The sequence below is a fragment of the Salvelinus sp. IW2-2015 genome, linkage group LG6.2, assembly GCF_002910315.2.
Source record: "Salvelinus sp. IW2-2015 linkage group LG6.2, ASM291031v2, whole genome shotgun sequence".
Classification (NCBI taxonomy): domain Eukaryota; kingdom Metazoa; phylum Chordata; class Actinopteri; order Salmoniformes; family Salmonidae; genus Salvelinus; species Salvelinus sp. IW2-2015.
This window is the reverse complement of record NC_036846.1, coordinates 20,330,872-20,400,871: the sequence shown is the minus strand read 5'-3', so window position 1 is coordinate 20,400,871 and position 70,000 is coordinate 20,330,872. Positions and strand designations below refer to the sequence as shown.

At 43.5% G+C, this 70,000-nt stretch overlaps 5 protein-coding genes and 1 non-coding gene across 6 annotated transcripts in view; 5 read left to right on the top strand and 1 right to left on the bottom strand.

Moving 5' to 3' along the window:
* Nucleotides 1–10,785: 10,785 nt before the first annotated feature.
* Nucleotides 10,786–22,177, top strand: ube2d2 (ubiquitin-conjugating enzyme E2D 2 (UBC4/5 homolog, yeast)). The gene is made up of 7 exons (XM_023990405.2): nt 10,786–11,197; nt 13,018–13,081; nt 20,846–20,877; nt 21,034–21,111; nt 21,351–21,456; nt 21,752–21,845; nt 22,050–22,177. The coding sequence occupies exons 1-7, from the start codon at nt 11,174–11,176 to the stop codon at nt 22,093–22,095; spliced, it is 444 nt and encodes a 147-aa protein (XP_023846173.1). The 5' UTR covers nt 10,786–11,173; the 3' UTR covers nt 22,096–22,177.
* trnas-uga (transfer RNA serine (anticodon UGA)) lies at nt 19,049–19,121 on the top strand. The gene has a single exon. It is a non-coding gene; the product is annotated as a tRNA-Ser (tRNA).
* Nucleotides 22,178–26,247: 4,070 nt separating the features above from the next.
* Nucleotides 26,248–36,416, top strand: zgc:110843 (CDGSH iron-sulfur domain-containing protein). The gene is made up of 3 exons (XM_023990404.2): nt 26,248–26,402; nt 35,346–35,542; nt 35,817–36,416. Exons 1-3 carry the CDS (start codon nt 26,354–26,356, stop codon nt 35,904–35,906), a joined length of 336 nt encoding a protein of 111 aa, XP_023846172.1. The 5' UTR covers nt 26,248–26,353; the 3' UTR covers nt 35,907–36,416.
* A 726-nt stretch (nt 36,417–37,142) lies between these two features.
* Nucleotides 37,143–40,008, top strand: LOC111965576 (CXXC-type zinc finger protein 5-like). The gene is made up of 3 exons (XM_023989728.2): nt 37,143–37,463; nt 38,189–39,118; nt 39,489–40,008. The coding sequence occupies exons 2-3, from the start codon at nt 38,321–38,323 to the stop codon at nt 39,531–39,533; spliced, it is 843 nt and encodes a 280-aa protein (XP_023845496.1). The 5' UTR covers nt 37,143–37,463; nt 38,189–38,320; the 3' UTR covers nt 39,534–40,008.
* Nucleotides 40,009–42,953: 2,945 nt separating this feature from the next.
* zgc:92242 (SH2 domain-containing protein 4A) lies at nt 42,954–50,421 on the bottom strand. Its single transcript, XM_070444280.1, is given in 6 exon segments — nt 42,954–43,466; nt 43,711–43,936; nt 44,077–44,312; nt 48,449–48,467; nt 48,469–48,852; nt 50,319–50,421. Coding segments are annotated over 5 exon segments (792 nt in total). The 5' UTR covers nt 48,631–48,852; nt 50,319–50,421; the 3' UTR covers nt 42,954–43,317.
* An 18,013-nt stretch (nt 50,422–68,434) lies between these two features.
* Nucleotides 68,435–70,000, top strand: part of LOC111965965 (PH and SEC7 domain-containing protein 2) — a 38,917-nt gene continuing 37,351 nt past the window's right edge. The window contains exon 1 of the mRNA XM_023990402.2: nt 68,435–68,831. Coding sequence (XP_023846170.1) covers nt 68,747–68,831 — 85 coding nt within the window. The 5' untranslated portion in view covers nt 68,435–68,746. The remainder of the gene's footprint in view (nt 68,832–70,000) is intronic.

Below are 70,000 nucleotides of genomic sequence, written 5' to 3'. Positions count from 1 at the left end.
TTGCGACCAAGCTTTAACTTCCTGACTGATTGTCTTGAGATGTTTGCTTCAATATATCCACGTCATTTTCCTACCTCATGATGCCATCTCATTTTGTGAAGTGTGCACCAGTTCCTCCCAGCAGCAAAGCACCCCCACAACATGATGCTGCCTCATCCCCGTGCTTCACGGTTTGGATGATGTTCTTCAACTTGCGCCTCTCCCCTTTTCCTCCAAACATAACGATGGTCATTATGGCCAAATAGTTATATTTTTGTTTCATCAGACCAGAGACAATTTCTCCAAAAAGTACGATCTTGTCCCCATGTGCAGAGTTGCATTACCGTAAGTCTGGCTTTTTTATGGCTGGTTTGGAGCAGTGGCTTCTTCCTTGCTGAGCGGCCTTTCAGGTCATGTCGATATAGGACTCGTTTTACTGTGTGATATAGATAGCTTTTGTACCTGTTTCCTCCAGCATCTTCCAAGGTCCTTGCTGTTGTTCTGAGATTGATTTGCACTTTTCGCACCAAAGTACGTTCATCTCTAGGAGACAGAACGCGTCTCCTTCCTGAGCGCTATGACGGGCTTGCTGCGTGGTCCCATCGTGTTTTATACTTGCGTACTATTGTTTGTACATGATGGACTGTGGTACCTTCAGGCATTTGGAAATTGCTCCCAAGGATGAACCAGACTTGTGGAGGTCTACAATTTTTTTTCTGAGGTCTTGGTTGATTTCTTTACACTTTCCCATGATGTCAAGCAAAGAGGCACTGAGTTTGAAGGTAGGCCTTGAAATACATCCACAGGTACACCTCCAATTGACTAAAATTATGTCAATTAGCCTATCAGAAGCTTCTAAAGCCATTACACTATTTTCTGGAATTTTCTAAGCTGTTTAAAGGCACAGTCAACTTAGTGTATGTAAACATCTGACCCACTGGAATTGTGATACAGTGAATTATAAGTGAAATAATCTGTCTGTAAACATTTGTTGGAAAAATGACTTGTGTCATGCAAAAGGTAGATGTCCTAACCGACTTGCCAAAGCTATAGTTTATTAACAAGACATTTGTGGAGTGGTTGAAAAACTAGTTTTAATGACTCCAACCTAAGTGTATGTAAACMTATGATTTAACTGTATATACCACGGGTATAACAAAACATTTATTTTTACTGCTCTAATTACGTTGGTAACCAGTTTATAATGTCAATAAGGCACCTCAGGTGTTTGTGGTATTTGGCCAATTTACCACGGCTAAGGGCCCTTAGTCTTGGTATATTTGCCATATACCACACCCCCCCATTCATTATTAGCCTACTACTGTACATGTACAGACAGTTGAAAAACACTCAAGTGTATTTTATCAACACATCTGCTGTAGTTAGACCTGACAGCTCTGCATTTGCCATTGGTTCAAAAAACCATCGCTGCGTTTCCCCGTGGCATCTTGGTGTGTGTTGTTGACTGCGTGTGAGGAACCTGTTTCTGTCTCAATATGTTGGCCTCTGCAAGACCTCGTGGAGAATGATACAACACATCTCAGGAGATCTGCTCATCCTACAGCCTGTCACTGCATAAATAAATGAGAGGGAGGAATTGAGTGATGATAGAATGGGAGCACGGAACGAGAGGAGTGAGAGAGTGCAAAATAAGAAGGGGGGAGGGGTGTGATAGTGCACATGCTTATGTGTGTGTGTGTGTACATGCGTGTGTGTATGTCTACGTGTGTGTGTGTGCGTGCGTACGTGCGTGCGTGCGTGCGTGCGTGCGTGTGTGTATATGTGTGTGTGTTCATGCCTCCACAATCTCTGACCCAGATCAGCTAGCAGCCTAGCACAGATCCATGGGTCTTTGAAGGTGTGTGTGTGTGCATGCTTCACACATGAAGGACCATCAGTGTACATATGCTCACACACACACACACACACTGACAGAAACAACGGTCCATCCCCTAACAGCATGTCCTCATTAGACAATCTCTCTTTTTCTCTCTCTCTCTACCTCCTTTCCTTTCTCTCTCCGCCTCTCTCTCTGTACCCCTCTCCCTCCTTCTCTCCCTCACTGCATACTCTAAAGGGCTATAAATACTCTGTCCTGCCATAGTACGCACAGAACTAAGAGAAAACTGTCAACGTGTGACCTACCTCACTACGGGCACCACACACATGAATATTAACTGTACACACACTCACTCACACAAATATCAATACTGTTGGGTTGTACTTTGAAATACTTGCTATACTAGAAGTTAATGGTTATATGTAGGAGGAATGTAAATGGTGGGGTCAAGGGAGGGTGGAGAAGAAGTATGGGTCTGGAAAGTTACTAAGTGAGGTCTCTGATAAGGTTGGATAGCTGTGGATTAGTGAGGAATGAGGGCCGAGGTTAAATCAGATGAAGGGAGAGGGAACAGTTTTATAACCCACATCCCTTAACRTCCTGCCTAGCAACAAAGAGATAGTGTTTAGACGTGCAAGCACGAGACTCCTCCTAAAGGAGGGTATAAATACTGGTGCTGGTTGGAACATGTCTTGTCTTATTCAGATGTTTGACCCATTGGGTGAATTAACTTAGTTTGAGCTTTGACTAGTTGTCTGTTAGTTTTTCACTGTGTTTGTCAGAACCTAACAATACTAACTGTCACACCACTCTCACACTCTCACACACCACCCCCACACACACACACACACACACACACACAACAACACACACACACACACACACACACACACACACACACACTCACACACACACACACATACACACCACTCACACACACATTGAATACTAAACTGTACATCTCACACACACACACATGAATACTAACTGTACACGCACACACTCACACACACACACACACACACGCGCACACACACACACACATACACACACATGAATTTAACTGTACACACACTCACCACACACACACACACTCCACACACATGAATACTAACTGTACACTCACACACACACATATGAATACTAACTGTACACGCACACACTCACACACACACCACGCGCATACCACACACACCACACACATACACAACATGAATTCTAACGTACACACACTCACACACACACACACACACACACACACACTCACCACACACACACACACACACACACATGAATACTAACTGACACGCACACACTAACACACACACGGCGGCATACACACACACAAACACACACATACACACACACTACACACACATTAATTCTAACTGTACACACACAATACACACACACACTCACACATGAATACTAACTGTACACTCACTCACGCACCACTCACACACATGAATACAAACTGTACACTCACACACACATACACCGCACACTCACATACACACAACACACATGAATACTAACTGATACACTCACAACACACACCACACACACACACACACGGACACACACACATACACACACACACACACACACACACTCACACACACATGAATACTAACTGTTACACACAACACACTCACACACACATGATTCTAACTGTACACACACTCACACCACACACAAATGAATATTTAACTATACACACACTCAAATACAGATTCACACACCACAGGGTGCAAGGTGCCCACAAGCCATGCCAGGAGTGGTGTATGTGTGTGTGTTGTGGGTGATGTGTGTGTGTGTTGTGTGTGTGTGTGGTTGTGTGTTGTGTGTGTGTGTGTGTGTTGTGTGTGTGTGTTGTGTGTGTTTGTGTGTGTGGTGTGTGTGTGTGTGTGTGTTGTTGTGTGTTGTGTGGTGTGTGTGTTTGTGTGTATTGTGTGTTGTGTGCATGCATGCTTGCATTCTTGAACGAAAAATCCTTTCATCCTTACTTCTTGCTCCTTCCATCCTTCCTTCCTATCTCATTACTGATCGCTGATCTGACAGTGCTGAACAGGTTAAATAGCTCAGCAAAATTGTGGTTTATCCAATCCATCTATCCTTTATTTTTTGCATATAATGTACAATATGTGAGCCATTCAGACAAGACCTCTTTGCAGAGTAAGTCTGCGAATGGAGAATCTCTGATGATGATTGATCTATTCTCTGACTGGTATGCTGAATGAAAGGTACAACCTTAGCCTTGAAAACGCTCTAATGTAATACCTGATAGCCTATCAACTTGAGGGAGATTGCGTGAGTCACTAGAGAAATAAAAGACAGCTGGTTAGTAGCAACTTTCCTCAGAAAGTGGACCATGAGGAGAGCACTAGTATGGCCATGGATAGTCACACAGTTTTTTATTAACATTACATGCAAGGCATGTGAGAAAGGTGACTCGGGCTCTCCTCAATAGTCTTCCCTCCATTCCTTGTGTCCTAACTCCCGTCCTTCCTGCAAAACTCTAAATGTCAATAGGCAGGCCAAATCGAGGGCTTTGATGATAGTGTCGTGTCTTTGGCTATGCCGGATTAAGTGATATGACATGCTATCTATAAAATCCTTTCTCTGTAATTAATATTACCTGATTGAGCTAATCATGTAAATGTAATTAATCTAGAAAAGTCGGGGCACCACGAAAGAATATTTATAGAGCAGTTATCTTCCGAATAAACTCTAAGACCTAGTAATATTTTACTCAATAGCCAAGTCAATATTAATCGTCACCCTTATTCAGTCTCATCTGAAAGTTGTAAATTCTGTTATCTTCACGAACCCTGGCTAACAAGTTGAATCAGCAATAAAATTGGGTTTAATTATTTATTTACTAAATACCTAACTAATCACACAAGAATTACAATTACACAGAATGAATCATACCTTGATTAAAATTTTGTCATAAAGGAAACGTCCCTAGTGGACGGAACAGATATGACAGCTGGTTACACAAAGAAAAGGGGGTTGGGTTTGAGTGAAAGAGCGGGAAGACTGAAGAACAAAGGGAGAAGCGATGTCTCTATCGGGCCGTAGGCAGCTACTCTATCGTAAATACAGAATCTTATGCATTCTAAATTACCGCCCATTTGGAAAAGGAAAATGCAATAAATATTTACTCTGAGCTGCGCTTCAATAGGTTGGTAGTAGATGGAAGGCATCAGAGTCCTTGTCCTTTGAAGAGGTGTCTCTGGTGGTGAACGGGAAACGTGTAGTGTCGTCGTTGTTTGGTAGACGGATACTCTGTCTGTCCTCTCCTAGCCCACGTTTACAGTGGTCGCTGCTAACTCAACGGCTAGGAGGTATCCCTTCTGTAGCGAATAAGAGTTCAAAGTTCATACCATTCGCAACCAAAGCTCACGCTGAGGTGGCTTCATTCTGTAGTATTATCTGAACCTTCTGACATCAGACCGTCATCCTAAATGTACCCGGAACAGAAGTTACATTTTCGTCAAGGGCTTATATAGTGGAGGAGAAGAAGGGTGGTTTCATAGTTTATAATCCATGTCTCTTCACAGGGCGGGCCACTGATTGAGTGTGTAAACTTTCCCAGATACAGTTTAGGTCGTCCTGTCATCAGTCATAATGTCTCAGATGACAACCGAACTGACATCATATTCATTAAGTACCAACGATTACTGAAATTGGTTCCTTTCCTCCACTTGTTTCATGTTCCCAGACACTCTATGTTCAACAAGGCTATTCAAGAGTCCCTCTGTAGAGTCAAGAGAGAGGAAGAGGAAAAGGTATTTATGGGGGGGGGTCATAAACCTTACCCACAGGCCGTTCTCTCGCGAGCCCGTACGGGAGTTGTAGCGATGAGAAAAGATAGTAACTACTAACAATTGGATACCACGAAATTGGGGAGAAAAAGGGGGTAAAATTCAAAAATATATATTTAAAAAATAATAATAAAAAAATATATGTGTGTTAGTGCTGGGCTGGAACAAAATCCTGCACATTGTGTAGTTCACCAGGATTGAAGATCACTAACTAGTCTTTCATATAAAATCTGGTGAGAACGGTTTGCAAATCTGAGCCATTAGATTGGTTAAAGTCCATAGGATCAGAAGGTCCTATTGGTCCTGGGAGATTCTGTCTGTCCATTAGCCTACATCATACAATCCTCCATGTCTTTCTCTCTCTCTCTTCTCATCTACTTCAACTCCTCAATGTACCTGTCACATACTCTCTTTCCTCTCCTGCCTCTCACCTAGCTCACACTCTGTCCCGGTTCAGTGCCTCCATTCATCTGCCGTTGTGCTCTCTCTCTTCCAAATCGTCCTGATCCCTCCATCCTATCCCACGCTCTCCTAATCCATCTACAGTAGCCTACACACACCCATTTCCTAATGTAACAAAGCTACCGTCTGGGCTCCCTCACCATTCATAGAACTGTAGCCATACTGCGCTCATTTCACTAAAGGCCTTTATATATGCTCTCTCGGCTCCCTCCTCTTATCTGAAATGTTCTCTCTCACTGTGATGTCTCTCTCCTCTAGGCTACATTCTATTCTCACAGTGGCATTGAGCTAGATTATGTGTTTACTATTACAGATGAGCACTATAGCACACTGCCCAGCTGCGTTCCAACACACGCGCGCGCGTGTACGTGCACGCGCGGCGCACATGCACATACACCCAGTCAAACGCGCCCCACACGGAAAACCCGGGCTTTCCCGAACGAGTGTCAATCTGTCCCGCGTCCCCCTTTTTTCCCACACCAGAAACGGGCGATAATCTCCCAGTTAGGCATCGTTGCATGTGACTACGTGCACACAGTCCACACACTGCCAGGGTTGTTGTGACCCCGATAAACATGACAATCTGTGCAGATACTGTGTACTAAGGCTCGCTGAACCTCCATCACCTCGTCTGATGCCGCCAACGCGTAAAAGCCGCTCTTCATTAACACATMAAATATTCCATAATCTAATGATGCAATAAAAGCATGATATACTGCTTTAATGAACGCAATAGGCTACATACAATATGCTGATACGCAACTAAGCATTKCGAAACTCCATTTTGTCTCTCATTTGGCTCTCAGTGAGACAGAATGATCCGGGGAGGCTAATACAAATAGAATAGTGAGGAAAGTGAGACCTTACGCGCACAATTTGTGCAGATGCACATAATTTCATTAGGCATAATGTAGCAAGAGGGAGCAACGAGAAACGTTAATAACGCGACATATGCAGTATATTACGTTTCAAACCCACAAAAATAAGAACACAACCACAGGTGCAGGATGAATGACATTAGGAGCTKCTTCTACCTCGCAAATTGCATCCTAAAAACAATCAAACGAATCAGTTGCCTGACGGTGTGAGTCAAATGTGCATAAAAATACATCTAGACATCGACAATGTAGGCCAAGCTATAGAGCTCTCACKGCAGTTAACGTCATGGCTATGAACACTCCGATAACGCCTACGCAAGGGACCTCACTAAAAATGGTTCAGGGATGGATAAATGACAAGTCCCAAAACATATCCTCTATTCACATCGTCACTTCCACGGATCCATTTATTAACTCCTGACACCTACCCATTTCATCAACATCTAATAGCCTACATACAGGCCTTAGATCCATAAATTAAGCAAAACAGACAATGTAACCAATTATAATTTTACCTTTGAGTCTTCCTTTCGCTGTCATCGTCAAACTGCCAGAAATGTTTCATTGGAAAGAGATGCTATTCTCTCTCTCTCTCTCTCGTACTCTCTCTCTCTCTCTCTCTCACACACACACACACTCTCTCTCTCGCTCTCTCTCTCTCTGGTGGGTACATGTAGGCCTACTTCAGAATATCACAAGGCACGGGGCGAATAAAGCGAGCTCATGCAGCATCACCATGTCACTCAGTGCACGCGGAGAGACATTCCCCATAATAAGAAATAAAGGGGTATTTCCTCATAGTGCACAGGTCGTATCACCCTCTCGGCATTCAGAACCTAAAACAGATTTGCTGAAGACTCAAAAAGGTGGCAGTGTCAATCATCAAACACTTTGCACCGATAGCTCGACTATGTTGCTGTTTCATCAGTGACTCACCATCCAATAACCTTATGATTGTTTTGTTTTATTATTGGGGGATAAATTAAAAGGGGGGAGAAAAGGGGATACACACACACATGCAATCACATATCGACATTATTGCAGCCATGTTTGCAGCCAACGCAAAGCCAATGATCCAAAACAATAACGCATAAGCATCATTATATATTTGTGCGTACTTTTAACCGGCCGATCGTCGGAGTTCATGCTCGCACCGCTGTCGGACATCCTCGGGGGCTTCTGTCAGGGGCCAACCAAATGTATCTGGTCCTCGGGCAGACGTCGAGAATGTTTGCAGTTGCGGGGTGCGTTTGCTGCAGTAGCATCCCTCGGTGTCTTCTAATCTTTCAAACGGGGCTGCTGGGGAGGTCTGCGGCGGGTCTCTGGGGAAATAATGAGCGGATACCTGTCTTCTGGGGCATGCTGGGGCACCGTGTGGCCTGGATGAAGGTGTGAAGAGGCCTGGAGCGTACTAGGCTGCCTCTCTTCGCAGGACTCCCTCAGTGCGCTCTGTGGTGCGGCGACACCCCGGAATGGCGAAAGGAGGAACTCCCACGCACACACTACACACTCTGCCTCATATAGGGACTGCCTCATACCGCCATCCGGTGGAGGTTCTAATGCGGGGTTTCCCCCTTTCGTCCTACGAACCAACCCCCTGATATTCTGTTATTACCGGTGTGTGTATGTATGAATGTGTGTGTGTGAGTGTGTGTTCATAACAATAGGCTAATAGTTATATATTTATTTTATTATAGGGGATCTGTCCCTGTTGGGGATCTGCCTCAGAGCTCAGAGTAGAGCATATTCATTATTGTGGAAGCATCACACATCTATAAAGGGCATCACGTTTYGGGTATAGGCTACAAATGCCTACCAATAAATACACAAATACAATGCCCACCTGCAGTGGTATGTCTGATTTCTTTTTTGTGAGAATGCACACTGGGTACAGGTTACTGCAAGCAGCCCTCTGTATGCAGCGGCATCTCTTTTCTTTCCATAACCTTAGGTGAAGATCCAGCACAAATAGTAATAGCCTCTTAGTCCCCTAGGCTACATAAGTGCACTACACTCGTCCTCTATATGAACATTTATGGCAAAAAAGGTAGTGCCTCGTAGTGCACGCACACCCTGTCTTCTTCTTTAAAACCTGGTTTAGGATAGTGGGGTGTAGAGACGCAATATCAACTGAAGCGCAATAAATTAACAGCAATTAATGCACGTGAGTAAGTACAGAGTATAAACATGAATGAGAGGAGCATGATCTTATTTTCATTACCGTCATTATTAGGCTGCTTTCCAAATAGACCAAGGTCTATATGTTTCATGTGAAAATGAATTCAAGTTAAGTCAAAACAGATAATACATTAGTAAATAGTGAATGCTGAATATTTGACATCCAATAAAAAATGACATTCTGTAAAATTGTGTTTAGGGTGAGGTAGTGGACTGGAATGRTCCTATCTGCTATACTTTGTTCTGTACCATACAGTCATTGTTCTGCACAGTGACACTTCCTTTAGTGCTATATTCTCGCGATAAGAACGTCAACCAGTCCTTGTCCCTTAATAAAATTCACCCTGGGATATGTATTTTATTGTTTAACTGTCCCATAGAAATGTAATACCCCATATTCATAAACAGGAATCATAATGATTTACATGATTGTGGTGTGTTCAAACCATTTCTATTGCAACTAATTTGCTGTGAGATGTGTTAGTAAACCATTTGCAAGGATCTCTCATGAGCTTGCAGCAGTGCAAAATATATGCATGAAAGCCATTTTGGCTCGAATCGTTCACTATTGGGCGCGTTCGATCAGATCACTTTTGTCAGCCTTCTAAAGTGTCGCATTATGGGGATAAAAATTGTCCGACTTGAGCCTACATGAGGACTGCATAAACTTTACAAAAGACATGTGATCAAAGGTCATGAAGTTTGACTGCAGACGACTGCCAATTTTTGCAGTTGCTCTTCACCAACTTATGGTGCTTTCAAGACAACTGGGAACTCTGAACAAAAAAATTGGTTGAATCATGACATCAGTGACCTTCTGGTCAGGAAAGTTCCCAGTTGTCTTGAACAGAACTGAAGTCTGAGATTTCCCAGTTGTTTTGAACACGTCATAAATCCTGTAYCCACCTCCTACATTGTGGTAGGCTCTATTATCAACCAATCATTAGGGTGTTTTGTTTGACCCACATGACCACATGACACGTGACCAACTTTGCTTTGGACTGATTCATGTGTAGGCTATAATTGAATGTGATATTTGAGGCTCTCTTTCACCAATTGATAGTACAATGCACACCTATATTTACAATACAGTTTGTGAGAATGTGATATGGGGGTTTGAGASATGCTTATTTCGACATTACAAAMAAAAACTTTTATAAACAATGGCAACACTTCCATGTTACACTGAGCCTCGATGTTGAAAAACCTCATCCGTGTCTGACTTTCGGCTATCGAGATGCACTTCCGCCTTTTCACTCTTGGACTGTCGTCTACAATCGGTTGTTTTCGGCTTACTACTCAAACGAGCCCATTCATATCCTGTCGCCTGTTGAGAGCCAAAATGACGTCAATTGCACCGCTATGTTGTCCGCGCGCAATCTCTTGCTGCATTCATGTGCTAGTCGAAACTTAGAAACTCGGACATTCGACTTACTAACTGGTTGTAGTTTATACACGTGCCGCGTTCAACGAATCAGGAGGTATGACATTTCCGAATTTTGTAGTTCCTACTAGTACATGAACGCGGCATGAAGTGCTGAGGTCGAGTTCCCCTGCTCAGACGTTGCATGCGTTAACCAATGGTTYCGTGCAACGTCATCGACTGCGTCATCGACTGCCAGATTGCTATAACATATAATTTGGTTAGCTGATACTTCAAATACTTATCCAGGCATTGTAAGATCTGGCAGCCGTCAATAACCCATTGGCAGAGGAACGCACCCATTGGCAGAGGAACGCGCCCAATAGTAAAAGCAGGGTGAGTGAGTGGTTTGGTAGCCGCTGCAGTAGGAGGAAGGAACGCGGTTCTACCCCTAGTTAGTCTCTTTCAGTTTCGCCATAAAAATATATCAGTGTGCCCGTTCTGATAGCAATCGGTGATTTTAGTATTAGAATAGGGTATTATTTGAGATAGAAATATTTCGAATAGTTACCCCCCGGATAGAGACAGCAACCGCCATTTTAATCGAGTATAACACATTTTCGGTGACAGCGCTAGCACAACAATGGCTCTGAAAAGAATTCACAAGGTAAGAAGGAAGTCAACGACAAGGCCCAATGTTTCGCAGTTATAATAAAAAAAGCGATATATTCTAAGATGTTTTCTATTAGATGTGTTATCTGAATGATGTCGGGATTAAATGTTGTGTGTTTAAAAGCTTGTTACCCACAGTACGGCAAATGGGCTCACGGCCGTGAAGCAATGCGCCTCGGTCGGTGTTCGATCCACATTTTTGGGCCCTCCACCTTTTGATAACGTTACTATTTTGCCATCTAACGTTAGRTCGTTAGGTTAGTAATGTATCTTTATCCAGAGAAGATCAATGTACTTTACATATCTATAATCGCATCATTCAAACTAACTGGTTTACATGATAGTCGTTTGATTGGTAGTTAGCTGGCTAACAACATTCTTTAGGTAACTAGTTACGTAGTTAGCTATGGCTAATTCAGTCGGCGGCTAACGTTAGTTGTCTGCTAGCTATCCAGACAGCTTTCTAGCCAACGGTAGTAATGCTAGCCATTAAAATGTAGTTTACTGGATTTGTGGGACATAAAACATTAATCACTTAGCTAACTAGATAAAACATGACGAATGCAGCTAGCTAGCGCCTAACTCCATATCCCAGCCTTCCACTCCACTAACTTCACAGATTTAAATGGGGCCCCGAGAAACGGTAGTGAGCTAACGTTAACAAGATGAGTTATAGTTTTATTCTCACATTAGTTAGCTACATAATGCAGCTAGCTAGCTAACCAGTTAGTTGGATGTTTACTAGATGGGTAGATCACCCGGTGGGCCTTTTTTTATTACATGTAATTGTCAGTCATCACTCATACTTTTAATCAAGATACAATGCGTGACAGTTAGCTAGCTAACATTGGGGCATTGTTAACAAGCTAAAGTTATGGATTCATTACTTTTGGTAGTCATGTTGACAAAATATTGCCAGCTAACGTTAGTAGGTACCAGGCAATCCCAGTAATAGCTGCCATGATGTTGACTAAATATCATGGATATCTCAGGTGTGACTTGGGGGAATTTTTTTGTTGTTGTAATGTAACGTTTAATTAGTTCATTTTCAATTACCAAAAGCTTAGTAGAATGAAATTATGAGATCAGGCAGTTAAATCTAACAACATTTAACTGTTTTTAGGTGTTCTGTTGTTAACTCTGGTGTCACATTACTAGTGAGGGCATGATGTATAGAGGGCAGTCTTGGTGGGTGGGTGTGTGTATGTGTGGTTTATTGATGAACAGTCCATTTGAGCTGTTCAATAGAACTTGATTGATATGGACATCTGGCTGCCCTTTAACATTGTGAATAATCAAGTTGTTGTATACCAAATATGAGGAGGATACCCCCTTTGCCCTCAGAACAACCTAAATTTGTCAGGGCATGGACTCTACAAGGTATCAAAAGTGTTCCACAGGGATGCTGGCCCARGTTGACTCCAATGCTTCCCACAGTTGTGTCAAATTGGCTGGATGTCCTTTGGGTGGTGGGKCATTCTTGATACACATGGAAAACTATTCAGTGTGTAAAAAATCCCCAGCAGCGTTGCAGTTCTTAACACACTCAAACCGGTGTCACTGGCACCTACTACCTACTCAAGGCTAAAAAAAAATCCTTCTTTAACCTGTCAACTCCCCTTCATCTACACTGATTCAAGTGGATTTAACAGATTACATCAAGGCATGATAGCTTTCACTTGGATTTACCTGGCCAGTCTGTTATGGAAAGAGCAGGTGGTGTTAATGTTTTGTATACTCAGTGTATGTATTGGTCTATAGGCACATACGTTCAAATACTATTGTCATTGCTAACCACTTACTCCTGTCTCTCAGGAGTTGAATGACTTGGCACGGGACCCACCAGCCCAGTGTTCAGCAGGACCAGTAGGAGATGACAGTAAGTAGCTCCTCATCAGGCAACACAACAATACTATGACATTTCAGGCTTCTAAAGGTCTTGTAACAAGCAAACAAACAAGTAGGCTAGATGCAGATAGTTTTTTTAAACGGTGGTGAGTCTGGTGCACCCTGGTTTATTAGGAATCTCTCAGTGAACCACAATCACAGAATCTGGACTGCATATAAAAAWAAAAAAAATTKATAAAAAYGTTTTTGTTGTTGTCGTCACATACACTGGATAGGTGCGGTGAAATGTGTTGTTTTACAGGGTCAGTTATACTAGTACGGCACCCCTGGAGAAAATTAGGTTTCACTTTTGGTGTTGGGTCAGGTACCAGGAAGTCTGTGCAATCCAATAATTATTTTATGGCTCCAGTAGGGTTGGTGAGATGTCCGTCATAGCCAGCAGCAGCATGAAACTCTGTCACTGCCTTGCCATATCGGACCTGACCAGTGACCACCATAAACAGTATATTGTCAATTAATTGATCAGATTGCAAACGTTTCCCTGTATCTGACAAATGACCAAAAACCAAGCCATTTTAACAGGAAGGGYATTCATTTGTATGGAATGACTGGTTTTCATCAAGCTGTCAGCTCCAGAGGAAGCTTCTCACTAATCTGGTTCAGGTTATTAATCAATCTACCAGGGTGTTTACATACACTACAGGAACAAGATCATCCACATGCGTTGATCACATTTTTACTAATACTGTATTATTTAGTCGYTTGTTTGATCGATAGACAGTTGGTCGACCAAGATTTCTTTAGTCGAGCAGTAGCAAAAAAAACATTTKATGGTTTAGAAGACACCTGTCTGATTCGCGCCTATCTGAGTGGACTAATCCATTGTGGAGGCCGTGGGGATGGCACAGTCTATCACTCTATGTGCTACTGAAATTGTATATGGTTGTATAACGTAACAACAATAGTGCAACACTAATAAAAATATAATTTTATAACATGCGCTTTCTCCCGCGTTGGATAGCGGTCGCTGTCCACGGTTCTGAAACTCATCAGTGCACTTCTAAACTGCCACCTTTTCCTAGACCATGTTGCTGCACAATAGCAAAGTTATCCAGCATATTGGTGTTGCAAACAATGCAGTGGTGGCAGCAGCAGAGTTGGGAGATGAGAAAACAGCCTTTGCCTTAATTTTTTAAGAAAAGTGACGAGAGGGGGAACCCCAACTTAAATAGGTCTATAATCAATAGCCTAACTGTTAAATGTCCCTGGCTTTATAAAGACAGATTCTATTCTGTTGCCTGTTTGAGTGTTTGTTTAATAGCCTACTGATTCCGTGAGCACCAAGCCTCACGCAACCACATGTTGGATAAYCAATTTCACAAATTCGGCTGTTTTTCATATTTGCTATGCTGTAATGAAGGCGTGACACTTTTTTTCATTAGAACAGCCTCTCTGCTATTACTTCTAATTTATTTAGTGTTTACGCTGTTCCAAATTGTAAAACAATTATAATAACCCTCCTTTCTCTTGACCTCATTTGTTATTATGATCATTATAATAATAAGTAATGTCATTCTCATTAGTAGGCTTAGTATAGCAGCCTTGTATAACCACCATCGAACTGTGGGCCTAACACGGAACCCAAACCGGCTGCGCGCGTGCACTATCGTGCATAAATGTATTTTGCCCCCRCACACCAAACGCYATCATGACACGCAGGTTAAAATATCAAAACAAACTCTGAACCAATGACATTAATTTGGGGACAGGTCGAAAAGCATTAAACATGTATGGCAATTTAGCTAGTTAGCTTGCACTTGCTAGCTAACGTTAATTTGTCCTATTTAGCTAGCTTGCTGTTGCTAGCTAATTTGTCCTGGGATATAAACATTGAGTTGTTAGTTTACCTGAAATGCACTAGGACCTCTACTCCGACAATTAATTCACACATAAAACGGCCAACCGAGTCGTTTCTAGTCATCTCTCCTCCTTCCAGGCTTTTTCATCGTTTAACTTATATGGTGATCGCATCTAAACTTTCATTGTATTACCACGACTACCGGCAAAACAGTTTGTCTTTCAATCACCCACGTGGGTATAACCAATGAGGAGATGGCACGTGGGTACCTGCTTCTATAAACCAATGAGGAGATGGGAGAGGCAGGACTTGCAGCGCGATCTGCGTCAGAAATAGGAAMGAGTTCTATTTTAGCCCTTGGTGTCGCAGACGCGCAATAWTTGAATAACYAGGATTTCTAAATTTATTTTGCGACGCTCGCGCACGCGARGTGTCCGGTCTGGTCAGCACGTAAGAGCACATCCTGTTTAGTCTTAATACCGTAACTTATTTAGGTCTATTTCAATACTTATAGTGCATTCAGAAACCATTCAGACCCTTTGACTTTTTCCACATTTTGTTACATTACAGAAGGCTGACAGGAGAATAAGGAATCTAAAAAAGATTTTCCCATCAATTTAATTCATCTTCACACCCCATAATGACAAAGCAAAAACAAGTTTTCACTGTAACTTTTGGGGTATTGTGTGTAGATTGATGATGGGGGGAATATTTTAGGGTAAGGCTGTAATGTAACAATGTGAAAAAAGTCAAGGTCTGAATACTTTCCGATGGCACTGTATCTATCAGTCATTCATTCATTCCTTCATGTCATCACACCGCATACGAGTCATTCATCAATCAAGCATTTTAGTTTTAAAATAAAATGACAAAGCGACCCTTGAATAATTAGCATAAACAATAAATAAGCTGCTCCATTTCYGAAATTGCATTCACGAATTAATGCGACTATTTTATGTCTTTGCTGTAATAATGGCTTTACAAAAAAGCTTTACCGCAGACTGTTACGCTTATAATTTTAGTGTTTACATTGTTCCAAACGGTCAAAGATGATATTGTAATCTAACAGCACCTGTTTTYCACACATAATATACACACAGCGCCTGCTCCTTTTTGATCTCCACTATTTTCCACAACTAGTCAAATTTATTCCACACTTCTGACTTCCCCTTTTTCCTCCTGAGCAACCAGTAAACATTTCCKCCCCATTCGAGTTTATTTGTGACGTCCAATGCATCCATTTGACTGTTGTGTGTTCGGAATTTGTGATTATGATASGACCTCTATACCAGGCGGTGTCAGAGGAAGACCCTAAAAATTGTCAGACTCCAGCCACCCTAGTCATAGTCTGTTCTCTCTGCTACCGCACGGCAAGCGGTACCGGAGCACCAAGTCTCGGTCCAAAAGGCTTCTTAACAGTTTCTACCCCCAAGCCATAAGACTTCTGAACAGCTAATCAAATGGCTACCCGGACTATTTTAATTGTTCCCCCACCCCCTCTTTTACACTGCTGCTGCTACTCTGTTTATTATCTATGCATAGTCACTTTAACTACCTACATATTACCTTGACTAACCAGTGCTCCCGCACATTGACTCTGTACCGGTACCCCCTGTATATAGCCTCGCTACTGTTATTTTACTGCTGCTCTATAATCATTTTTTTACTTATTTTCCTTAACTGCATTGTTGGTTAAGGGCTTGTAATTAAGCATTTCACTGTAAAGTCTACACCTGTTATATTAGACACATGTGACAAGTAAATAAAACATCTGCATTGCTTGCTGTTTGGAGTTTTAGGCTGGGTTTCTTTCTGTATTGCACTTTGTGACATCAGCTGATGTAAAACGGTTATATAAATACATTTGATTGATTTTATATATGGCAGGCCCTATTGGTCACGTGCATGCAATGAATACATGTGTCACATAAAGAGAGCAAGGGTTGAGGGAATAGTTTTTCCCTAAACAAATMAGGGATTTCGTTAACAGACCTTCCAGTCAGAAATGGCTGTAATTGTTACAGCTTCAGCAATACGGACAGCGCGATAAACACTGTTGATGTTCTGTGGTGGTACCTGTAGCAGGGAGGAGAACGAAAAACAATGGGTCAGTCACTCGCTGTCTTATTTATTTTTTAAATATATTTTTATTAAACAGCGCAGCAAGTCTGAGTCCGTCACAATCAAATCAATTGCGGTCGGACTCCTTTTTAGTCATTTGGGTCTCAATTATTTCATCAAATAGTGCGCTATAAGCATCAGACAAGCTTGGTGCATATAGTTGATTTGATAAAACACACAGGATATGTCTGTATGGAAAAATACACATAAAATAAATTCTARCAATTGWTTAGTCGAAAGAACAAAGATTTCAGGAGACAGCCCTAATCCATACCCATTGGATATAGTAATCACATCTGACTGGCTGATTCACTGAAAATTAAGAAATTGTTATTAAACTTCATTATAAAGCCAAGTTAAATTATATAAAGAATGATGGACAACTTTGGAATACTTTAAATGAAATAGGAAGAAAGACACTTTCATCGAATCAGATGGCTTATTCATCACAACCATTTATGTTCCCAGTTATTGTAATGAATACCTAATTTGTAAAGTGGCAAATGTTTTTTTTTTTTTAGAATGAACAGCATTGTAAGTTAGAATTTTGTAATGTTGGTGTGGGAGAGGTGGAGAAATTGTTATCGATCAATAATGGCATTGACAACTTAGATGGAAAGCTACTGAGGATTGTAGCTGACTCTCTGGCCACTCCTATCTGTCATATCTTTAATCTGAGTCTAGAGGAAAGTGTTTGTCCTCAGGCCTGGAGGGAAGTCAAAGTCATTACGCTACCCAAGAGTGGTATAGTGGCTTTTACTGGTTCTAGACAGCAGATCTATCAGCTCTTAGTAAACGGATGAAAAATATGTCTTTGACTAAATACAATGCTTTTTCTCTGACTTTATAGTCTGCTTATAGACCGGGGCACTCGACATGTAATGCACTGATACAAATGACTGATTAGTTGAAAGAAATTGATAATAAGAAGAATGTGGGAGCTGTACTGTTAGATTTCAGTGCAGCCTTTGATATMAAATAAAATCAAAGTTTATTTGTCACGTGCGCCGAATACAACCTTACAYTGAAATGCTTACTTACAGGCTCTAACCAATAGTGCAAAAAAGGTATTAGGTGAACAATAGGTAAAAAAAGAAAGGCTATATACAGTAGCGAGGCTATAAAAGTAGCGAGGCTACATACAGACACCGGTTAGTCAGTCTGATTGAGGTAGTATGTAGATATGCGTAGCGGTTTAGCATCCGTCCATCTCCATGCCTCTACCTGGGCTCGAACACACATCGACAACAGCCACCCTCGAAGCATCGTTACCCATCACTCCACAAAAGCRGCTGCCCTTGCAGAGCAAGGGGAACAACRACTTCAAGGTCTCAGAGCGATTGACGTCACCGATTGAAACGCTATTAGCGCGCACCCRGGCTAACTAGCTAGCCATTTCACATCAGTTACATATGGTTAAAGTGACTATGCATATATGATGAACAGAGTAGCAGCAGTAGCGTAAAAGAGGGGTTGGTGGGTGGCGGGACACAATGCAGATAGTCCGGGTAGACATTTGATTACCTGTTCAGAAGTCTTATGGCTTGGAGGTAAAAACTGTTGAGTAGACTTTTTTTAACCATAACCTGCTGTTAGGAACTTGTTTTAACAACCTGTGCCATATCATTCAGAGCTATTCATCTAATAGAACTGAGGGTTTTCTTTAATGTCAAACATGTAGGGTGTGATGTACTGCAGGGCAGCTCTCTAGGCCTTCCACTCTTATTTTTGTCTATTTTTACCAATGACCTGCCACTGGAATTCAACCAAGCCTGTGTCCATGTATGCTGATTCAACCATATGTGTCAGCAACTACAGCTAATAAAGTCACTGAAACCCTTAACAAGCAGTTGCAGTCAGTTTTGGAATGGGTGGCRAGTAATAAACTGGTCCTGAACATCTCTAAAACAAAGAGCATTGTATTTGGTACAAATCTAGACCTCAGCTGAATCTGGTAATGAATGGTGTGGCTGTTGAACAAGTTGAGACTAAAGTACTTGGTGTTACCTTAGATTGTAGTCCCGTGTGGCTCAGTTGGTAGAGCATGGCGCTTGAAACGCCAGGGTTGTGGGTTCATTCCCCACGGGGGGACCAGGATGATATGTATGAACTTTCCAATTTGTAAGTCGCTCTGGATAAGAGCGTCTGCTAAATGACGTAAAATGTAAATGTAAAATGTAAGATTGTGTGTGCGTTTTATATATATATATATTTTTTTTTAATTCAATGATTGTAAAGAGGGTGAGAGGTCTGTCCATAATAAAGAGATGCTCTGCTTTTTTGACACCACACTCCAATAAGCAAGTCCTGCAGGCTCTAGTTTATTCTTATCTTGATTATTGTCCAGTCATATGGTCAAGTGCTGCAAAGAAAGACCTAGTTAAGCTGCAGTAGGCCCAGAACAGAGCAGCATGTCTTGCTCTTCATTGTAATTCGAGGGCTTATATAAATACTATCCATGCCAGTCTCTTGGCTAAGAGTTGAGGAGAGACTGACTACATCACGTCTTTTTAAAAACAGTCAACTTACGCACACACCCACCAGACATGCCACCAGGTGTCTTTTCACAGTCCCCAAATCCAGAACAAATTCAAGAAAACGTACAGTATTATATAGAGCCATTATTGCATGGAACTCCCTTCTCATATTACTCAAGTGAACAGCGAACCTGGTTTAAAAAGAGATGAAGCAGCACCATGGCACAACGCCCCCCTATTTGACCTAGATATTTTGTGTGTATGTATTATGTAGGCTGTGTGCCGTTTCAACATTTTATGTAGTTCCTTTATTGTCTATCAATGTTTTGTGTAGAACCCAGGAAGAGCAGTTGCAGCTAAAATACCACATGAACACAACCACTAGCTATAATCCTCTGTAGCAAGCACAACATAACATACATTTGCTGTTCTGAGACCTCTTGTAGTCAAATAGGCTAATGTCTGAGATTACGCGGTGTTTACTCAAATTCCATTTATTGATCATAATAAGATATGACGTTCAAAGCCATTAACAAACTGAGTGGTTCACTCAGACAAGTGTCAAAGGCCATCTGATATCTTTCTGCTAAATGATATTGATATTAGTCTTATCAGGGAATATGGTGATGAAATGCATTGGCTTATCGTACCAGTGTTGTCTCTAGAAAACTAAGTGATTCCACTGTTTGTCTGCCTGCTTGAGAATCACTAGCTGTTAACCACACTCTGGCAACCATCTGGTCTGGTATATACTATCCCTGCCCTGTGCCCTCCATGTTGTACAAGGTAGACTAGTTGTTGTTTTGAAAGGAAAATGTGACACATTTTGAGCTTTTGTAACCCTTGTCCAAAACTTGTTTTGGGCTTCTAACATCCCAGATAGGCTAGAGTAGCAACCTGGGTCGTTCGAATAAAATGCTTGTATAATGGTCCTAAATTCTTTTATTCCTTATATATTTTCTCACATTTCCCCATTTTTACTTCAGGATGGTATTGGTGCATTTGTTTAAAATGTTCTGAAGTTCTAGTTCTTTTTAGTTGAGCGCTTTACATTCATTCTTATCTTTAGATGGCATTTGGCTACTCCCCTGTGTTTTTAGGACGGATTACGTCAGCAATATAACAATTGCTTTAATACAAATATCCATTTGCTTAACTACTGCCCTGACATCATGAATGATGTCAATCAAAAACAAATTCTACTGCTGGAATGGTATTATAAGTCATATAGAATGAATATCCAGCCCCACCCTGGGCGTTTGCCTCATCCTGACTTCACAGCATTCAACACTCTCGCTACACTGACTACGTCTGACGGTTTCACTGCTCTCTCTTTCAGTGTTTCACTGGCAAGCCACGATAATGGGACCTGTAAGTACTGTGACGACAATCAGTCATTATCATAAATATGAGCTTTTATTACTTTCTATAGTACAGTGTATCTCGCCATGATGACATTTTCCTAATGACCTGTGAAGCTCTAAGATTGACTTGATACTAATGGTGCTGAATCTTCTACTCTAACAGAATGACAGTCCTTATCAGGGTGGGGTGTTCTTCCTGACTATTCACTTTCCCACAGACTACCCCTTTAAACCGCCAAAGGTGAGCCAGAAATACGTGTGTACACACACACACACACACACACTGAATTTACAGATGACATCCACTTATCCTAGTCAATCATACACACATGCATTTGTTTGAATGTGTTTTTTATGTGATGGCTGTAACTGCGTCGTTTCCTGATGCTCCTTTTCTGTACCCTTCATCCATTTTAGTTCTTTCTTCTTCCTCCTCTTAACTCAACCATGTCCATTCTGTTTGTTTCTCTGTGTGTGCAGGTTGCGTTTACCACGAGAATCTACCACCCAAATATCAACAGCAACGGCAGCATCTGTCTGGACATCCTGCGATCACAGTGGTCTCCCGCCCTCACCATCTCCAAAGGTACACTGTACAGTAGAGTATATGGTGCGGTTGATTCCTGTGTCTGGTGCGGTTGATTCCTGTGTCTGGTGCGGTTGATTCCTGTGTCTGGTGCGGTTGATTCCTGTGTCTGGTGCGGTTGATTCCTGTGTCTGGTGGGGTTGATTCCTTGTGTCTGGTGCGGTTGATTCCTGTGTCTGGTGCGGTATGAGTGACTGACTGAACCTCCTGTTTTTCTGTCTGTTTTCTAACTCATTTAAGTTTAGCTCTCCTTCAGTCCTAAACCAATAACAGGACCTTGACCTCTTCCTTTTAGTTCTCCTGTCAATCTGCTCTCTGCTGTGCGACCCAAACCCAGACGACCCCTTAGTACCTGAGATCGCCCGCATCTACAAGACGGACAGGGAAAAGTGAGTATATAGCTTCAGAGGATAGCGTTCTTTAGGATGACATATAACATCTTAAGTCCATGTTGTTAACATAGCATGATCTTGTTAGATCCTTTAGATAATCCTCTGGTTATTGGTCTGTATGCTAAAACTGTTGAACAGATAGTGATCTGGACACCTACTGTGTTCAAGAAGCAGAAATTCACTATTTTTCTCTGCTTTCAGGTACAACAGAATAGCTCGGGAATGGACACAAAAGTATGCAATGTAGTGTTGGCGTAGAATCATGACCAACCACGTCTACAGCTAATGTTAGCGGAGCTTTAGAAGTAAAGAGAAAAAAATGAAAAAGAGATCTTGTTGGTTTCCATTGGAATGTTTTCTTTGAGCCACATCTCCCCTTAACCAGAGCACCTGTAAACTCCCTCTTTCCTGCCCCCCCCCCCCCCTTCACGACCAGTCCACCCACCTCGGCCTCCACCCAACTTAACCTGACAGCCAATGGTGTACATATTCTCAAACTGCAGTCGTACCCCCCTTGCCCCTTGTGCTCCTTTCATACCCACCCCACGCTCCCCTCCTTATTCCTGGTCATATTCCTGATGCAGGCAGGGCTGTTCTTCTCCCCTGCTGACGTTCCCATAGGGCCCTGCCTAGGGCCCTACCTGCACCCTCACTCCAAATGTTCTTCATTCTTAAAGCATTCCTTATCTGTATGACTTGGGGACTGTTCCTTTCTTTTGGGGGGGGGAGTCTGAAATTGAGGGATTTTTTTTACTCTACCTTGTTTTCTTTCCTGATCTCCCAGCTATATAGGCCTGATTTCAGGAAAGCCTTTCACATGTTGAGCCGGGGACACTTGTGTGTTTTGTATAAAATCTAGTAAGGAATTATTTTAATCATAGCAGGCTATAAAATGGAAAACTGTTATGGCCTTTTCGTCTGTTTCTCTTGAATTATATGAAAGGACTTGAATTTATCCACTCTCCCCCACTATTGCCATAAGCCAAGATTGTTCCCTTGCGCGCACACACACACCCAAACTCAGTTTCTCCAAGACCACCACCTTCGTTACATTCACAAACTGGAGGTTTTGGACCAGGTATTTTAAAGAAAGTTTTCTTAGTTTAACCTGTTTTATTTCCCTATAACTCATAGGTTGCATTTTTGTTATTGTTGAAATTCGAGGCTAACATCTTCAGGCTTGGGCTCTGGGTGCGAGGACAAAATGCTCCTCACACAAACAAACTCTGTATATTAAATTACCTGAGAGGCTCTTTGAGCTTTGTGTGTTGATTAAACTGTGTAATAAAAACCATGACTCAAGCGTCCACTGAGTTTCAAACATCACTTGCTAGAGAGATGGATGGAAGACCGCTACTGGTTTTGCTTCATGTCTTTCAATAGTTTTTTAATTAAAAGGGGGAAAATGCATATTAAGGGCTACCATGTCTAATGTGGCCCTAATATGTAAATAATTTTGCTCTGAGGAATTGCTCTGAAATGCTGTAACTTTATACCACTTGCCTTACAAGTATCTGCCTGTCAATACATTTAATCACATCTTACATAAATAATATGTTGCACATTAGACTGAAAACATGACAAATAACTGTTTAATTTTTGTTTAACCAATATTTCATGTTTATGTAGTAGCTTATGTTTTTTTTCTCCCAATACATCTAAATAAGTTGTCTGATTATTAAAAACCTACAGCAGAGTTCATCAACTAWATTCAGCTGCGGGAAGCACCCTCTGAAAAATCAAGTATCACTCTTACTAGTATTAGCGGGCGATATAAACTCAGCAAAAAACGAAACGTCCTCTCGCTGTCAACTGTTTTATTTTCAGAAAATTTTACGTGAATATTTGTATGAACATAAGATTCAACAACTTTGACAAACTGAACAAGTTCCACAGACATGTAACTAACAGAAATTGAATGTGTCCCTGAACAAAGGGGGTTAAAAAAAAAAGTTACAGTATCTGGTGTGGCCACTAGCTGCATTAAGTACTGCAGTGCATATCCTCCTCATGGACTGTACCAGATTTGCCAGTTCTTACTGTGAGATGTTACCCCACTCTTCCACCAAGGCACCTGCAAGTTCCTGGACATTTCTGCGGGAATGGCCCTAGCCCTCACCCTCCGATCCAACAGGTCCCAGACGTGCTCAATGGGATTGAGATCGGGGCTCTTCGCTGGCCATGGCAGAACACTATATTCCTGTCTTGCAGGAAATCACGCACAGAACGAGCAGTATGGCTGGTGGCGTTGTCATGCTGGAGGGTCATGTCAAGATGAGCCTGCAGGAAGGGTACCACATGAGGGAGGAGGATGTCTTCCCTGTAACGCACATCATTGATATTCCCTGCAATGACAACAAGCTCAGTCCGATGATGCTGTGACACATCGCCCCAGACCACGACGGAACCTCCAAATCGATCCCGCTCCAGAGTACAGGCCTCGGTGTAACGCTCATTCCTTTGACGATAAACGTGAATCCGACCATCATCACTGATGAGACAAATTTGCGACTCGGCTGTGAGGTCTTTTTGCCAGTCCTGTCTGGTCCAGCGATTGTGGGTTTGTGCACATAGGTGACGTTGTTGCCGGTAATGTCTGGTGAGGACCTGCCTTACAACAGGCCTACAAGCATTCAGTCCAGCCTCTCTCAGCCTATTGCGGACAGTCAGCACTGATGGAGGGATTGTGCGTTCTTGGTTTAACTCGGGCAGTTGTTTTGCCATCCTGTACCTGTCCCGCAGGTGTGATGTTCGGATGTACCGATCCTGTGCAGGTGTTGTTACACGTGGTCTGCCACTGCGAGGACGATCTGCTCGCCGTCCTGTCTCCCTGTAGCACTGTCTTAGGCGTGCAATTTATTGCCCTGGCCACATCTGCAGTCCTCATGCCTCCTTGTATCATGCCTAAGGCACGTCCACGCAGATGAGCATGGACCCTGGGCATCTTTCTTTTGGTGTTTTTCAGAGTCAGTAGGACACTAGAGGCCTTTCTAAGTTTTCATAACTGTACCCTGAATTGCCTACCGTCTGTAAGCTGTTAGTGTTTTAATGACCGTTCCACAGGTGCATATTCATTAATTGTTTATGGTTCATTGAACAAGCATGGGAAACAGTGTTTAAACCCTTCACAATGAAGATCTGTGAAGTTATTTGGATTTTTACGAATTATCTTTGAAAGACAGGGTCCTGAAAAAGGGATGTTTCTTTTTTTGCCGAGTTTACATATGTAGCACAGGCAAAAGCAATTTTTCTGCTTTGCCAAAAAGGTAGTTGTGTAATTAAGAACAGTATCTTGCAGGATTCAATAGCTGGAATTGTAAGAGTTGTTTCCCTGTCACTTTCTCTGCGGTTGTCATTCTATTGGAATCCGGAAAGAACAAAACCCTGTCCTCAAACAAAGTTATGGGCAAAGACACAAAACATCCACATCAAATTAAATATTTTTCTTGATCAAATAACATGGGAAGAACTTTTTGTGCAGTATTAATTTACCATCCTTTCAAACCACAACGTCAATGTACATTAATGTATTGTCCATAGGCTGGTCATACCTTTTACCTGTTGACTTTCCATCACCATGAAGAATAACAATGCACAATACAGTAATTTAGTTCTTTGCGACATCAAATGGTTTGTGATGTGGCTCAGTTGGTAGAGCATGGRGTTTGCAATGCGTGGGTTGTGGTTTCAATTCTCACGGGGGACCAGTATGAAAAATTATGCACTCATTAGTTACTGTAAGTTGCTCTGGATAAGAGCATACACAGTACAAAAATGTAAAAGGAATGAATAGACCATTTCAGTTTTCACATCGAAATAAGTTGCATTTGCAAAGTATTTCAAGAAACTGGAAAGCATATCAAGCAAGTATTTTTATATTCCACGAGTATTATCAAAATTACTGTTTTGTACAGATAATTGTCAGGCTCCAGTTACAAACGCTGGTAAACACTCAAATATATTTAGTAAATAAAAAAAATCACAAAAGTAGGCCTTTACTAATGCTGCATTAGGGGACCGATATATACAGCGCGAGCAAAACATTTTTTTCTGCATACAGATATATTTGACTAAAACAATTTAATTTGTATAAAATCACATGTCTCTTATGCACGGGAACACTGTGGAACAGATTTACAAAATTAAAATCACAATTAGCTTATTTGCTCGTCTTTAACCATTTTTTGTTTCCAACAATGACGATGATTAAATATGTTTATTTGCTCAGAAAAGTTGAGGCCAAAATTAATGGGCCGCGGGCGGTCAGTTGGCGAACCCTGACCTACAGTTAGCTTGTAACCATTTTGATAATGGGATTGATTGGCCGGTCCTATTGGTCATCACACCAGTGACGTCGTTCAGTCTGGGCTGGTACAGTCGGTCAGAAAGGACAGGGTTCAGATTTATTCTGATTGACCTTGGTGCGCAAGACCCAAACATAACACCGACCAACCGACAGGCTGGCAACCCAAGGTTTACCGTTACCTCCAATTCCCTCGTTGCCAATGTCATCCCCAGTGGTAATCGAGAGTCATGGATTCCAGATATCGAAAGGTAAAGCAATTGCTTTTATAGTTCTCTAAGTTAACGGCTGCCTAAGTGAACTTTATGAATAGACCCTGTGAATAGTCTGTCTATTAATAATGAACAGTTGATCTATTCAAAACACTCGCCATATTTAGGCACAGCTCCAGTCCCTGTAAACACAAATTATGTAGCCTAAATATAAGGACATTTACCTTGTTTACTACAATCATTAGCCCACTGCACCCAATGATACTTGAAAGCAACCATTTGAGAGAAGCCATAAATATAGTCAGTTGCGTATCAGGTTGTTGATCAGGACAGTGGACTTTTACCAATCAATTTAACCAGGTTAGGACAACCTTACCACCAGTCAGCCCAGTGCACCTCGCTAGTCTGTGTCAGGTGGTTTGTGTGTGGCCATTACTTCTGCAGCTAAGCCGCTGTAGCCTGTGCTCAACAGTTCTTGCTCTCCAAATCCTTGACAAACTCGATTGTTTTCATAAACCTACTTATGAAAATAAATGTGGCTCTATGCTATCTGCCATTTTGTTGACCATAGTACAGTTGTAGATTCCAACCAGTAAATCGCCTTTCTCCGTTTACGTGCGTGCGCAGAGCTCCAGAACGCATGTTGGCCCAGCAGTGCCGCGATATCAGATTTCATAGCGGGTTATGTGGGGCTAAGGGCCAGGCAATATATTGGGGCAGTTGTGGCAGTCGGTCGTGCTAGAGAAGTATTGTTATGTTTAAAACCAATGTCTAAGATGTCCATTCTAATCGCCATGGCAATGTAGACCTACCATAGTAGGCTAATCTTTTCACATTTTAAAATAAGAAGAGGCGTGTAGTCTAGCCACATTTCTTGTGTTGTGATACACTAATAGCCTACGTGCGCATATATTCATGTGTTAAAAAACGGAACGGAACTTGAGTAATAGTGTTGTGTATAGACCTTTATTACAAGGTTAAAGAGGAAAACCTGGTCTTCTGTAAGGTGAAAATCCTTTCTGCATACCTTAAAACTTTAATTAAACGCAGTCTCAAATACCTGCCTGTCCCTTTTAATAGCCGGGCAAGGGCACACATTAATTTCAGCAAACAGTGGCGCAAATGCACACATTGATTTCAGCAAATAAACACGTTTCAAATAAATGTGGGGTCTAAATAAATTATTTACGAGGTTACCATGAATTGTTGAAGAGGTTTAATGTTTGATTTGTTACATTAAATAATCGTTTTTTAAATTATGGCAATCATCCGTTTTTATCGCCAGTAAGGCCTGTAAGAAACTGCTAGGCATTGGCTGCTAAACCAAGGGACAAGGGTTCCACTGCTCGATTTTTGACCCCCATCACTCACAGCATAAGATATAAACATTTTACACTGAACAAAAATATAAACAGAAGATGTAAAGTGTTCTTCTGAAATAAAAATCTCCCCCAAAATGTCATATGCACAAAAAGCTTATTTCTCTCAAATGTTGTGCTCAAATGTGTTTACATCCCTGTTAGTGGGTATTTTCACTTTGTGGCATATCAAGAAGCTGATTAAACAGCATGATCATAACACAGGTGCACCTTGTGCAGGGACAATTAAAGGCCACTCTAAAATGTGGATACAACACAATGGCACAGATGTCTCAAGTTTTAAGGGAGCGTGCAATTGGCATGCTGACTGCAGGAATGTCCACCAGAGCTGTTGCCAGAGAATTGAATGTTAATTTCTCTACCATAACCCGCCTCCAACGTTATTTTAGAGAATTTGCCAGTACACCCAACCGGCCTCACAACTAATGACCACGTGTATGGCTAGTAAAACCAAATGCATGCTTTTCAACCGTTCGCTGCCCGCACCCGCCCGCCCGACTAGCATCACCACCCTGGACGGTTCCGACCTAGAATATGTGGACAACTATAAATACCTAGGTGTCTGGCTAGACTGTTAACTCTCCTTCCAGACTCATATTAAACATCTCCAATCCAAAATCAAATTTAGAATCGGCTTTCTATTTCGCAACAAAGCCTCCTTCACTCACGCCGCCAAACTTACCCTCGTAAAACTGACTATCCTACCGATCCTCGACTTCGGCGATGTCATCTACAAAATAGCTTCCAACACTCTACTCAGCAAACTGGATGCAGTCTATCACAGTGCCATCCGTTTTGTTACCAAATCACCTTATACCAGCCACCACTGCGACCTGTATACTCTAGTCGGCTGTCCCTCGCTACATATTCGTCGCCAGACCCACTGGCTCCAGGTCATCTATAAGTCTTTGCTAGGTAAAGCTCCGTTTTATCTCAGTTCACTGGTCACGATAACAACACCCACCCGTAGCACACGTTCCAGCAGGTATATCTCACTGATCATCCCCAAAGCCAACACCTCATTTGGCCGCCTTTCCTTACAGTTCTCTGCTGCCTGTGACTGGAACTAATTGCAAAAATCGCTGAAGTTGGAGACTTTTATTTCCCTCACCAACTTTAAACATCAACTATCTGAGCAGCTAACCAATCGCTGCAGCTGTACATAGTCCATCTGTAAATAGCCCACCCAATCTACCTACCTCATCCCCATACTGTTTTTATTTTATTTACTTTTCTGCTCTTTTGCACACCAGTATCTCTACTTGCACATCATCATCTGCTCATTTATTACTCCAGTGTTAATCTGCTAAATTGTAATTATTCGCTCCTATGGCCTATTTATTGCCTACCTCCTCATGCATTTTGCACACACTGTATATAGACTTTATTTTTTCTACTYTGTRATTGACTTGTTTATTGTGTTATTGGCTTGTTTATTGTTTACTCCATGTGTAACTCTGTGTTGTTGTCTGTGTCACACTGCTTTGCTTTATCTTGGCCAGGTCGCAGTTGCAAATGAGAACTTGTTCTCAACTAGCCTACCTGGTTAAATAAAGGTGAAATAAATAAAAGTGTGGGTAAGCAGTTTGCTGATGTCWACGTTGTGAACAGGGTGGCCCATGGTGGTGGTGGGGTTATGGTATGGGCAGGCATAAGCTACGGACAACAAATACAATTGCATTTTATTTACAGCAATTTGAATGCACAGAGATACCGAGACGAGATCCTGAGGCCCATTGCTGTGCCCATCATCTGCCATGTTGACCCACCTCATGTTTCAGCATGATAATTACCTTGAAAGCAACAGGCGAAAATCTTTGACACAGTCTAAAGTTCTTATTTTACCTCAGTGCTGGTAACAGCTGAGAACTGCTAGCTAACTGGCAGGCACAAAAACAGTCAACAACATCGGGAGTACAGACCGCCAGAAATGGACTGATCGCCCTCTAGTGGCGAAAGTCAGAACTGCCAAAAACGCACAGTCAAAGAGGAGAATAATTATTCTGTCAGTTACCACGTTTCCATCGACAGTTTTWATGTGAGTAAAGCCATACCATATTAAAAAAATGACAGCTCTGATGGAAACAGGAAGTTTCGGTACACTTTCATAAATGCCGACAGATCATTTGTTCATTCGACATGGTGGGATCTTTTTGTGTCTTTAAAATGAATTTTGCAAGCAATGACGATGGAAACACCTTTATATCGAAGTAAACTTGAAGTCAGGCGATGACATGATGTGTGGTCCTCCCACTACGACTCGAGAAACCATGCAGTTTAAATTACACTTCAGATGCAATAAGTTATGATGAACTTCACAGGGTGGTGAAAGTGCACAGTGATGAGCTTGATGATGCTCCTTTCCAATGCATTTCCAGGGTCTTATTCTGGTGACATGATGATCAATGCTTGACTGCCGTTTTGACAAATAAAAACATTCTCACTCTTGTCTATAATCTCATCATGTAGTCTAGCCTACCAGCACTGTATCTGTCAGCTGTTGGCTAGAGCGCACGTGCCAAGACTAGAGTAGAGACATTTGCTATTTAACGCAACAGTTTGACAAACTATCCATAGAGTTGAAAATGCGATGGAAACATTAGATTTTTATTCAGTACATGAAAACTTAATAGAACCTTTCTCTAATAAGTGCCTGTTGTGTTCAGTAATTTCAGCAAATAAAAGCCTGGGCTATTAATTGAAGTTTCACAGTAAATATGCATTTTCTGACTTTTGGTCTGTACATTGTAAAACCTTTCCTGTAAAATGCACAGTAATTTACTGGCAGCAATTGGCCCGTACAGCTACTGTAATCCATTTCACAGTAGTACATTTTTTGGTACCAATATTTTTACTGTAATCTGATTTACAAGTAAAAAGTTTCTTTAACCGTTACTGAAACTGTTGTAGTTAATCATGTTCACGGTAACTTGATGGCAGAGCAAGGAAACACTGTAAAAGTTTACTTTTAACTGCAAGAAAATTTTATATATTTTTTAATTACAAGGGATTATAGCAAGCAGGTTTGCTGTAGGTATTTGCATATAACAGCATATTCATGAACATCATTACATCACTTGCACTTCTAGAGGCCTAACCAAAGGCTTCCAAACTGGCTGTGATTACGGGGCAACACAGATCAAATGGACATGGGTAAATWTTWAAACATTAAAAGGTTAAAGACATGACACCACTCTGATTTGATCCCTATATACATTTAATTGTTAGGGAACTACCACCACATATCACTTAAATTGGTACAGTACTCTCACTAATGGGTGCAACAAATATAGCCACTTAAGGCACTTAAGGCACACATTAATATACACTATATATATATGTACACATTAGTGGACTCGGCTATTTCAGCCACACCCATTGCTGACAGGTGTATAAAATCGAGCACACAGCCGTGCAATCTCCATAGACAAACATTGGCAGAAGAATGGCCTTACGGAAGAGCTCAGTGACTTTTAAAGTGGCACCATTACAGGATGCCACCTTTCCAAAAAGTCAGTTCATCAAATTTCTGCCCTGCTAGAGCTGCCCCGGTGAACTGAAAGTGCTGTTATTGTGAAGTGGAAACATCTTGGAGCAACAACGGCTCAGCTGCGAAGTGGTAGGCCATACAAGCTCACGAAACGGGACCGCCGAGTACGTCTTTCCTCGGTTACAACACTCAATACCGAGTTCCAAACTGCCTCTGGAAGTAACGTCAGCACAATAACTGTTTGTCAGGAGCTTCATGAAATGGGTTTCCATGGCCGAGCAGCCACACACAAACCTAAGTTCACCATGCGCAATACCAAGCGTCGGCTGGGAGTGGTGTTAAGCTCGCCGCCTGGACCAGTGGAAACGGGTTCTCTGGAGTGATGAATTACACTTTACCATCTGGCAGTCCGACGGACGAATCCGGGTTTGGCAGTTGCCAGGAGAACGCTACCTGCCTGAATGCATAGTGCCAAATATAGCATTTGGTGGGAATAATGGTCTGGGACTGTTTTTCATCCTTCGGGCTAAGCCCCTTAGTTCCAGTGAAGGGAAATCTTAACGCTACAGCATACATTGACATTCTAGATGATTCTGTGCTTCCAACTTTGTGGCAACAGTTTGGGGAAGGCCCTTTCCCATTTCAGCATGACAATGCCACCGTGCACAAAGCGAGGTCCATACAGAAATGGTTTATCGAGATCGGTGTGGAAGAACTTGACTGGCCTGCACAGAGCCCTGACCTCAACCCCATCGAACACCTTTGGGATGAATGGGAACACTGACTGCGAGCCAGGCCTAATCGCCCAACATCAGTGCCCGACCTCACTAAAGCTCTTGTGTCAGAATGGAAGCAAATCAAATGGCTACCCAGACTATTTGCATTGCCACTTCTTTGCTGCTGCTACTCTCTGTTATTATCTATGCATAGTCACTTTAATAACTCTACCTACATGTACATATTACCTCAATTACCTCGACACCGGTGCCCCCGCACATTGACTCTGTACCGGTACCCCCTGTATATAGCCCCGCTATTATTATTTACTGCTGCTCTTTCATTATTTGTTATTCTTATCTCTTACTTTTTGGGAGGTATTTTCTTAAAACTGCATTGTTGGTTAAGGGCTTGTAAGTAAGGATTTCACTGTAAGGTCTACACCTGTTGTATTCGGCGCATGTGACAAATACAATTTGATTTGATTTGAAATCCCTGCAGCAATGTTCCAACATCTAATGGAAAGCCTTCCCAGAAGAGTGGAGGCTGTTATAGCAGCAAAGGGGGGACCAACTCCATATTAATGCCCATGATTTTGGAATGAGATGTTCTTTCGAGCAGGTGTCGACATACAATATCCGTAAAAAGTTTGGACACACATACTCATTCAAGGGTTTTTATTTTTTTACTATTTTCTACATTGTAGAATAACAGTGAAGACATCAAAACGATGAAATAACACATATGGAATCATGTAGTAACCAAAAAAGTTTGATTAGTTTAGTTTGTTCCGCAGTCTTACAGCTTGGGGGTAGAAACTGTTAAGGAGCATTTTGGTCCTTGACTTGGAGCTCCGGTACCGCTTGTCGTGCGGTAGCAGAGAGAACAGTCTATGACTTGGGTGACGGGAGTCTTTGACTATTTTTTTAGCCTTCCTCTGTGACACAGCCTACTATATAGTTCCTGGATGTCAGGAAGCTTGGCCCCATGATAGTTTGTTGGTGATGTGGACAGCAAAGAACTTGAAACTCTCGACCTGCTCCACTTTAGTCCCGTCGATGTTAAGGGAGGCCTGTTCGGCCCTCCTTTTCCTATAGTCCATGATCAGCTCCTTTGTCTTGCTCACATTGAGAGAMAGGTTGTTGACCTGGCACCACACTGCTAGGTTTCTGACCTCCCTATAAGCTGTCTCATCGTTGTCGGTGATCAGGCCAACCACCGTTGTGTCGTCAGCAAACTTAATGATGGTGTTGGAGTCGTGCTTGGCCACACAGTCGTGGGTGAACAGGGAGTACAGGATGGTACGCACTCCTGAAGGGCCGCAGTTTTGAGGATCTGTGTGGCAAATATGTTGCTGCCTACCCTTACCACCTGGGGGCGGCCCGTCAGGAAGTCCAGGATCCAGTTTCAGTGGGAGGTGTTTAGTCCCAGGGTCCTTAGCTTAGTGAGGAACTTTGTAGGGAATATGGTTTTGAACGCTGAACTGTAGTCAATGAACAGCATTCTCACATAGGTGTTCCTTTTGTCCAGGTTGGAAAGGGCAGTGTGGAGTGCAATTGAGATTGCGTCATCTGCGGATCTGTTGGGGCGGTATGTGATTTGGAGTGGGTCTAGGGTTTCTGGCATGATGGTGTTGATGTGCGCCATGACCAGCCTTTCAAAGCACTTCATGGCTACCGATGTGAGTGCTACGGGGCGGTAATAATTTAGGCAGGTTACCTTCGCCATCTTGGGCACAGGGACTATGGTGGTCTGTTTGAAACATCTAGGTATTACAGACTTGGACAGGGAGAGGTTGAAAATATCAGTGAAGACACTTGCCAGTTGGTCCGCGCATGCTTTGAGTACACGTCCTGGTAATCCATCTGACCCTGCGGCTTTGTGAATGTTGACCTGTTTAAAAAGGTCTTGCTCACATCGGCTGCAGAGAGCGTGATCACACAGTCGTCCGGAACAGCTGGTGCTCTCATGCATGCTTCAGTGTTTCTTGCCTCAAAGCGAGCTTAAAAGGCATTTAGCTTGTCTGGTTGGCTCGTGTCACTGGGAAGCTCGCGGCTGGTGTTCCCTTTGTAGTCCATAATAGTTTTCAAGCCCTGCCACATCTGACGAGCGTCAGAGCCGGTGTAGTATGATTCAATCTAGTCCTGTATTGACGTTTTGCCTGTTTGATGGTTCGTCTGAGTGCATAGCGGGATTTCTTCTAAGCTTCCGGATTAGTGTCCCACTCCTTGAAAGTGGAAGCCCTAGCCATTAGCTCGGTGCGGATGTTGCCTGTATTCCATGGCTTCTTGTTGGGAAATGTACGTACAGTTACTGTGGGGATGACATCGTTGATGCACTTATTGATGAAGCCGGTGATTGAGGTGGTATACTCCTCAATGCCATTGATGAATCCCAGAACATATTCCAGTCTGTGCTAACAATACAGTCCTGTAGCGTAGCATCCGTATCATCTGACCACTTCTGTATTGAGCGAGTCACTGGTACATCCTGCTTTAGTTTTTGCTTGTAAGCAGGAATCAGGAGAATAGAATTATGGTCAGATTTGCTAAATGGCCAGTATGTTACTGTATATTTTCAGAACAAGGTGTAACGGCTTTCTTCCTGGGATGAAGGAGAGAACCAAAACGCAGCGCGGCTAGTGTTCAACATGATTTAATAAAGAATAATAACTTGAACACTACAAGCTACAAAACAATAAATGTGAAAACCGAAAACAGTCCTATCTGGTGCAGAACACAATGACAGAAAACAATCCCCCACAAACCAACAGTGCAAACAGGCTACCTTAATATGGTTCCCAATCAGAGACAATGACAAACACCTGCCTCTGATTGAGAACCATATTAGGCCAAACAACAAACCCAACATAGAAACCCAAAACATAGAATGCCCACCCAGCTCACATCCTGACCAACTAAACAAAGACTAAACAAAGGAAATAAGGTCAGGAACGTGACACAAGGTTTGTAGAATTCCTAAAATACAGGATATTACTGTATTATGTGGGGGTACTGCATTCTCACTCACAGGTGCAACAAATATAGGCTCTTACAAGGCATGCCTTAAAATACGTTTCGGAGCCAGAGACTCTTTCCCCACTCACAAACATTTTCCCACAATGCACCATAATTAATACTGTAAAACACATTTATGGTATTTCACTGTGCATTCTACTGTGTTTTACTGTTGAAATTACAGAAAGGTCTTACAGTGTGCTGTAAAACAATGTATGGTATTTTACTGTGTATTCTATGGTAAACTACTACATTCAGTTAAACAGTGTCATACTGTTGATTAATACAGTAAGTTACTGWTAAAATTACAAAAACTGCTGACAGTGTACATGTGCATTCTCTCTGTTTATGTATGCCTGTATGTGTTCTTGAATTTCAGACCAGCTGACTGTCCTAGTGCCAGTGGCTGTGGCGGCTGCTCTAGGTGGCTTCCTGGTGAGCCGGTACTTCACTGGGCGTAAGAAAAGCCAGGTCAACACCTGTGTGTGTAAGGACAGTGCCAAGGTGGTGCACAGCTTCGACATAGAAGACATTGGCAGCAAGGCCGTCTACTGCCGCTGCTGGAGGTCCAAGAAGGTGGGCACTTCTTCCTTTATTTGCCTTAAAACTTGGCTGTAGACTCCTATGGTCCCTGGTGCCATAGTTGGATGCCATAGCAGTCTATAGTTATGTCTCAGGGCAAATTATTCACTATCATTATCAACTATAATTTGCTACTTTGGCCGTTTTGCGAAGTATAGTTTGTTATGGGATTTTTAAGGAGATGGCTGGTGAGATTATACCTTATGTTATTTACTTCTTTGTGTAAATTTCCCCTTTGGGTATCGCCGATTTTTCAATCTCCCCACAGTTCCCCTACTGTGACGGTTCCCATACCAAGCACAACGAGATCACTGGGGACAACGTGGGTCCCCTCATCATCAAGAAGAAGGATGCTTAACCAACCTTCCTTTCCCCTCCTCGCCCCTCCTATCAAATCATCATTCAACACCAGTCAGTCACATGCCACATACACCAGAGTCAAACGATCACTTGCCATGTCCATCCAGAGGTCGTACAACCACGCAGAGCAGCACTCCTACTCAAACCGCCTTCATACAACCCACAGTCAAAACCCCAAAGGAATGTTACATGATATGATTTGTGTCTTAGAAGCTCATGTAATTAATGTTATTGAGCCATTGGTCTTAATGGTCTTAACTACGAGATGAATAATACATGACTGAGCGTGGGGAAGGTGCTACCCTTTATTTCTACATCCTCTGACACAAGAGGGCACTTTCATTTCCCCTCTAAGACTATTGTKTATTCCAGTGTTCAAAGTACAACCTTTAGGAATATATATTGTTAATGTCCAAAAGAGATACATGTTCTAGTGAATATGACTGACTTGATGGTGATGTATTTTGGCCCGTATATTGTGAATAAAAGTTTTCTTAAAGTGGTCAGACTTGTGTGTCTACTGTCATTCCTTTCCTGAGACGTAGAAGACCGACATGATGTGGTGCTGATTTTATGTCTCACTGCAAAGCAGTTTATGTGCGCCGATGTATGCCATTTTACCCACTGACACAAGGCAATATTTTCTCTAGCCGCTAGGAGCTGCTCTCGCTCAACTAGCAGGCATGAGGATTACGATTTGGCAGCCCCCTCTCCATATTACTGCTGCCTAGGCTGACGGCCACACACACACACTCAGCCTCACACCCAGCCTCACACCACAGCTGGCTGTGTGCCAAAACTGCAGGACTCTCGACAAGAGGTGGAGTGGACTACCCTGCTTAGTACCCTGAGAAGTACGAGGTTGAGGCTGATGCAGTGCACCTTTAAACAGGCCACAACACCCTCGCCCTTCTCGCCTGATGGCACGTACAGTGTTACGTCTGGCTTCCACCAGCATCACATGACATGTGAAGGAACACACACATAACATACAATAACTCACATGTCAGTCTGATGAATTTCATTCATGCCAGAAAGTGATTCCTTAAACAGTCTCAAAAAGCATTTTCCAATCATTTGTTTWATTTCCAAGATAATTACCCCTGTATTTCAAGACTTTGGCTTTGTCACCTGTCTTTTTGTATGGTTTTGTATAATGTTGTGTGGCACAGAAATTAAATGAGCACAGGAATTTGCTATTGTGGTCAAGGGGTCATTTTTCTGCGGTCTCGTGACCATGACTCCAGTTCGCTTTTTGTGTGACGCCCCCCAAATCTATGAAGTGTGTTTGCATGTTCCACTCTGTGAGTGGCGGGGACGAGGAGGTGGGAATGCGAGACGGGAAAGGCGAAGGACCTGTGCAGCTACCGAATTGGACAAATGGTTTACGGCTTCGTTTTCTTGTGTGATCACTGCAGATAAATCTTGCATATGTCTAATAGTTAACAGTATCCTATTATTTTTTTCCATCTCCCTTTATTTATTCCAATATTCGTGGAAGACACCACGGACAAACCACTGGACACTGGGGCTCCGGTCAGCTCGCATTGCATTGGTAGGTGCACGAATTACGAAAGGATGTGTTAATGTGATATTAATAATATATTGAAGAGAGAGTTATGACCTATTCATACCTTTACAGTACTATCAATTACATCACTCGAACACCTACGTTATCGTTTATTGATGAATTATAGCGTATTTTATGTATCTATTGCGACCGTGTCGTGCGCGCGCGTACCCTGGACTGTCACAGAGTCTAGACAAAAGGTAGCATTCAGAGGTAGATATTGTATATTCTCGAGCCTGGCTCACATCACAACTACAGTAGTCAAATCGAAATGCGCGCTCCAAATTTGACTGGCGCATATGCGCAATAGGCTATTTGTTTGTGGTATTCCATTATTGCATAGATTTGTCCACCTTAGAACCCAGGTGCAACCACACGTAGTCTATCTTAACGTAAATGTAGAAAGCGTCACGTTATTCAAAATATATAGTTTCTTAGTCTCAGATGTAGCCTATATTTTGGACACATTTTACATGCTCACTCAAACATTAAATAGGCTATTATTCACTTAATTACACTTAGGCCTGTGTCTTACAATGTCATTATTGTCTCCTTCACTAAAAATAAAAACCAACCATCGACCAATGCCTCTCTAATAACATCTACTTATTTTCTCCCCCTCTCCGCTTTCTTTGTCTCTTTTTCCCTGTCTCCCTCCATATCTCCTTCCCCCTCTTCTCTTCTCCATCTTCCTCTGTTCATCTCCACAGGGTATAAAGGTGGCAGAGAGGATCATGGGAATATAACAGCTGTCAGAGAGTTGGGATTGGCTAACTGACAGCTGGACTGCTGTCACCGCTCTAACCTTGGCATTGCCCTGCCATCTCCCACCCCCACCCAGTATGACAGATACCCTGGACATGTCTGGCCCTTCCTCTCCAGAGCAGCAGAGAGCCAATAGGATCCTCAGTGAGCCTCTAAGACGAAGCCTGAAGCGCTCTCATCCCTGCTCCCTCTCTGAGTATCTCAACAACACTAACAGACTATCCCACCGCCATAGCTCCAGTAGTATGGGTGTCAGGGGCGTCCTCCATCCCACTGCAGCTCAGCACAGGCCAACCCAGCTCAGGCAGACCAAGCCTCGCCGGGCCCACTCCTCCAACATAGACCTCTGGGACTCCCCCAGTGGTCTTCACCTGGCACATGCTGCAGAGCTGCTGATGAGGGCTGGGGCCTTGACACTGACCCCCACACCCAGGGACCAGGGCCCTCTGGGCGGGCTGGGGGCCGGGGAAGCTAGGGTGGAAGGGGAGGAGATGGAGGGTGGGTCCGGGGCTGAAGGGGACAGCACGGGTTGTGTGACAGACTTCCTCCCACTGCTAGGCTGCTCCTGGTTCCCCTTGAACCCAGGCCTGTTTGCTCTGATGGCAGGGGGAGGGGGGTTCCTGACTAGTGGTGGAGGGTCAATGGGGATAGCTGGCGTTGGGGAGGGTGTGGAGGTGTTGCGAGGCGAGAGCTCGTCCCCTGGCGGCGGGGGAGCTGGGAGAAGGAAGAGGAAGCGATGCGGGGAGTGTGTGCCGTGTCGACGTACAGGGAACTGTGAAGAGTGCAGCGCCTGCCGCAACCGTAAGACCGGACACCAGATCTGCAAGTACAGGAAGTGTGAGCAGCTGAAGAAGAAGGCAGCCACCGGGTTCGAGGTGAGAGGAAGTGGAGAAACACAAACTATTATTTAGAATGGGCATTAATAGGGCAGTCTGACTTTATCTGAGGTCTGACAACTGCTCTCCAAAAAATATATACCTCTGTAATACCGCTGTAGTTGTACTACACTATATATACAAAAGTATGTGGACACCCCTTCAAATGATTGGATTCAGCCATTTCAGCCACACCTGTTGCTGACAGGTGTGATTTTGAAATGAGATGTTCGACGAGCAGGTGTCCACATACGTTTGGTCATGTGGTGGATGTTAATGTGTTACTTTCTGGCGGTGTAGTAGTCTTTATGCATGTGTTTGTGTTTTAATTTAACCACAGCTTTCTGACCCCTTTCATCTCCTTTCATAGAAGATGGTGTTTCCATCAGGAGCAGCATTTCCATGGTTACAATAGGATTCCGTCTATTTGGAATGTGAACATTGGCACTCTGGACCTGCAAAGAAAGTAAATTCAGCTGGCCTTGTTGGATTGGCTTGGAGAGTACAGAACCTTCGACAATCAGAAGTATGAAGATGAAAACCCAATGAAGAAAAGAGAAGTCATACCAATGGATTGAGATATTGTTGAGCCAACATGAAGCACCTCATGAAGCACAGAGTATTGTAAATTAATAGAAAATGTTATTCCTTTTTATATTCCATTTTTGGAACATTTTGTCATCGAAGCTTCTGACCTGGATGTTTCCGTATAAGCCAAACCAAGAAGGACAGACTGGTCATAATATGATGTTTATGTTTGTTTTTCTATTCATGTCACAGTTAATAAAATAATGAGTAGTAGATGTACTTAGGTCATGATTAGTGTCTAGTTCTTACATCTCTACGGTCTGCCTTCTGAATAAAGACAAGGAAACTGCCTGTCTACACTATTTGTGTGTTGGGGTGAGTATGTATTTCAAGAGTGTCTCTTTGTGTATTTCAGGGGCTGACTGATCCCTCTCCATTTCCTGTGAGGCTTATGTGTGTGTGTGTGTGGTGTGTGTGTGTGTGTGTGTGTGTGTGTGTGTGTGTGTGTGGTGTGTGTGTGTGTCTTGGGGGGAGGCATGCATGATGGCCTTATCACTACCTTCCAGCCACACACACACACACATATATGACCAGAAAGTACACATACCAAACACATGCGCACATGACTCACCACACACTCAACACATTCACGCACACACTCTCTCTCATTCCCATTCACACACACGCTCTCTTCTCATTCCCGTTCACACACTGATTCAATTCCAATTTCATTCACAAGCATGTAGTATGCAGACACACCTTCATTCTCTCACACACACAGTGAACGGCCTCACTAACATGGGAAAGCAGAGAGAGTCCAGCTCACACAGACGGCGGGGGGTGGAGGTTGCCGTGACGATGGCTGATAAGATAGGACCTTAATCTTCCACAGTTTCTGCTTCCGGGGGATGGTGGACAAGCGTAACCATGGAGATATGCAAAGGCGAGATTGTCACGCTATATTGGCCATGTGTTGCAACTTCCTGTGTGCCTTCAGTTCGGATCATCAGAGAACCAGTGTGTGTGTGTGTGTCCTTACAGAAATCTTGCCAACTCAGGGTAAAAAGCCAGACAGGCGACGCTGTTACAGTTTCCACTGTATAAGAACATGTCCTAATCGGCATTTCTTTCTCTCACGGACACAAAGGGATGTTCATATTCCTGGATCTTCCAGTTTCCCTTGTGCCCTTTCAGTAATGTTGGAGGATTACATCCCCTCCCCGGAAATCTGTTGTCACCGCGCTGGCCGCAGGGTCTGGAGCTCCCATAACCGCCTGCAGAGTCCCGGCTCTGCTGCCCTGCTAAGATGGCCAGGAGGGAGAGACGAGAGTAGAGAGGAGAGAGGGGGAGGGGAGAAAGGAGATGGAGATGACATGCAGGAGATGAAAGATTAGTAGGAGGAAGAGGAAGAGGCAAATATCACACAAAAGAGAAATGGGAAGGGGTCGGACATATATCCAGAGAGATGAGAGAGATAGAGTATTATGAGAGGATCGGAGAGGGATAAAGATGGATCATTTGAAGAATACAGACTGACCTGAGTCTGTCTCTTCAAACGCAAGTTGGACCTCAGCTATGTTAGTGCGCTGCAGCCAGCTGCTGCATGCGCTCAGAAACGCTACACTGCGTTGGAGTCATACTACGCAGCTCTAGCAGGGCGTCTTTCCGAAGTAAGTAGGTCTAAGTTCCTGAATCTAAAGACACACTTTCATCTGTCTGGTGGGACATAAGACATGCTTTATTGAGTTGAGCAGAGAAGAGTTATGCTGAGTATGGTGCATATAGCCACCCTGACATTCATCTACCGTGTGCTGTGTTTGTGTGGTGTGTGTGGGTGTGTTGTGTGTGTGTGTGGTGTGTGTGTGTGTGTGTGTGTGTTGTGTGTGTGTTGTGTGTGTGTGTGTGTGTGTTGTGTGTGTGGCTGTTGTGTCGTTGTGTGTGGTTGTGTGTTTTGTGTGGTGTGTGTGTGTTGTGTGTGTGTGTGTGTGTGTGTTGTGTGTGTGTGTGTGACCTAGTGTTGCTTGTGTTCTGTGTTCTGTCCCAATCCGGGCCGGCCACTCGCTAACAGAGTTACCACTAGCCCCTTTCTGATCTTCTTTGTCAACCAGCTGCTGGGACTCCTCACTTAGTGAAGCGAAGAGGCATGGAATTCCTATGTAAACATAACAACTCTACCTGGTAGAGCACAGCATGCAACACTACAGCAGCCCTCCTCTCACTGTTTTTATTAAGGAGCTTCAGAAATGATTGTAACCCATCTTGGATTATTCTAGTTTTTAATTAATTCCACTACACGTGTGACCTGTGTGTGTCTGTGTGTGCGTGTTTGTTGTGTGTTGTGTGTTGTGTTGTGTGTGTGTTGTGTGTGTGTGTGTGTGTGTTGTTGTGTGTGTTGGTGTTGTGTGTGTGTGTGTGTGTGGTGTGTGGTGTGTGTGTGTGTGTTGTGGTGTGTGTGTGTTTTGAAATCTAGATGTAATCCTACCCAGAGTAGGGTTGAATGGTAGGTCTGGTTGTCCTTTGACTTCTCTGGTCACCATGGATACCACTCATACAAAATGAAACACACAGAGGGCTCCCTTTCTCTCTCTCTCTCTCTTCTGCTCTCTCTCTCTCTCTCTCTCTTCTCTCTCTCTCTCTCTTTCTTCTCCTCTCCTCCTCTCTCTCTCTCTCTCTCCTCTCTCTCTCTCTCTTCTCTCTCTCTTCTCTCTCTCTCTTCTCTCCTCTCTCTCTCTCTCTTTTCTTTAATTCTCTCTCTCTCTCTCCTCTCTCTTTCTTAATTCTCTCTTTCTCTTGCTCTAGCACACTCCACACCCACCGACACGCACATTTCTTCAGCATTTTTATTTAGCTGAATTAGAGACCAACAGGTCAAAGAAATATGTGTTTCGCAGAAGTATGTTTCACACACAAAATAGAAATAGCCTCCTCAAACAAATGTAGTTACAGTGCAGATATACAAAACATGATATGACTAGAAAGCCTACGAGGTTAGACTGTTAGATAATGAACACAATTAATAAAGCAAAAGATCAGGTAACTAAAAACATGACAGGATGGTTTGACCTATGGCCCAAACATACCAGGATGGTTTGACCAATGGCTCAAACACACCAGGATGGTTTGACCTATGGCCCAAACACACCAGGATGGTTTGACCTATGGCCCAAACACACCAGGATGGTTTGACCTATAGCCCAAACATACCAGGATGGTTTGATCTATGGCCCAAACATACGAGAGACAGCAAAGTGAAAATAAATGATGCATAATTCATGATTACAAACGTAAAGCTAAATCTTTTCCTCCACCCCATGTACAAATCAGATACAAACTTCCATGTAACTATGTAGAAATAGCTCTTGTATTAACCATGTCCAAACCTCTTGTGTATTTAGGTTCAAGGAGAGGTGGAAGTGTATAACTACCACGCAGTCTCCACAAACCTTCAAAGAGGGAGCCGTTTCACCAGAGTACCAGCGTCAAGCATTCCTCCCACTCTGCTGTGCATGTCCACCTTTAACTCGGCTGAGTTTGGAGCTCCTATTTCTCTGCACCGTTCCTCAGGTGAGTGTCTGTCCGTATACCACAAGCATTTTGCTGGTATTCAAATGAGCTCTTCAGGTGGGCAGTACCTCTTCTGTGTGATTGGTTGACCGTGGGTGACCCTGGTGTTACCTAGAGGACCTGGGCACCAGCTTCAGGTGTGAAGGTTTGGTGGGCACAGGGGGCTTGGCGATGGGAGAGGATGTGGCAAACGTTCTCCTGAGCTGGGCCACCCGACCACCAAACGCTGGGCTCTCCTCCTCATGACTGACCACCACTAGAGAGATAGAGAGGGAAAGGATTGTAGAAATATCTGTTAAGTCAATGAACTTGAATCGAGTGCAGAGTAGACATGTCATTCCAGAGAAACATGCGCGTGCACGGATGCACACACAAAAACACACTCTCTGCATAGTCGGAACTAGAAGCACAAGCATTTTGCTACAATCGCATTAACATCTGCTAACCATGTGTATGTGACCAATACATTTTGATTTGATTTGATTCTCTTTCTCTCTCACCTCCTCTGCCGTGTGGGCGGGCCTTCTCTGTGACTGACAGCTGGGGTTGGAGAGACAGGCTGATGTTGCTGTGGTGGGGTCTGTAGCAGAGGCCCCAGTCCTTTAGGTCGTCGGTGCTGTTGCCTGACTCATTGTCGCTGCTATCCTCCCCGGGGTCCTTTGGGTCGTCCTCAGCGCTGCCTGAGTCCTGGTCCTCCTCAGAGTCCTTAGAGCCATCTGAGTCTACCTGGAAATAGAAGAAGACTGTTGAGCTACTTCCTGTATTGTAGAGATGACATCTTTCTCTCCCTCTTGCCCTCTCTTTCTGTGTCTCATATGCATACACATCACACACACACATACACACACTTCGAAACAAACACTTACACTGAGTTGCATCAGTGTGGTTGATTGTGAGCTGGTTTGGTGGTTCWCTCTGTCTGTCAGTAGAGACACAGTATGGAGATCAACCACTAGGTTGTTTATTTCTGTACTCTGTAGTCTGGTGTTGGTACGAAGGGTCTGGAGGAGTTTGGAGGATCTAAATTCATCCACCTCTCCGATCACGCTCACACTCACATCCCCATCACGACCCAACAGCCAGCGCACGCTCTTACTGTGACCTGAGGAGACAAAGAAACACATAGAATATCACACGGTGTAACTAGCACAGATAATACAACAGCAGGTAACTATTCCTATCCCCATTTTAAATCCATCGTCAGACTTCATTGATGGAGTCTGGTTGTAGTACTCCGTTATAGCCCAGCAGATGGTGCTGTTGTCTTATCAGTGAACAAACACATTACTGAGGTCTGCTCTGCAGTAGCCTAGCTTGATCTATTGTCCAGTCTATTGGCTCTGCACAAACACTGCCTTACTGACACACTAGTCTATGGTCTTCACCTTACAGTAATCACTCAGATCTGACCACAGATCTGTGTTAATTAGCTGGCTAACAATTGGTGGGATACAACCTCTAGTCTCTAGTCACAGCCAGGTCACCATTACAGTAATATGAACACGATACACATGAATAGGCTGCTAGCTTAAATGTAAAAAAATAACCAATTTCAATTCCATTTCATTTCAATTCAAGATGAGTGAAATATAAGGCCTATGTAATAATAAATTTCAGATTGAGTGAAGATAAGCCTTATGTAATAATAGATTGCAGATGAAGTGGAAGATAAGCCTATGTAAATAGATTCAGATGAGTGAAGATAAGCCTGATGTAATATAGATGAGGATAAGTATGTATGTCAAGATGGAGAGATAAGCCTACGTGTCGATATAGATTTCAGGATGAGTGAAGATACAGCCTATGTAATATAGATTCAGATGAGGAAATAAGCACTATGTAATATAGGATTCAGTGAGTAAAATAAGCCTATGTAATATAGATTCAGATGAGATGATGTAAGCCTATGTTAAATAGATTCAGATGAGAAGGATGAAGCCTAATGTCTATAGATTCAGAATGATGAGATAAGCCTTTAATATAAGATTTCAGGATGAGAGAAGATAAGCCTTGTAATATAGATTCAGATGAGTGAAATAAGCGTATGTAATATGAGATTCAGATGAGGATGATAGCCTATGTAATATCAGATTCAGATGAGTGAAGATAGGCTATTAATATAGATTTCAGATGAGAAGATAAGCCTAGGTTAAATAGATTCAAGATGAGGAGATGATACCTATGTAAAGTATCGATTCAGCATGAGTGAAGATAAGCCTATGTAATTAGATTCAGATGAGTGAAGATAAGCCTATGTAAATATACGATTCAGATAAGAGACGAAAGTTGGTAATTATAGATTCAGATAGTGAAGATAAGCTATGTAATATAGATTCAGATGAGAGATGATAAGGCTATGTAATATAGATCAGATGAAGTGAATAGCCTATGTAATATAGATTCAGATGAGTGAAGATAAGCCTATGTAATATAGATTCAGATGAGAGAAGATAGAGCCTATGTAATATAGATCAGATGAGAGAAGATAAGCCTATGTAATATAGATTTCAGGATGAGTAAGATAAGCCTATGTAATATAGATTCAGATGAGAGAAGATAAGCCTATGCGTAATATAGATTCAGATGAGAGAAGATAGGCCTATGTAATATAGAGCAAAAATGGCAACAAAAGGTGTGGAAATGGTCTTGCAGCAAATCATATTGGAATATGTTAATCATTTTGTAAGTGTACAGAGAAGTGGGCCACAGGCCGTGTTGTGTGTGTGTGTGTGTGTGTGTGTGTTGTGTGTGTGTGTGTGTGTGTGTGTGTGTGTGTGTGTGTGTGTGTGGTGGTGGTGTGTGTGTGTGTGTGTGTTGTGTGTGTGTTGTGTGTGTGTGTGTGTGTGGTGTGTGTGGTGTGTGTGACATTAAGAGTTGTACTGTGTTGCTACGTGCTATCTTATGTAAGGAGAGGTCTTTCTGTGCCATGAGGGCTGAAGAGAGGAGAATAAAGGGCCTGTGAGAAGAATGATGAAGTGTAGTGTTTGTTGCTCAGCACAGCGGTTTTACGGCTCATTTTGACACCCGGTGTTAAGAGATGAGAGATGACCTGTCCTCTCCTACTGCTACTAAGGTGACTCACACACACACTCACCCGGTTATACAGTAGATCAACAGATTGGAAAAGAAAAGGGGTAACGTGATATTCGGGGTTAAAAAAGCAACGAGCCACACCAAACACAAGGGCTTTACACTCCAATTCTATTCACCTGCTATTGCAATCTGCCGGGCAAAGCAGGCCCAAGGCATGGAAATGTGGAATGAATCAATCGCTGCAGCTGGTGTTTCTGACGATAGAGCTCATGATATGAAGGGCTGGCTAGTACAATATAACTGTAAGGGGGGGGGGTGTCTCATTCGTGTATCCTATCAGAGTAGGAGTGGGAAGAGGGGATAGGTCTCAATTCAATATCTACTGCAGATAGAGTGGGAGAGGGGATAGGGTCTCATTCTGTATCCTACTCAGATAGAGTGGGGGAGGGGATAAGTCTCATTCTGATATCCTATCAGATAAGAGTGGGAAGAGGGGATAGGTCTCATTCAATATCCTATCAGAAGAGTGGGAGGGGATAGGTCTCATTTGTATCCTATCAGATAGAGTGGGGGAGGGGATAGGTCTCAATTCTATATCCTATCAGATAGATGGGAGAGGGGATAGGTCTCATTCAACTATCCTATCAGATGAAGTGGGAGAGGGGATTAGTCTCATTCTATCCTATCAGATGAGTGGGGGAGGGGATAGATCTCCATTCCCTATATCCCTATCAGATAGAGTGGGGGAGGGAAGATTCTGTATCCTTCATTTGGCCATTCTTATCCTATCAAATAGAGTGGGGGAGGGGTAACGTCTCATTCTGTATCTATCAGATAGAGTGGGGGAGGGGATAGGTCTCATTCTGTATCCTATCAGATAGAGTGGGGGAGGGGATAGGTCTCATTCTGTATTCCTATCAGATTAGAGTGGGGGAGGAGATAAGTCCTCATTCTGTATATCTATCAGATAGAGTGGGGGAGGAGATAAGTCTCATTCTGTAACTATCAGATAGCGTGGGGGAGGAGATAAGTCTCATTCTGTATTCCTATCAGATAGAGTGGGGAGGGGATACGTTTCATTCTGTATCCTATCAGATAGAGTGGAGAGGGGATAAGTCTCATTCTGTATCCTATCAGATAGAGTGGGGGAGGGGATAGGTTTAATTCTTGTATCCTATCAGATAGAGTGGGGGAGGGGATAGGTCTCATTCCTGTATCCTATCAGAATAGAGTGGGGGAGGAGATAAGTCTCATGTCTGTATGCCTTATCAGATAGAGGTGGGGGAGGGGATAAGTTCTCATTCTGTATCCTATTATCAGATAGAGTGGGGAGGGGATAGGTCTCATTCTGTTATCCTATCAGATAGAGTGGGGGAGGGCGAGGATACTGGGTATTACATATATACACACTGTTCTATTAGACAAATGGAAAGGAGAGGTCACATTCTATACTCCATCAGATAGAGAAATGGACAGGAAAGAAGAGGGATGGAATGGGTAAAATAGAGAGATAGAGAGAGAAGGAATAGAATGGGAAAGAGAGAGACATGGGTTAGTGAGAGTGGTGGAACTTGGCCTGAGCTGAAGGCCTCTTTCTGCAGAGTGTGGTTCAGGGTTGTTTTCCCAGAATAGTGGGGTGGGTGCTCAAGCAAGCTCATTACTCAGTGCCCCTCTCTCTCTCTCTCTCTCTCTCTCTCTCTCTCTCTCTCTCTCTCTCTCTCTCTCCTCTCTCTTCTCTCCTCTCTCCTCTCTCCGTGCCACTTTCTCTTCTTCTTTTCTCACCTCTCTTTCCCCTCATTCCTCCTTTCTCTCTCCCCTCCTGCCTCCACATCTCTTCATGTCTCCATCTTTCATCCCCCCTTTCTGTTCCCCCTCTCTCTTTCTATATTGAAGGGTTTTCCTCTCTCCCTGGCCATATATGGTGTGTGTGGCGTGTGCGCGTGTGTGTGTGTGTGTGTGTGTGTGGTGTGGTGTGTGTGTGTGTGTGTGTGTGTGTGTGTGTGTGGTGTGCGTGTGCGTGTGCGTGTGCGTGTGCGTGGTGCGTGTGCGTGTGCGTGGCGTGCCGTGCGGTGTGCGCCGTGTGCGTGTGCGTATGTGTGGCGGCGTGCGTGCGTGCGTGCGTGCGTGCGTGCGTGCGTGCGTGCGTGCGTGCGTGCGTGCGTGTGGTGTGTGTGTGTGGTGGTGTGAGTGCGTGAATGCGTGTACCTTTTTTAGACCTTGCGTTGTTTCCTGGTTCTCCTCTCTCTCTCGTCCTTCTCCTCCCTCTCTATCCAGCGTCTGACCTGCTCCTCTCTCATCTTCAGGAATAAGATTCTCCTCTGGTCTTCACTCAGGGCCTCCAAAACCTCTGGGTCCACCCACATCTCCTGTAAGATCTGAGCCAGCATACTGGCTGATCCTAGATGAACTCCCTTTCTCTGGTGCTGTTGGGAAATGCTGGTGCCGGCCTGGTTCAACAGAGGGCTTTAAATCCCAACGTCTGGTGGATCTGGTACAGTCTCAATTCCAAAAGGCTGAAGAGTTCTCTTTCAACTTCTTAGACGTTCCCTCCGTTATGTTATATGACTTCTGCTGGGAGGGTGGATGGTCAATGATTCCTTGCTGGTATTCTAGAGCAGGAGAGAGCATATATATGTGAATAAAGCCTTTCTCCTCAGCCTTTCCCTCTTTGGCTGTCCACCAACACAATTGTAGGTGTGTGTGTGTGTCTGGTTCTGTGTGTGAGTAAATGTGTGTCCACTCCCTCTACTACCCCCCACACAGAGAACTGCCCTACTACTTTCAAACATTCAAAGGTGAACAGAGACCAGAGACCAACCCAGCTGGGTGGCAGAACAACGTTTTATGTAAACAGAGAGAGAATGGCAGAGAGAGACACGCAGAACCTTAGCTTTATTTCCATTTTGGGATTTAGAGAGAGGGAGGGAGAAAACGATTATCATTTTTTAGAGCGAGGGGAAGAGAAACAGAGATAAACAAAGAAACAGAGAGAGAAAAGGGGTGGAAGAGTCTTTGCAACGAGGATAGCTATCTCACAGGACCAAAACAGAAGTGGCGGGGAGATAACCAGCTATCTCTCATGACCAAAACAGAAGAGACAGGGAGATAGCCAGCTATCTCTCATGACCAAAACAGAAGAGACAGAGAGATAACCAGAACTATGTTTCCCCCTCGTAAGGCTCATGGTCACCCTACTTACGCTCAGATGAACACACATACTGTTTTTAGAACATTATCAGCAGGTGAATGAGATAATGTTCAATAGTTCTCCTCTTATATTACAACACAGAGGGCCAGACCAACAACACTACCAACAACCACGTAATTGTACAGTCACAGGACATCACTGGAGAGAAAACAGTTACAACAACACTTTCTATCAGCTAATATATGGAATACCCCTACTATTTTCAACAGGTAAAGCACTGCAGGAATCGAACTCTGGTACAGATTAGACACATTACAGCTATTCTAACATCGTTATAACAACATTATAATAACATTGATACACAACATCAAGACATGCACCAGTGTAACTAGAGACTAACAGGAACAGATGCTTGTAACACACTGGCCACGGCAGTAAGACACACAGACACACAAAGCAGGCAGTCTTGAATCTATGCCAGCATGTAATACATTTAGAGTTTACCATAGTCACTGTTCACATAGAAAGAAAGAACAGGAGCAAAAAAGACAGAATAGAGAGAGAAAGAGGATGTGTGTCGCATACTAAGTGAGACGTTTAAAAAATGTTTTTCAAACAGAGCCTGTTTTACTGAAACTGACAGAGAGGGGTTGTGAGAGTCGGATGAACTCAGACAAGAACAAGAAAATAAGAGAGAAACAAAAGCGAGAGAATGGTGAGGAAAAGCAAGTAGAGCGGAGAAACCCCTGAGAACCCCCTGAGAAACCCCTGAGAACCCCCTGAGAAACCCCTGAGAAACCCCTGAGAACCCCCTGAGAAACCCCTGAGAAACCCCTGAGAAACCCCTGAGAAACCCCTGAGAAACCCCTGAGAAACCCCTGAGAAACCCCTGAGAAACCCCTGAGAAACCCAGCATACTTTACTTACTGTGACTGCTCAGCTTGTAGCGTTAGCGACCTCGGTCCGTGTGTGTTACACTGTGACTGACTGTATCTGGGTGACGTGTGTGTGTGTGTGTCTGAGTCTGTATGAGAGCGGTAGAGTAGTCTGTACAGCCTTTATACTGGATATGAGTGGGCTGCAGTGACATCATTTTAAAACTCTCTCTCTCTCTCTCTCTCTCTCTCTCTCTCTCTCTCTCTCTCTCTCTCTCTCTCTCTTCTCTCTCTCTCTCTCTCTCTCTCTCTCTCTCTCTCTCAATTCAATTTAAGGGGCTTTATTGGCATGGGAAACATATGTTTACATTGCCAAAGCAAGGGAAATATATAATAAACAAAAGTGAAATAAACAATACAAAATTAACAGTAAACATTACACTCACAAAAGTTCCAAAAGATTTAAGACATTTCAAATGTCATATTATGTCTATATATGTCTCTCTCTCTCTCTCTTTCTCGCCCTCTTTCTCTCCTCCCTCTTTGAGGTGGAAATATCAGGAACTCTTACCGGCAGGAAGAAGTATAATAACTTACTGTTAACAGGTCATTAATAAACATGATTACAATAGTAGTCATCATCAGGTGGCTGAGCCCAGACATGACTGATCAGTATCTGGTAATGAAAGCCTTTGTGTTGTGATGTTTGGTTCCTGGTGCCGCCTCATGGCTTAAAGTCAATACACTGTTAAAGCAAAACATGAACACAGTAAGAACATTTACAGTATAAAACAATAAGGATGTGCTGTAAATGTATGTTAGTTTGGGGTATTTAGAGCATGTCAATAAATGTTGGGTATGAGTCTTGATGAATAGAAGCAGGAAAAGGAAACAGAATATATTAGCTGTTTGGAGGAATTTCAATCACTTACAGTACATTTACATTGTAGCCAATAGCAAGCTCAAGGTCCTTTCCCTGTTTTGGTCGAGTCAGGTCAGCTAGGTCAAGGTAGTCTCAGGGAAAACACAGACCTGCAACAACAACATGTTGGAGTTTTTGGGGAAACACCAAACACATTAGTCATAAACCAGCCAGCACAGGTTGGGACTTTTTTTCCAGGACTATCAGATAAAGATATGTAGAAGTGAGTCTTACTGTGCCTAAGGTTGTGATTGAGCACATGAGTATGTGTTTCGACACACCTATTTGTATACACTCGGCCACTCACTACCAAGTAGATTTCCTTGCCTGGAAATGTCTTCCACGTTTTCCTGTAACTGTTTGATTCCTTGTCCTTTAAATACAGTAATTATACAGTGATTAAGGATTGTAACGAAATCACATTCACGGAACAAAAAGTTGGTGGGTAACTGATCGCTGGTCGCTGTGAAAAAATATACTTTCTATCCATTTTTCCACAAAAGCTGTGCAAACTGCTGAGCAAAGAAAAGTGGGTAAAGTATGTTTGCTTGCATTTACCCTTCACTACACCACTTCTAGTATGGTGTGTGGTGTGTGGTGTGTGGTGTGTGGTGTGTGGTGTGTGGTGTGTGGTGTGGTGTGTGGTGTGGGTGAATTGTGTGGTGTGGTGTGGTGTGTGGTGTGTGTGGTGTGGAGTGTTGTGGTGTGTTGTGGTGTGTTATGTGGTGTGGGTGTGGTGTGTGGTGTGTGGTGTGTGGTGTGTGGTGTGTGGTGTGTGGTGTGTTGTGTTTGTGTGTTGTGTTGGTTGTGGGGTGTTGTGTGTTGTGTGGTTGTGGTTGTTGGTGTGTGGTGTGGTGTGTGGGAATTGTGTGGTGTGTTGTGTGGTGTGGTGTGTGGTGTGTAGTGTGGGAATTGTGTGGTGTGTGTGTGTGTGGTGTGTGGTGTGTAGTGTGGTGAATTGTGTGGTGTGGTGTGTGGTGGTGGTGTGTGGTGTGTGGTGTGGTGGTGTGGGTGAATTGTGGTGGTGTGGTGGTGTGTGGTGTGTGGGTGTGGTGTGTGGGTGGGTGTGTGGTGTGGTGGTGGTGAATTGGTGTGGGTGTGGTGTGTGGTGTGTGTGGTGTGGAGTGTTGTGGGGTGTTGTGGTGTGTTATGTGTGTGTGGTGTGTGGTGTGTGGTGTGTGGTGTGTGGTGTGTGGTGTGTGGTGTGTGGTGTGTGGTGTGTGGGTGTGTGGGTGTGGTGTGTGGTGTGTGGTGTTGTGGTTGGTGGTGGTGTTGTGTGTGTTGGGGTGGTGTGTGGTGTGGTGTGTGGGAATTGGGTGGTGTGTGTGGTGTGGTGTGTGTGTGGTAGTGTGGTGAATTGTGTGGTGTTTGTGTGTGTGGTGTGTGGTGGGTAGTGTGGTGAATTGTGTGGTGTGTGGTGTGTGGTGTGTAGTGGTGGTGAATTGTGTGGTGTGGTGTGTGTGTGGTGTGTGGTGTGGTTGGGTGTGGTGTGTGTGTGTGTAGTGTGGTGAATTGTGTGGTGGGGTGTGTGGTGTTTGTGTTCACACTGAACTTCAGATTACTGTTACTACTGCAACATACAATGTATTGGGAAGTATTCAGACCCCTTGACTTTTTCCACATTTTGTTACGTTACAGCCTTATTATAAAATCTATAAATAAACAATTTTCCTCATCAATCTACACACAATACCCCATAAGATAAAGGGAAAACAGTTTTTTACAGGCAAATGTATTACAAATAAAAAACTGAAATACTGAGAATTTTCGACAACTTGATGAGTCCACCTTTTGTAAATTCAATTGATTGGACATGATTTGGGAAGGCACACACTGTCTATATAAAGTCCCACAGTTGACAGTGTATGTCAGAGCAAAAACCAAGCCATGAGGTCGAAGGAATTGTCCGTAGAGCTCAGAGACAGGATTGTGTCAAGGCACAGATCTGTGGAAGGGTACCAAGACAATTCTGCAGCATTGAAGGTGCCCAAGAACACAGTGGCCTCCATCATTCTTAAACGGAAGAAGTTTGGAACACCAAGACTCTTCCTAGAGCTGGCTGCCCGGCCAAACTGAGCAATCGGGGAGGAAGGGCCTTGGTCAGGGAGGTGACCAAGAACCCGATGGTCACTCTGACAGAGCTCCAGAGTTCCTCTGTGGAGATGGGAGAACCTTCCAGAAGGACAACCATCTCTACAGCACTCCACCAATCAGGCCTTTATAGTAGAGTGGCCAGACAGAAGCCACTCCTCAGTAAAAAGGCACATGACAGCCCGCTTGGAGTTTGCCAAAAGGCACCATAAAGGACTCTCAGACCATGAGGAACAAGAATCTCTGGTCTGATCAAACGAAGATTGAACTCTTTGGCCTGAATGCCAAACGTCACGTCTGGAGGAACCCTGGCACCATCCCTATGGTGAAGCATGGTGGTGGCAGCATCATGCTTTGGGGATGTTTTTCAGCTGCATGGACTGGAAGATTAATCAGGATCGAGGGAAAGATGAACGGAGCAAAGTACAGAGAGATCCTTGATGAAAACCTGCTCCAGGGTGCTCAGGACCTCAGACTGAGGCAAAGGTTCACCTTTCAACAGGACATCGACCCTAAGCACACAGCCAAAACAATGCAGGAGTGGCTTCGGGACAAGTCTCTGAATGTCCTTAGGTGGCCCAGCTAGAGCCTGGACATGAATCCGATCGAACATCTCTGGAGAGACCTGAAAATAGCTGTGCAGCATCGCTCCCCATCCAACCTGACAGAGCTTGAGAGGATCTACAGAGAAAAATGGGAGAAACTCCGCAAATACAGGTGTGCCAAGCTTGTAGTGTCATACCCGAGACTTGAGGCTGTAATCGCTGCGAAAGGTGTTTCAACAAAGTACTGAGTTAATAGTCTTAATAATTATGTAAATGTAATATTTCAGAATTTTTTTTATTTAAAAAAAAAGGATAACATTTTTGCTTTGCCATTATGGGGTATTGTTTGCAGATTGATGAAGAAAAATAAACAATTGAATACATTTTATAAAATGTGTAAAAAGTCTAAGGGGCCGGAATACTTTCTGAATGCTCTGCATACATAGCATCCTCTGCTGGTCAGAATATCTCACTGTAAATGTCAATGGTGGTATAGGAACAGAAAGAAGCGTACAGTACTGTCATGCTGCTACACATGTGGGGAGCGTTTAACCATTAAGCCAATGCATCTGACATCTGATTACAGGTTTCTGTAGGAAATGGAATGATCTGACAATGATGAGCAGATGCAGCGTTTTGTCACTTCATCACCCAGTCAGACAGTCAGGTGCAGTCAGGCAGTCAGACCTGAGAGCACTCTTATTGTCAGTAAACCAGATTAGATTTCCCAACATGCATCTGGGCGGCCACCACTAAAGCCCGCCCATTTGATTTAGTGACATCATCAAGGAAATTTTGAGGAGAAACGTTTCTCCCACCATAGTGGCTGTAACCATGACAACATGATGTTTAATGCATGATCAAACACACAGGTTGCCTTCCAACTGGCACCCTATTTCCTATATAGTGCACTACTTTTGTCCAGAGCCCTAGGGATCCATTTGGGATGTAAATTATTATGTGGATTTTAATTAATGGACATTTTCGTAGGGGTTGATACATTTTTTGTTATGGCAAATCAAGTATGACATTTTAAAGTGGAAATTACTAACTTTAGAAGCCTTTATAAACCTCAGATACCAGTACAGTACAAGTTTACATTTCCTGCTGCGCAACAAAATTATCTACGACAACAGAGTGATCAAATTATGATAGCAGATCTGCATCTGTGTGCTGAGCTGTCAGGCAGGAATAGAGACTGGGGCTTACTCTGTCTTAATAATAGACAGACAGATAGATATAAACTATTGAAAAGTGGAGAAAGTGCTGGTTTTGTTATTAATAGCCAATATTATAACATTTTGTCCGTCAATGAAACAGAATGAGGACCAAAGCAGGTGTGAAGGTTAGCGTAGGAGCATATTATGGTATGTCATCTGGGTGTCAGTCAGAATGGGTGGGTATCTGTTTTTCAGTAGACATAGGGGACAGTATTATCCAGCTGATTGTCAGGTTTAAATCATTTGCATATCCAGTATCATGTGGTGAGGTTGGGGATGGAGAGAGTTAAAAGAGGAGTATCTGGGAACTCATGCCTATATCAGTATCCCTGTAGAGCAAGTCATGGCTGACCTATATCAGTATCCCTACAGAGCAAGTCATGTCTGACCTATATCAGTATCCCTGTAGAGCAAGTCATGTCTGACCTATATCAGTATGCCTACAGAGAAGTCATGTCTGACCTATATCAGTATCCCTACAGAGAAGTCATGTCTGACCTATATCAGTATCCCTACAGAGAAGTCATGTCTGACNCCTACAGAGAAGTCATGTCTGACCTATATCAGTATCCCTACAGAGAAGTCATGTCTGGGTATGTCTTAAGTAAAGTAAAGGTCCTGACTACACTACAGACACTATCTAAAATACTTTGTTATGACTGCTTATGACAGCTTATGACCTCTGTATGACATCTGTTATGTTCTGCTGATGACAGCAGAAGGAAGGCTTTGGGACCACGGTGTTACCATGGTGACCAGGTTGCGTGGCGGAGGGCAGCTTTTGATGTCCCAGCAGCCCCTCTCCTCGGGGTGGGCACAAGCCCCCCCACCCCCCACCGAGCTGTTCAGCCTGGGCACTCCAGAGGGGCAACAGCCTGATACACACAAACACACATACAGGCGCATGCACACACACCCACCCACACACACAAACACACACACACGCACACACACATTCACTCACACACACACATGGTCAGAAACATACATCTCTTTCTGCCAGCTGGCAATGTCACCAGCATGCTCTCTCTCTGTCTGTCTCTGTCAAAACATGCAAGCACACACATAACCAGTCCAACCAGCTCTCACAGTCTCACGTCAGAATTAGGCGTTCATCCATGTTTCTCAAATGTCAAATGTCAAAGTTGTTCTAAACGTGTTTAACATTAACTTCTCATTTTTAAGGTTAGGGTTAAGTTTAGGCATTCATTCCGAAATCTTAAGGTTAGGTATTAATTCCAAATGGTTAAGGTAAATGTTAAGGTTTGGGATAGGCTTAAAACAAAAATCTCAAAAACAACTTTCTATCACTGGATTCGAACATTCAACCTTTTGACGCAAAGGCAGACGCAAAACCGAAAACTACTTGAAAGTCACAGTGCTCACTGTTGCCCCTAGTGGCCGGTTTCCACGTCATCTCCCAACGTCCTCACACATGGGTGGACGTTGAATACTGACTTGTATCACGGGTGACCTGGCTGAACCATTCACACACGCTCAGTGTTTCTCTCTTTTATGTCTCACTGCACATCACTGGCTTTTTCTCTCTCTGTCAATTTTTATGTGAATACCTTCACCATCCTGTATTCATTCTTCCTGTTTCTTGCCCACCATTTGCTCTGTGATGTTGACACAGGTGAAAGTAATTGAGGATCAAATTAAGGAATCTCTCTCCTCCCTTTCTCTCTCTCTCTCTCTCTCCTCTCTCTCTCTCTCTCTATCTTCTCTCTCTCTCTCTCTCTCTCTCTCTCTCCTCTCTCTCTCTCTCTCTCTCTCTCTGAACCTGAATATTGACTGGTTTTCATCAGGCAGTCCGCTCAAGAGGAAGCTTCTCACTGTCACCAGTGCCTGTAATCTGGTTCAGATTATTAATCAACCTTTTTACAAACACTACAGGAACAAGATCATCCACATGTATTGATCACATTTTTACTAATACTGTAGAACTTTGTTCTAAAGCTGTATCCGTACCCACTGGATGCAGTGATCTCAATATAGTGGCTATATCCAGAAAAGCCAAGGTTCCCGAAAGCTTTGACTAAAATAGTGTATAAGAGATCATACAAAATATTTTGTATGACTCTTATGTGGATTATGTTACAAATATTTGTTGGTCTAGTGTGATTAATAAGTAGCATCCAGATGCTGCACTTGATGAATTTATGAAATTGCTTCTTCCAATTATTGATAAACATGCACCTGTTAAGAAACTGACTGTTAGAACTGTTAAGGCTCCATGGTTTGATGAGGAATTGAAAAACTGTATTGTTGAAAGAGATGGGGTAAAAGGAGTGGCAATAAGTCTGCCTGTGCATCTGACTGGCTGACCTACTGCAAATTGAGAAATGATGTGACTAAACTCAACAAAAAGAAGAAGAAACTGTATTATGAAGCCGAGATCAATGATACAAAGAATGATCCCAAAACTATTTGATGTTGCCAATTATTTGAATTATTACTTCTCTGGCAAAGTTTTATTTTTTATTTTATTTAACCTTTATTTAAAGTGGGCAAACTTAGGTAGGAAATGCATTAAAAAAACAAATTATGAAAGAAAAGAATTTGCAAGTTGTAAAGTTAGTGTGGGAGAGGTGGAAAAATTATTGTTATTGATCAATAATGACAAACCTCATTGCATTGACAACTAAGATGGAAAGCTACTAAGGATGGTAGCTGACCTTATAGCCAATCCTATCTGTCATCTTTAATCTGAGCCTAGAGGAAAGCCTTTGTTCTCAGGCCTGGAGGGAAGCCAGTCATTTCCGCTACCCAAGAGTGGTAAAGCAGCCTTTACTGGTTCTAACAGCAGACCTATCAGCTTGCTGCCAGCTCTTAGAAAACTGTTGGGGGAAAAATGGTGTTTGACCAAATACAATGCTATTTCTCTGTGAACAAATGAACAATAGACTTTCAGCATGCTTATAGAGAAGGGCACCCAACATGTACTGCACTGACACAAATGTCTGATGATTGATTGAAAGAAATTGATCATAAGAATTGTGGGAGCTTTACTGTTAGATTTCAGTGCAGCCTTTGACATTGTTGACCATAACCTGTTGTTGACAAAACTTGTGTTTTATGGCTTTTCAACCTCTGCCATATCGTGGACTCAGAGTTGTCTATATAATAAAACTCAGAGGGTTTTCTTTAATGAAAGCTTCTCTAATGTCAAACATGTAAAGTGTGGTGTACCGCAGGGCAGCTCTCTTGGCCCTCTACTCTTTTCTGTTTTTACCAATGACCTGCCACTGCCATTACAGAGCATGTGTGTCCATGTATGCTGCTGATTCAACCATATACGCATCAGCAACCATAGCTAATGAAGTCACTGAAACCATTAACAAAGAGTTGCGGTCTGTTTTGGAATAGGTGGCCAGTAATAAACTGGTCCTTAACATCTCTAAAACTAAGATCAATGCATTTGGTACAAATCCTTCCCTATGTTCTAGACCTCAGCTGAATCTGGTAATAAATGGTGTGGCTGTTGAACAGGTTGAAGAGACTAAATGACTTGTTGTTACCTTAGATTGTAAATGGTCATGGTTAAAACATATAGTTTCAATGGTTGTAAAGAGGGAGAGAGGTCTGTCCATAATAAAGAAATGCTCTACTTTTATTACACTACACTCCACAAAGCAAGMCCTGCAGGCTCTAGTTTTCTATAGGATTGACGTCAGGGCTTTATGATGGCCACTCCAATACCTTGACTTTGTTGTCCTTAAGCTATTTTGCCACAACTTTGGAAGTATGCTTGGGGTCATTGTTCATTTGGAAGACCCATTTGCAACCAAGTTTTAACTTCCTGACTGATGTCTTGAGATGTTGCTTCAATATATCCATATAATTTTTCTTCTGCATGATGCCATCTATTTTGTGAAGTGCACCGGTCTCTCCTGCAGCAAAGCACCCCCACAACATGATGCTTCCACCCCGTGCTTCACGGTTGGGATGGTGTTCTTTGGCTTGCAAGCCTCTCCCTTTTTCCTCCAAACATAACAATGGTCATCATGGCCAATCAGTTCTATTTTTGTTTCATCAGACTAGAGGACATTTCTCCAAAAAGTATGATCTTTGTCACCATGTGACCATGTGCAGTTGCAAACCATAGTCTGGCTTTTTATGGCGGTTTTGGAGCAGTTGCTTCTTCCTTGCTGAGCGGCCTTTCAGGTTATGTCGATATAGGAATCGTTTTACTGTGGATATAGATACTTTGTACCTGTTTCCCGCAGCATCTTCATAAGGTCCTTTGCTGTTGTCCTGGGAATGATTTGCACTTTTCGCACCAAAGTACGTTCATCTCTAGGAGACAGAACGCGTCTCCTTCCTGAGCAGTATGACGGCTGCGTGGTCCCATGGTGTTTATACTTGCGTACTATTCTTTATACAGATGAACGTGGTACCTTCAGGCATTTGGAAATTGCTCCCAAGGATGAACCAGACTTGTGGAGGTCTACACATTTTTTTTTCTGAGGTCTTGGTTAATTTATTTTGATTTTCCATGATGTCAAGCAAAGAGGCACTGAGTTTGAAGGTCGGCCTTGAAATACATCCACAGGTACACCTCTAATTGACTCAAATTATGTCAATTAGCCTATCATAAGCTTCTAAAGCTATGACATCATTTTATGGAATTTTCCAAGCTGTTTAAAGGCACAGTCAACTTAGCGTATGTAAACTTCTGACCCACTGGAATTGTGATACAGTGAATTATAAGTGAAATAATCTGTCTGTAAACAATTGTTGGAAAAATGACTTGTGTCATGCACAAAGTAGATGTCCTAACCGACTTGCCAAAACTATAGTTTGTTAACAAGAAATTGATGGAGTGATTGAAAAATGAGTTTTAATGACTCCAACCTAGTGTATGTAAACWTCCGACTTCAACTGTATGTCCTTGAGCTGTTCTTGTCTATTAATGTTCTGTATTATGTCATGTTTCATGTTTTGTGTGGACCCCTGGAAGAGTAGCTGCCGCTTTGGCAACAGCTAATGGGGATCCTAATAAAATACCAAAGAAATACCATACCTCTCGTAGGAGAATGTTTCTGTAACCCCTCATCACGCCTTTGAATAAAATGACCCAGATGAGACACACACACGCACACACAGACACACACACTTTTCCTGATGAGTCTGTCATATTAGCTCTTCTCACACTGGCTGGTAATGTGTGCTGATTAGGTAATTATAGAGGTCCAAACGTTGGGCCAAGACACACCCGGCAGGTCACTGCAATATGGAGGGAAATGAAACTGCATTATTATTAAAAGTAATTCCTCCTCTTTCTCACTGTATGACTCAGACAAGTCTGCAATATGTCTCTATCTCCCTTAGTGGAACTCACACACACACTCACACATACACACACACACACACACTCACACACACGCTCACACACTCACACACTCACTCACACATACACACACACACTCAACACTCAACACTCACACACCACACCACACACACACACACACTCACACATCACACTCACCACACACACACACACACACCACACACACCACACACCACACACACACCACACACACACACACACACACACACTAAACACACACACACGCACTCACACACCACACAAGAGACACACACACACACACTCACACACACTCACACAACACACACTCACACCCACTCACACACACACTTATACACACACACACTCACACACACACACACTCACTCACTCAAACACACACACACACGCACTCACACACTCCACCACACACTCACACACACCATCACCACACACACTCACTCAAACACAAACACACTCACACACACACACTCAAACACACACCACCACACACACACACTCCACACACACAGTCACTCAAACACAAACACACTCACACACACACACTCAAACACACCCACACACGCCACACACACACCACACACACACACACACCACAACACTCACATACATACACACATGCCATACACAAAGGTTTGAATCTTCCTGATCGGAGCAAAGATACAAACACATGTAGTCGCACACATACACACAAACCCTCTCACTGTGGTGTGTGTGCTGTATGCATGCATGTGTATGTGCTGTCCATCTTTATCAGTAAGCACTATGTGTTTACCCTAGCACAGTCCAGTGTGAGCAGCAGGCAGGCAGGCAGGCAGGCAGGCAGGCAGGCAGGCAGGCAGGCAGACGACAGACAGACAGACAGACAGACAGACAGACAGACAGACAGACAGACAGACAGACAGACAGACAGACAGACAGACAGACAGACAGACAGACATGGAGATGGAAGCACACTGGATCGATGCACATTTGGAGGATTTCTTTACCTAATTCCAGCCCAGTCAGCAGTCTTTCTGTATGTGTGTTGGCTACATGCACACACAAAGGCAGTGGAGTGTGGTAGCCATACAGTGATTCTGAACCACAGAATCCCCTGTCTAGGAACCCTCCCCCTCTCCCATTTAGGTTACTTGATCAAAGAGTAATGGTTAGTGTTAGCTACACTACATAACTACACATGAAACTATCACCCTCCTTTCCCACTACAACACCACCATTCCCAACACAGATAGTATATCTTGTCAAATACCCCAGACACCCCAGTCATAGAATGTTCTCTCTACTACCGCATGGCAAAAGGCTTCTCAACAGGCTTCTCAACAGCTTTTACCCCCAAGCCATAAGACTCCTGAACAAGTAATCAAATGGCTACCCAGACTATTTGCATTGCCCCCCCCCCCCCCACCCCTCTCTTACGCTGCTGATTCTCTCTGTTTATCATATATGCATAGTCACTTTAACTATACGTTCATGTACATACTACCTAAATTAGCCCGACTAATCTGTGCCCCCGCACATTGGCTAACCGGACTATCTGCATTGTGTCCTGCCACCCACCACCCGCCAACCCCTCTTTTACGCTACTGCTACTCTATGTTCATCATATATGCATAGTCACTTTAACCATACCTACATGTACATACTACCTCAATTAGCCCGACTAACCGGTGCCTGTATATAGCCTCGCTACTGTTATTTTTCACTGTCTTTTTACTGTTGTTTTTATTCCTTTACTTATCTATTGTTCACCTAATACCTATTTTTTACAAAATAAATGCACTATTGGTTAGGGCCAATAGTAAGCATTTCACTGTAAGGTCTACTACACCTGTTGTATTCGGCGCATGTGACAAATACACTTTGATTTGATTTGATTTGTCAGCTGTCATTGTGGGACACACCTCTATTCTCCTCTATCACACCAGCCCCCAGGATGCAGGTTGGTTTTAGGGGGAGGGGCAGCTGGTACACTAATTAATTAGTAATCAGGCTTGACAGTGGGTGCATCTTAAATGGCAACCTAGTCCCTTTATAGTGCACTACTTTTGACCAGGGCCCATAGGGTACCATTTGGAATAGCATCAGTGGGTCTGTGAAGAGGGGTGTTCCCCTCTTTATGCTGCAGGCATCTGTCCTCTGTGAACCCTATCCCTATTGGTTTTAATTGAATAATAAAACATACAATCTACCTGCAGTGAAGCCGCTCAGCATCTACATTACATTCAGTCATCTACCAGACTCCCATCCAGAGAAACACACATGAGCAACCAGGGTCAACACCCTGCTCAATGGCACGTCGACAGATCTCCCACAACGTCAAAAACGGGGACCAGAACCAATGACCTATTAGCCACCGGCCCAAGCTCCCAACCGCCAGGCCACCAGCCCTCCAAGATCCCCCCACAGGCCCCTCAACCATCTCAGACGCCCCCCCCACAGTCCCCCTCCCCCCCGATATTTGTTTTATCATAATAAAATAAAAGTATTCCCCACACCCAGGACCCCCCAAGCCACTGTCCCCCAACAACCAACAAAATGAACAAAAGAGAAAAAAGAGAAAGGCAAAGGAAAACAGAAAACAACTATGTAAAAAACAAAAGACATCAAGGCCAACTGAATATGTTTGAGTGCATGGCACTATTTACATGTGTGTATGTGTGTGTGTGTCCGTGTATGTGCATGTGTGTGTGTTTGAATGAGAGTGTGTGTATATGCATGTGTACATGCGTACAAACAAACACCTGCGTGGCAACAGCCTCATGCAAACAGGCATTAGATGTAACAACGTTGCCCCTCAGTGTCATGAAATGTGCTTTTTGTTTTGTTTTATTTTTACTTCATTTTTATACATTTATCTTTGACCGTCATTCTATCCACCGCCTAGCAACTCCACTCCACTCGCACTTGTCTCCAAATCCACATCCCAACCCTCAGCTTCCCTCAGCCCATCCCATCCTTTGGATTTCTGTACAATAATTTTAGCTGAAAAGCACAAAGTCTTGAATCTTGCGTCGTTTTATATATCAGCTCGTACCATGGAATCGGTACATCAAAAATCTCTTCCCAAATATTTTGCAATCTGTATGGCACAGCTGTCAACATCCTGGTCCTCAAATGAAACTGGTATACTTTCCTATTTATGCTATTGTTTTATTTATTCCAGTTTTTATCCTTTATATTGGGCAGACAGGCCAGTTCCCTACCTCCTCCCACTGCCACCTGCCTCCTCCATTTTAGGGGTAATGCTGTAATCAATTGGTTGTAATCTTGGATTGAGCAGACCTTCCCGTACAATTCTGTTAACTCCATGAAAGACATAACTCTACCATTCCATTTTACAATATCATTTAAAAACAAAATACCCTTTTCCATAGATACACGTCTTTTATCAAGCAGCACATTTGAGTTCAGCTATAATATTTGTTGTAATATTTGTTCTACCTTTTCAGGGGGGTGAAATTGAAATTGTAACCAGCTCTGCAATGCTTGTTTGAAAAATAGAGATACTCAATTACAGTTTTTTACAATCACTTTGGCACTAATTTCGGAACCTTGATGTCATTTTTCAAAACTCTAGACACAAAACTCACAACCAATGATCAAAATGCAAATTTTTCAAAACTAACACTTTTTCAAATTGCTTGGATACAATACACATAAAGCTAAGATCATTTGTTCATTGAACTAAAATCACCTGTTCAAAATGACACAACATAACATCAAAGTATTATAATTTCAAAATGCAATTCACACATTACATCTGAAATGACTGTCTATTCATTTCATTACAATGATCGAACTATCAATTGATACAACTGCTCAAAATGATAAGTAACTGTTGCATTACTCTTAATGCATAGTTTTATGGAAACTGACAAACAATATTCCATGTTTAGCTCTGTCACGCCCTGGCCATAGATAGGCTTTTATTCTCTATTTTGGTTAAGCCAGGGTGTGACTAGGGTGGGCATTCTAGTTTCTTTATTTCTATGTTTTCTGTTTCTATGTTTTGGCCAGGTATGGTTCTCAATCAGGGACAGCTGTCTATCGTTGTCTCTGATTGGGAATCATACTTAGGCAGCCTGTTTTTCCACCTTGGTTGTGGGTAGTTGTCTGTGTTAGTGGCCTGTATAGCCCTAGTCAGCTTCACGTTCGTTTTTGGTATTTCTTGTTTTGTTGGCGACATTTATAACATTAAAAGAAATGTACGCTCACCACGCTGCACCTTGGTTCTGTCATTTCCGTGACGACGTTCATGACCCACCACAAACGGACATAGCAGCGTGGTAAGGAGGACTGGACATGGGAGGAAATGGGAAAGGATCTTGGACGTGGGAGGAGATCCTGGCGGGAAAGGATCGCCTGCCGTGGGAGCAGGTGGAAGCAGCGAGGAAGGCGGAGGCAGCGAGTAAAAGGGCCCAGGATTACACAGGGTCGAGGCTGGCACGAAAGACCGAGAGGCCACTCCAAAGAATTTTGGGGGGGAAGCACACGAGGAGATTGGCTGAGTCAGGTTGGAGACCTGAGCCAACTCCTCGTGCTTACCGTAGGGAGCATGGTACTGGTCAGGCACCGTGTTATGCGGTGGAGCGCACAGCATTTCCAGTGCGCGTTCACAGCCCGGTGCGCTACATCCCAGCTCCCCGCATCGGCCGGGCTAGAGTGGGCATCCAGCCAGGACGGATGGTGCCGGCTCAGCGCGCCTGGTCTCCAGTGCGTCTCTACGGCCCAGGATATCCTGCGCCGGCTCTGCGCACTGTGTCTCCGGTGCGTCTGCACAGCCCAGTGCGTCCTGTGCCAGCGCCCCGCCTTTGCCGGGCGAAGGTAACCATCCAGCCAGGACGGGTTGTGCAGGCTCTACGCTCGAGACCTCCAGTGCGCCTCCACGGCCCAGTGTATCCGGTGCCTGCTCCAAGAACCAGGCCTCCAGTATGTCTCCCCAGCCTGGTGAGTCCTATGCCTGCTCCCAGAACCAGGCCTCCTGTATGTCTCCCCAGCCTGGTAAGCCCTGTGGCAGCTCCACACACCAGGCTGTCCATACGTCTCCTCACTCCAGTGATGATCCATGGCACGAAGCCTCTAGTGATGATCCATGGCACGAAGCCTCCAGTGATGATCCATGGCACGAAGCCTCCAGTGATGATCCATGGCACGAAGCCTCCAGTGATGATCCATGGCTAGAAGCCTCCAGGGATGATTCATGGCACGAAGCCTCCAGTATTGATCCGCGGTCCGGAGCCTGCAGCAACGGTCTCCAGTCCGGAGCCTCCAGCGACGGTCTCCAGTCCGGAGCCTCCAGCGACGGTCTCCAGTCCGGAGCCTCCAACGACGGACTCCAGTCCGGAGCCTCCAACGACGGCCTCCAGTCCGGAGCCTCCAGCGAGGGTCCCCAGTCTGGGGCCTGCAGCGAGGGTCCCCAGTCCGGGGCCTGCAGCGAGGGTCCCCAGTCCGGTTTAGTACTTGTATATGTAATAATCTCAACCCACCCAGTTCATATTCATTATGTAGATGGGCATGCTTTGTCTTGTCTGGTTCAGCATCCCAGATAAAGCAACATATTTTTTCCTCATATGATCTGAAAAGCTCATCAGCAGGAGTAGGCAACGCCATAAGTAAGTGAGTAAACTGAGATGTGTAATCAGTGTAATCAGTGTAATTATTCCATAAGTAGAAAGGAATTTACCTCTCCATGGTTGCAGGATCTAGTCTATTTTTACCAGTTTTCTATTCAAATTCATTGTGGAGAGCTCTTCTATATCTTTTTTTTATATGAATACCAAATATTTTTCACCCTATTCAATTCTGTCTCTACCCATCCGTTTTCCTCTCTGATGGATCTCTTATTCAATCCCTCTCTATGATACGTTACATTTTTTAATTGAGCAGATGAGACTTACAGTTATGAGTGCATACATTTTTCATACTGGTCCCCCAAGGGAATCGAACACACAACCTTTGCATTGCAAGTGGCATGCTCTACCAACTGAACCAAACGGGACACCATCGTGTTTTATTGATTACTCTGTTCCTCCTTGGCTGAGGTGTCTGATGGCTATGAGATTTAACTGTAGAGGTTTGCAGCATCACTGAGGGTGTGTACGTCCAGGATCAATACACAGGTTGGAACCGTTTACAAAGGGAAACAGACTAAAGCAGAATCTAATGTGTGGTTGCAGAATGCTGCAAAGTACAGCTGCTCTTGAACATGGCCTTGAGAAGTGCCCATAGAACTAAAGTGAGACACTTTAAAGGGTGTAGCATTGTTATCAATGCTAATTGTTCAGGTGAACGTCAAACAACTTTGAACGTCACACAACTTTGCCTTTCTGAACGAAGCCTCGTTCTGCTTTTTGGCTTGGCGTCACTGATGCAGGTGTTTGGAAGGGAGGGAGGGAGATAGAGGGAGGGATGGGATGTCTACTCCTATGGCAAGGACATTATTGGTACTGGCTACCTCTATATTAGTCAATACTCAACATCTTGTTGTCAGCCAGTGAAGTAATCCAAGCCTTCTACGTCATCCTTTCTAGTGTAATATAGATTGACGATGCTTTCATCTTCCAGTAATTGTGTTAAATAATAATATGTCACTTAGATTATGCTTTTCTCCCAAGTGATTTACAGTACAGTGAGTGCATAAATGTTACATATATAATCCATGCGGGAATTGACTCAACGACCTTGGTGTTGCTGGTGCCACAATCTTACTAACTGAACCACACATTACCTGTGCTTTTCTTCTCCTACAAGCTTATTCCCTTGCAGGAAAATGAAAACAACATCCTTTTTATGCAGACTAGTATCTTCCCACAACCTTAGCTAATTTGGTTCTGGGTGCCGAGATGATGTAAGTACCAGCTACCTAAAGCATAGATAAAAGCACCTAAACTTTCCTCAGTGAAACTGTGACCAAAGTGTTCCTTCCCATGAACTTTGAACCCTCCTGTCTGTCACAGATATTATGCAACACATCCATCTGAGAACAAACATTTAATGACATCCCATGACACCACAGGAGGGGTCAAAAGTTGTTTTAACTCAATTCTCCTCAGTCCTGTCAATTTATGCTGCAGGTAGGCCTCGGTCTGAGTCAATGGGAGATACCGGTAATGCTTTTGAGATAAAATATACTTCCTGTAACATGGTATTTGATAGTGAAATATCTTGTTGTTATACTAAAAGAGAAACCCTACCACTGATTTCTATAAGGGACCTCTTTTTTTTCCTTTGGTTACACAACAGCTGCCTGCAACAGATCTATTTTACAGAAACCATATAAAATATCCATGTAGCCTATACTGATTTACATAATCTGCCAGTGCATGTGTCATCTCTGTTGATATGCTGACACTGGGATAAAAGTATTTATTTTACCAGGTAAGTTGACTGTGAACACATTCTTTACAGCAACGACCTGGGGAATAGTTACAGGGGAGAGGAGGGGGATGAATGAGCCAATTGGAAGCTGGGGATGATTAGGTGGCCATGATGGTATGAGGGCCAGATTGGGAATTTAGCCAGGACACCAGGGTTAACACCACTACTCTTACGATAAGTACCATGGGATCTTTAGTGACCACAGAGAGTCAGGACACCCGTTTCATGTCCCATCTGGAAAACAGCAACCTACACAGGGCAATGTCCCCAATCACTACCATGGGGCATTGAGATATTGTTTTGTAGACCAGAGGAAAGAGTGCCTCCTACTGGCCCTCCAACACCACTTCATGCAGCATCTGGTCTCCGATCCAGGGACCAGTCTTGCTAAACTTCAGAGGCAAGCCAGCAGTGTGATGCAGGGTGGTATGCTGCTGGCACTGGTATAACCACTGGGATAAAGGCACTGGGATAAAGACACTGACATAAAATACTGGAATAAAGGTATTGGGATAAAGGCCCTTTTCCTCAGGTAAGCTATAGCCAAATTACTGAAAAATAGTATTTGCATGTAAGCCAAACCTTCTCTTCATCCTGAGTTAGTGGTAAATCGAATCATTACGGATACCAACAGGACCGAGAGACAGACAGTCCCACTCTGCCCGCGCGCCTCAGAACACTTATTGGAGAGAGATGCTCGTCGCGTGCAGCAGTAGTGGAGGAGAGGGACGTGACAGCCCATCCGCTTAGATCGCTCACACACACACACAGACGCCCCCATCCACGCGCAATCGGTCTACTCGTTTCCCGCCGGCTGGACCTCCCGCATGCCTGAGCCAGTGCGTGGAGGCGAGACTAGCCTACTGTACCGCCAGCACCCGTGCGGCGAGGAGTTGCTTGCAGCGCAGACTAGACAGCGTACCAGTCGGGAAGGACCCCGCACGTCGTGGACAAAATAGACCATAGGTCGATATATGTTCCCCCGCGTGGATGGATGGGCAGAGAGAGAAAACAACCCGAACCTGTGGTGCAGAACTGGCTTTTCAGGCTACCTTTGATTCAACGCATTTTATTGGTGAGTGCAATATTGGATGACTGATATTGTTGTGGATTTAATATCATTATTGCTAGGCTATAGATAGATAGATTTTGCATGCACAAATAATTTAATTCAATAAATAACCAAAGCCTATATAGCCTAGCTATCCGATTAATACATCTGGAATCCGATTGAATAGGATCGAAAGGCTTTCTCTTCAAAATCCCTGTCCTTGTACCAGGACACAAATGCATAAAGGAGAGTGGAACGGGGTATATGTTTCCTACTGCCCTTGTAACGGTGGGGGTCTCGGACGCTCTCTGTTTGTCCATAATATCCTATGCAGTGTGTGGGCCACGGGGTTTGGTGGTGGTGGGGGGGGGGTCTCCCCTTAAATGGGCAGGGGGAGAAATAACGCTTTTCCGCTTTTAGGAGGACAAGTGAGTTGATCATCAAAAGCGACCAKGGTCTATTTTGGAGAGGAAAAGAAAAGTACCGGCCTCATTTAACGCGAGCAGTCTCTCAACCATCCTGTTGTCATGGTTACTGCTGAAGGAGGTTGGGAGAATATCACTGCATCTAGGCTGTGCTCTTGCTCTGTGTGTGTGAATGAGATAGTGCGAGTATGTGTAGCCTATGTGAGTAGTCTGTGTTGTGTTTCTGTATTTTTATGCTTTTCGAGGGCACACATTTCGTGAGTGTGGCTTGGAGAAGGTTTGCCCTGTGCTTTCGGTCCCGCAAGAGATGGATGGTTTGGAACAGGTGCCTGATAACAGTCCTCTCACCCCTGAACCATGAGCCATTGTTATCTTAATTATAGTATTTACTCGTCTAGTCTAAATCCATTTAATAACGCTTATTGGGACGTCAAGTCTCCTGTCCTGAAAACGTGGGCTCATTTGAATAAACGTTTATTTTAGAGACATATTGTTAACCGTCTCTCTCGAGGCAAGTGCTTCTCTTCTCGCAAATTAATTCAGCCTGAGAATCGAGGCGTCAGACATCCAGACACCCCTGCACCAGCCAGACACAGACATAAGACGCCGCCGAACATGCGTTCTTTCTTTCTTTCTCTCTCTCTCTCTCTCTCCTCCCTCATCTCTCTCTCTCTCTCTCTCTCTCTCTCCCCCACTCTCTCTCTCTCACTCTCTCTTCTCCTCCCCCACTCTCTTCGTCTCATCCTCCTTTTTCGTATATTTTCTAGG

Excerpts from the sequence above, each read along its gene's own strand:
- zgc:110843 (XM_023990404.2), top strand. The coding sequence starts at position 26,354 with ATGTCATCCCCAGTGGTAATCGAGAGTCATGGATTCCAGATATCGAAA. Across the intron at positions 26,403-35,345 it reads TGGATTCCAGATATCGAAAG|ACCAGCTGACTGTCCTAGTG; the intron begins GTAAAGCAATTG and ends CTTGAATTTCAG. Across the intron at positions 35,543-35,816 it reads GCTGCTGGAGGTCCAAGAAG|TTCCCCTACTGTGACGGTTC; the intron begins GTGGGCACTTCT and ends ATCTCCCCACAG.
- ube2d2 (XM_023990405.2), top strand. The coding sequence starts at position 11,174 with ATGGCTCTGAAAAGAATTCACAAG. Across the intron at positions 20,878-21,033 it reads AAGCCACGATAATGGGACCT|AATGACAGTCCTTATCAGGG; the intron begins GTAAGTACTGTG and ends CTACTCTAACAG. Across the intron at positions 21,846-22,049 it reads TACAAGACGGACAGGGAAAA|GTACAACAGAATAGCTCGGG; the intron begins GTGAGTATATAG and ends CTCTGCTTTCAG.
- LOC111965576 (XM_023989728.2), top strand. The coding sequence starts at position 38,321 with ATGACAGATACCCTGGACATGTCTGGCCCTTCCTCTCCAGAGCAGCAG. Across the intron at positions 39,119-39,488 it reads AGGCAGCCACCGGGTTCGAG|AAGATGGTGTTTCCATCAGG; the intron begins GTGAGAGGAAGT and ends CTCCTTTCATAG.